The 71,443-nt window shown below is 44.0% G+C and overlaps 4 protein-coding genes across 5 annotated transcripts; 3 read left to right on the top strand and 1 right to left on the bottom strand.

The window, feature by feature from the left end:
- The first annotated feature begins 1,503 nt into the window (after window positions 1-1,503).
- Window positions 1,504-14,029, top strand: LOC308106786 (voltage-gated potassium channel regulatory subunit KCNG4-like). Its single transcript, XM_080458738.1, has 3 exons — window positions 1,504-1,767; window positions 5,897-6,722; window positions 11,809-14,029. Exons 2-3 carry the CDS (start codon window positions 5,964-5,966, stop codon window positions 12,622-12,624), a joined length of 1,575 nt encoding a protein of 524 aa, XP_080314864.1. The 5' UTR covers window positions 1,504-1,767; window positions 5,897-5,963; the 3' UTR covers window positions 12,625-14,029.
- Window positions 14,030-15,494: 1,465 nt separating this feature from the next.
- On the bottom strand, window positions 15,495-22,641 carry slc39a1 (solute carrier family 39 member 1). The gene is made up of 4 exons (XM_080458737.1): window positions 22,395-22,641; window positions 20,206-20,336; window positions 18,758-19,081; window positions 15,495-17,592 (listed from the first exon to the last, which is right to left on the bottom strand). The coding sequence occupies exons 1-4, from the start codon at window positions 22,507-22,509 to the stop codon at window positions 17,239-17,241; spliced, it is 924 nt and encodes a 307-aa protein (XP_080314863.1). The 5' UTR covers window positions 22,510-22,641; the 3' UTR covers window positions 15,495-17,238.
- A 1,192-nt stretch (window positions 22,642-23,833) lies between these two features.
- tmem208 (transmembrane protein 208) lies at window positions 23,834-28,094 on the top strand. 2 transcript variants are annotated; one of them, XM_080490823.1, is made up of 6 exons: window positions 23,834-23,951; window positions 24,866-24,992; window positions 25,240-25,289; window positions 25,403-25,539; window positions 26,684-26,768; window positions 26,863-28,094. In XM_080490823.1, the coding sequence occupies exons 1-6, from the start codon at window positions 23,946-23,948 to the stop codon at window positions 26,998-27,000; spliced, it is 543 nt and encodes a 180-aa protein (XP_080346949.1). In that variant the 5' UTR covers window positions 23,834-23,945; the 3' UTR covers window positions 27,001-28,094. The 2 variants fall into 2 exon arrangements, with proteins under 2 accessions (XP_080346949.1, XP_080346948.1); XM_080490822.1 differs by lacking the exons at window positions 23,834-23,951; window positions 24,866-24,992 and having other exon boundaries at window positions 25,248-25,289.
- Window positions 28,095-38,992: 10,898 nt separating this feature from the next.
- Window positions 38,993-65,225, top strand: smad6a (SMAD family member 6a). Its single transcript, XM_080488967.1, has 4 exons — window positions 38,993-40,223; window positions 43,467-43,514; window positions 44,305-44,364; window positions 64,344-65,225. The coding sequence occupies exons 1-4, from the start codon at window positions 39,512-39,514 to the stop codon at window positions 64,997-64,999; spliced, it is 1,476 nt and encodes a 491-aa protein (XP_080345093.1). The 5' UTR covers window positions 38,993-39,511; the 3' UTR covers window positions 65,000-65,225.
- The last annotated feature ends 6,218 nt before the right edge of the window (window positions 65,226-71,443 follow it).

Here is a 71,443-nt window from a genome sequence, read left to right as displayed (position 1 = left end):
GATTAACTATTCAGTGGACTGAATTCTGTGTCTGATATCAATATGAAGTATAACTAAATTTGTGAGGTCATGACGGAGGAATTTGAGCCTGTGTGGCTTCGCTCAGCTTCATGTGAGCAGTGGAGTTTGTGCAGTTTGATTCAGAGACCTCGCAGGTTAAATATTCCACAGTAAGAAGAGAAAATAGAGACTTTAATCCTTCTGCCATCAAATAACAAGACAGCGTAGAGTCAAGTTCAGACCCCCGACCTCAGAGTGCCACCTGTTTCACTGTGTGTGTGTGTGTGTGTGTGTGTGTGTGTGTGTGTGTGTGTGTGTGTGTGTGTGTGTGTGTGTGTGTGTGTGTGTGTGTGTGTTAATCCTCTCTGCGATTGGACGTCAGCCTGTTCAAACTTTGTCAATCAGGCTTCGCTGCGTCCAAACAAAAGGTTTTTTTCTCGCAGATCAGGTTTACGGTCCGGATCAGCGATACACTGCAAAACTACATCAGCTCTGTTTCTCTGTGGATTAAAGGTTTGAAACATTTTAACATGACCTAATCCAGGGTTTCTTTATTTACATTTTTTTTTGTTGCTGTTGATAAATTTGTTTCTAAGATCCGATTTCACCACTTCTTTCTTCTGATCATTAAAATTTGTTTACTTTAATGTCATAAATTGAATTTGATTTATTTGTCTTATATAGATGCTTTTGTTTTGGACAAGTCAGGTTTTGTCTTATTCTTAACACAAAAACTAAAGTTTACTTTTTGTTTTTGCCCTTTCAGAGCTCCTGCATTGCCACAGTCATGGCCAAAACGACCACTAGAGGGAGACAAAGATGTGACATTCAGATTTCTGTGGTGTCATGTTGAGGGTGACTTATACATTTGCTGCCTATATCAGATTTGTTTGTTTTTTACTGTGTGATTACATGTAATTTATCAAGTGACCCTTATCTGACTCTGGTGATTACACTTGTGAAGAACTTTAGAAACATCACTCATGTGTACTTGTGTTTAAAAGGCTTCTCCTGAACTGAGTGCAAACTGTGAAGCCATAGATGATGATATATGTTTGATGCTAAGTTGCGGCGCCTGAAGTGCTCAATAAGTCAAACTGATTTACTGTACGTTTGTGTGTCAAGTTTATTATTTTCTAAAACTTCATAAAAATCAACATTTTCAAACAGAATACTCTTTAAAGTAAATGTGATTGTGTTTGAACTGAGATGGTTTCCAGAGTTAGACAGGAGAGATGGAGATAGGAAGGAGATAACGTGAGGAAGAGGAGGAGGAGGGGGGAGAGGAGGAGTGAAGAAGAGGTGGAAGAAGAGTGATGATGGGGACGAGGAAAAGGAAGAAGAGTGAAGAGGAGAAAGAGGAGGAGGAATGAGGAAGAGGAGGAGGGCGAGGAGGAAGAGTGAGGAGGAGGATGAAGAGGAGGGTGGGGGTGGGATGAAGAGGGGGAAGGATATGAAGAGGAGGAGTGGGAGGAGGAGGAGGAAGAGGATGATCCTGCTGTCAGACACAGATGAACACACTGTGCAGCAGGTTGGTTGGAGTTGGACTCCGCCGTCAGATCGTCGGTAGAAGCCGCGGAGCGTCGCCGGAGCGGCTCCCGGTGACGGTGCACCGATCCCCGCAAACTTCACAGCGGATCCTGCGTGCGGCTCCCCGCACACTGAAAGCATGCGGTTTAATTAGACACCATGCGCTTTAATTAAGGGGAGCAGCTCGGCGGGAGCGGCGGAGATGAGCGGGACTGTTTAACGAGCTGAGGCTGAGAGGTGAGTCCACATCCTCCCCGGGACGCTCGTGCAACTTTATTCACCTCCTGGGTCCAGATCCGCTTCAAGGCTTTAACGCCCGGGTTCCAGATCCGCTTCAAGGCTTTAACGCCCGGGTTCTAGATCCGCTTTAACTCATCACCTGGTTCCAGGTGGGACAGGTGCACGGTCTGGGCGCGCGTTATTTGTTGCAAAATATATGTTAAACAACACACATAACGAACGAATTTCACTCGGAATCAGGCTGGATTCAGCCCCCCGGTGCAGTAACGACACCCCCCCCCAGGTTCTGTAACGAGCAGCTTAATTGGCTGTTTGACGCCCAGATGTGCGTCATGTTGGATGAGCTGCAGCTGAAGAGGAATGAAAACAGATAAAAACGGATGAACCAGGTCACCTGTGACAGAGTCACCTGCACAGAGCAGCTCAGGTGCAGAGAGAACTCACTGGGACCCCCAAACTGCGCCACCTTCTGGAAGAAACGTGCAACAACAGGAGTAATGGTGTAATTTGTGAAAGGGCATGTAATTATGGGTGTGTGTCACTGTAGGTATTGCTCGCGCTCAGTTTGGACCCTCGGGCTCTAACCTTCGCAGTCGATCAAAAGAAATCCGAGCTCTGGATTGTTTTCAGATTTTAGAGCTTTCTGATCAGACATGTGACAAATATACCACCATTTCTTTCTTTTTTTTTAATGGCTAAAACTTCAAAACCATCAATTCAAATAAATAAATCGGTTCACCATGAAAATATGATACATAATAAGTCACATGATTACTCAAAGTGGCCCTCTAGTGGTGACAGTAATTATGACAGCAACAAGAGAGCTTTAGAATGGTGCTATTGAATTGAAGTCAGTGATTAAAAACAAAAGAGGTTCATTGTTAAAGTGCACAATTTCAGAACATTTTTGTTTTTGTCAGAAACAACAACAAAAACAACGATGTGACCGAAGTAAATCTATATCGTGTACAAGTAATAGATGGTTTGAATATTGTAGTCAGACTGTTGATGTCGCCCTCTCCTGGTCATACTAATTATGATGGCAGCAATAAATGAATAGAAGAGACAATGTATGAAGAGGGACAAAAGATTAGGGTAATAAATAGTTGTTTTGCACATGCTCACTAGATGGACAATAACAACAACGTTTTCCTCCAGAGTGTCATGACGCCCAGTTCATATTCCCCTGGGACTTCTTGGTTTTATAGTTGACAGTCACTGTAATAACAATTTAACTTGACCGTCTGTCCACTAGAATGTCGCTGTACTGCCATTGTTAATATTTATAGCATATTGTTCTCTGCAGCAGCGTCAACTCGTGGCCTGGCATGTTAACTACGTCGTTTTCAGCTTTTCTGTATAAACAAACATCATTTTCACAACGTTGCAATTCAAACTTTTCTGAAACAAACAGGCAAAAATTATGCATTTTCATTTGAAACGTTGTGTAAACGGGACCTGAGATCGACTGACAACACCCCTTCCTCCATCTTCTTTACTTTACTTTAAAATAACCCTCATGTTTCCTGTATTTAGCGCATTTTTTTTAATCATTTTTTTCAAAGCCGACCATCTTTCTGTTTTCCTGAGAGCGACTTGAAGTTTGATTTGTTCCGATCTGAAGCGAGCCGTCTGTCGCTCACACTTCTCTGAAGGCCAGGACTGACGTGAGAGATACCGACTGCAAAAGTGGGCAAAGACGGGGCTTCGTTTCTGTGACCAGCCGAGGTATTTCTGTGAAAATACGTGTGAAAACATTAACTCCTTCAGCTCTGAGATGTCTTATGAAATATGGTTGAAAAAAACCTCATCAGCTGTTTGGGAATCAGACAGTTTGATGTCTCTTCATCTATCATGAAGAAACAATGCTGCGTCCCCCAATGTCTTGTCTCCGTTTGATATCCTGGGAAAAAAAAAAATCCCAAGTACTACTGAGTTTGAATGTACCAGTCATTTTCAATTACAGAAATTTATTATCTGTTTATCTCAGAATTAGAAAAAAACCAACAACATGTAATGCATCAACGGAGTCCCTAAACTTGAATTTAACAAATTAAAGTCACTTAGCACCTGAATGATAATATAATATGAACGTGAGAAAGAAACTCTAATGCTAATGTTTCCGAATGAGTTAGGAGCTCAGTTAAAATATGTTAAAGCGAGATAGCAACATGAGTTAGCAACTTGTACAAGTATCAAAGTTAGCTCTTAAATGCTAATATATCAAAATGCAATATTAGTTGTATTGCCAATGTATCACAATGAGCCAGCTACTAAATTATAACAGATTAACGTGTCAATATAAACAAATCAAAGTAGATTGGTAGCTCAATGCTAACATGTGAGGGAGGAAGCAGCTTTAACGCTAACATAGCAACGTTTTCAAGTGAAATCAGAAAACTTTCGGAGGATTATGGGATCGGTTTACAATGATGCTCGGAGCCACAGGAAACAGAACTTTTTAAAAACGGTTCCCAAGGAGGAACTTTCCTGCCGTTTCTGTGTAAATGAACATCGCCTTGAACACAAAAACACGTTTTCACGTGAAATGTCATGCAAACGGAACCCGAGTCAGCAGCTGCAGTGTTAACCTATCACGTTAGGTTAGCAGGTAAATGGAAATATAGACGCGTAAGTTAGCAGCTATCACGCTAACACGAGATGAAGGTAATGGCAGGGAGTTAGCTGTAATGCTAACATGTGCACTGATTTGTGAAGAGTTGCCAGAGTTGAAGTTGCCTTCGCAGTAACAGCAGATAATGTCTCTCATAAAAGTTACACTACTTTCTGTAATGTCGTCCCTGCCAATGCTAATGCTAACAGCTCTTCATGAAAGTTGCTCAGAACCAACTGAGTCCACTTCTTCACCTCGTCATTTGAAGGACATTTGAAGGTGGTGCCTCAGATCTGACTGTTCTGATGTCGAATTGTTGCGTTAAACTCTCAACGTATGTTTTCACACATTAGTGGGTTCCATTCAAAGTTCATTGAGGTTGAGTGGAAATATCTTTCACAGTTTGAGAAGGTTTTTTTTTTTCTTTTTTCTTTCCTGGCTTGTCACCTTGGCAGTTCTCAGGTTTTCAGCCACTCTGGGCTCAGCAGGGTCAGCCGAGATTCACACGAGTCGAGGCGAGAAGTGGCTGAGCGAAGTGTTGAAGCTAAAAAAAGGAGCATCTTTTTTTTTTTTGTCTTTCACTGAGTATTTCTGCTTTGCTCAACCACAGCAGACACGCGGGATTTACTGTGGTTACAATGTTCACATGGTCCCCTACCCGGGGGGTCCTGGACCCTCTTTGGAGGGGGTGTTAGAGGTCCCAGGGGCCATGTTCAGAAGCTTGGCGTGACTAGAGGTTGCTAAAATTAGGCCCTATTTACATTTTACACAAGAACGATTTCAAGCGAAAATACAACACTGTCCTAGCATTTTGGATGTCTGTTTACACGACAACGGCGCTGGGAGCGAATTATGACAGTAGCAGTAAAAGAAGATGGGAGATAACGTACGAAGAGAAGCAAAGGGTAAGGTTTGTAAATGGTTCTTCTGCACATGCTCAGTAGATGGACAATAACAACGTTTTCTTTGGTAGTTTTATTTTGACAGTCACCGTAATAACAATCCAACTTGGTCGTCTGTCCACTAGAATGCCCTGGTATTCCCATTGTTAGTGTTTATTGCGCATTGTTTTCTGAATGTGTGTGTGGTTTCATTAAAATAAACAAAAAAACTAGCAACAGCACTATCTTGTGGCCAAACATGGTAACTACATCATTTTCAGTGTTTCTGCTGCTTCCCTGTGAACGGACATCAGCTTCACGTTGCTGTGTAAACGCGAAACTTTTCTGAAATGAAAACACAATAACGATGTGTTTTCACTTAAAATGTTGTGTCAAGAAGGGCTAATAAAATGTTGGATTGACCAGAACATCCCAGTGAAGACAAACACTGGTGGACACGCCCAGTTCCCACCAACATACAGAAGCAGGAGCCTCAGTGAGGAGACCAACTCGCTGCAGATGGATAATCATTAGAAATCTTCCCGGTTCAGAAATCGCAGCCATCAGACTCGATGATGAAAAGTTGTGGTGTCAGTTTTCACGACTTATTTCTTTTTTTGGGTTGTTGCAGCTCCAAACCTTCATCCTCATAACGAGGAGCCAGCTGGACGCCCAGAGACCTCCATCCTGCTGCCAGCATGCCCATCATCAGCAATGCCAACCACGACTTCAGCACCTACTCCATCAGCAGCGACGACAGCAGCCTCGACCGCTTCTTCACCGAGATCCCCGAGACCGAGACCCTCAAGGGCGTCTACTTCCAGCGCGCCCAGCTGCTCCGAGACCCCAAGGCCTCGTACGTGGTGGACCACACCCTGCAGGTCCTCATCAACGTCGGGGGAAACCGCTACACCTTCCCGTGGAGCACGCTGGAGCAGTTCCCCCAGAGCCGGTTGGGCCGCCTGCGCTCCTGCACCACGCCCGAGGAGATCGCCCGGCTCTGCGATGACTACGACGAGACGCGGCGGGAGTACTTCTTCGACCGGAACCCCACTGCGTTCAGGGTCATCCTCAACTTCCTGGCGGCGGGGAAGCTGCGGCTGCTCCGGGAGCTCTGTGCCGTGTCGCTGCACGACGAGCTGGACTACTGGGGCGTGGACCCGGGACACATGGAGCGATGCTGCCGCCGCCGCATGGTCACCCGCGTGGAGGAGGTGGCGGAGCGGGAGCGTAAGGAGGAGGAGTGGCGGCAGAAGAGGATGACGGTGAAGAAGAGCAGCGCGCAGGTGGACGGAGGTTACCGCAGACTCATCTGGAAGCTACGGGAGGTGATGGAGAACCCACACTCGGGGCTGGCCGGGAAGATATTCGCCTGCCTCTCCATCATCATGGTGCTGGTCACCGTCATCAGCCTGTGCATCAGCACCATGCCGGATCTGCGCGACGAGGAGAAGAGGGTGCGTATGACATCACTTCCTGTTTTCTTTTTGCACTTCAGCAAAGTGAAGATGTGGCTGACTTTGTTCCTTCAAACTGATGTTTCATGAAAAGCAAGATTCAGTCTGAGTTTATAGTAAAAATCCGTCAAAACTGGTAGAGTGGGTCGTCTGTCACTCGCCAGGTTGCATGTTCGATTCCCCGTCTACCCCTGTGTGAAAGTGTCCTTGAGCAAAAGATTGGAACTTGCAAAAGCCAAAATCAGCTCAGCGGAACATTGTAGCTTCCTGATATTAACCAGGAAGTGAGGCAAACTTTTCTTATTGTCGTCAATGTGTTTCAGAGTTTTAAAATAGCATTAATGACACCTTGTGTCCACTCAGAGGGAGCAGACCTGTGTGCTGTGAAATGTTATTGCTGAAATGACTTCACTGCTGAGTGTTTGGTTTGAGTGGAGCTGATGAGTTTTTGCACAGTTTCTCAGCCTACACAGAGCGTCCTTCAGCTGTGCTCACATTTCCATCCTCGCCCTGCTGTTTCAGAGAGCCGGGCAGGTATCTCACTCTCAGCTTATCTGGGAATTTGACCAGAAAAAGGAAAACAAAAAAAAACACACACAGCCCGTAAGAACATTGTAATATATAAAGATCAAACCTCTATAAGGTCTTGGAGACGGCGACACTTCAACATCATGTATGATAAAAGAAGATGAAAAATGATCATAAACATCTTCCTCCCACCAATTGATAAAACTTCATCTACCACCCAGAATATAGAGCATATCCCTCCCACTGACCTCCAGATTATAGAACATCGTCCTCCATCAACATCCAGATTATAGAGCATCTTCCTCCACCAACATTCAGATTATAGAGCAACTTCCTTCTCTAACATCCAGATTATAGAGCATATCCCTCCCACTGGCCTCCAGATTATAGAGCATCGCCCTCCACCAACATCCAGATTACAGAGCATCTTCCCCACCAACATTCAGATTATAGAGCAACTTCCCTCTCTAACATCCAGATTATAGAGCATCTCCCTCCACCAACATCCGGATTACAGAGCATCTTCTTCCTCTAACATCTAGATTATAGAGCAGATTCCTTCACTAATATCCAGATGACCGAGCATCTTCTTCCTCTAACATCTAGATTATAGAGCAGCTTCATTCACTAACATCCAGATTACAGAGCATCTTCTTCCTCTAACATCCAGATTATAGGGTATCTTCCTCCCACTCACTGATGTAACTTCAGATTAATTTAATGACTGATTTACAGAGTGCTGACAGACCAGCTAAGGCTCATGCTACAATAATACTTCTATCGAACCATTATTAATACGGGAACTTTACTAAGTATCTGGTAGTTTTTTAATGGTTTGAATAGATTATTTCCTCATGTTATAGTTTGTATTTTTAATTCACCATGTGTCTCAGCACTTTCATTCTCCGGCCACTAGAGGTCAGCATTATTCTCAGATCATAATTCACACTAATGTAAAGTATTTCAAAGTTTATTTTTGTTCAACATGCAGTTCAGAACAATTGACTGGAACAGCCAAGAATCTGAATTGAAATGATTAAATGTGGATGTCTGACAGGCTGATAAGAAGCCTCTCTGCTGGACTCTGAAGTCTGCTGATGTGATTACCTTCACACACATCGATTCCGCTCCAATGTCGATGTTGGCGGTCAATCAACTCACCAAGGAAATAAAAGCCTGAAATGATTCAGAGGTTCTAAAGGCAAATCAGAGCCAGACGAAGACAATCAGTGCTCAGTCTGAACGAGAAGATGAAGACGGGTGCTGTGACGGACCAAAACAGGAGATTAAAGCTCCAGTGGAGCAGGTGATTGGTCACGTTGCCTGGGAAGAAAGAACAGTATTGTATTGCTCTGTGTACTGTACTGTGTATTGAATACACAGTAAACATTAACAATGGAAGTACACATTGTTGAGGTTGTTATTGTCCATCTACTGAGCATGTGCAGAAGGACTGTTTAATACGAGCGCGGTGAGCAAGACCATTAGCAGTGTTTCAGAAAAGTTGTGTTTTCCCCCCATTTCCATGGGGATGGAGTCTGAGCATTTTCAAAAAGTTGCGTTTTCAGTGGCTTCGAGCTCCGGTGTTGTATAAACAGACGCCCAAAACACAACTAAAAAAACTGAAAAAGCAAGAAGTATGTGTCTAATAAGAAAACTCTCACTTGCAGTGTTTTGAGATTTGGATTATTTCCATCTTTATAATAAATTTTTTGACAGGTGCAAGTTATCGTCCAAAAATGTATTTAAATTAAAGTGAAGCAAGGTAAATTAAAATAATTAGGCCAGACACTTACTTTAACTGGAGAGTGAGTGTGACGCCATCAAATAGTTTTCCTTCATCTGTAGGCAGCCGTTTTCTTTCTTTCTTTTTTGAGCAGTGGGAATAGTATAGACTTGCGAGAAACAGCAGAGGGCGGGAGAGCAACTTCACCGATGTCAACTGCCTTTAAACCGAAATGAAGAACAAGGGAAACAATCATCAGGGACGAAAAAGCTCCTGATGTGTGTGTGAGAGAGAGAGAGAGAGAGAGAGAGAGAGAGAGAGAGAGAGAGAGAGAGAGAGAGAGAGAGAGAGAGAGAGAGAGGGGTAAACAGTCATCAGGGACGACGAGAGCGGTGGGAAACCTGCTGGTAGATAGAACCAGCAGATGGTGGTAATGCAATTTTATGAATGTAAACTGTCGTTAAACCCAGAAGAAGAAGAAGAAGAAGAAGAATTTAGTTTCACTCAGATTTAAAGCTGTCAGTGTAATATGACCCACAGCTGATTTCTTTCTTTGTGGCCTAGCAAAGTGGAATCACAAGAATCAGATATGGGTTGATAAAATAAATGTAACGACACGGTAACAACAAATCAGGTTTTGTCAGCCAACCCGATCAGAGCATCCATACCTGCAGTAACTGCGTCTTATTGACTTATTACAGGATCAGGCTGATCGCAGCTCTGGGCCTCTTCAGGTTCTGGTTTCAGCTTCTCTTCTTGATCATAACCTTTCAGAACCCACCGATTCAGAATCGAGTGATGTTTGAAGTTGTAATTTGGTTGCTCTGATTACCCAGCATGCAGCTCTCCACCCAACGTATTGATCCTGATGAAAACTGCCTCAGTAAAGACTCCTTCTGTACAGTCAGAGAGGACCGGCGGTTATTAGGTGGTTATTTCAGTTTCCCCTCATTAGAAACTGCTTCTCTTCACTCGGCTGTCAAAACCATGCTGGAATGGAAAAATAGATTTTTTTTTTTCTTTTTCCCTCCTTCCCTTTAATGAGACTTCACATTACAGCAGATTCAGTTTTTTTTTAAACTTCCATCTCCTCGGGAATCGATTGAAACGCTCAGCGCCGTTTACTGTGTTTTTCAGCTGTTTTTCCCTGAGCGAACACAGAACAAAACGTTCCGACCGACAGATGAATTCCAGATGAATCAGCAGCATGAGGACGAACAGGAGGGTTCGACTTCATGTTCTCTGTGTGGGAGAAGCTTCGTCTCCACGGATCACAGCCAATCTGATCGGTTCTGAAAAACCAGCCCGGTAAAGCAGCCTCCAGAAAAGCTTCTAGAAAAGCTGGGGCAGCAGCAGCAGCAGCAGCGTCTTCACCACTGTGCACATGCTGCCACAGCTCCTCCTTCCACTCCCCACAAGTGCTCACAGACAATGGTTTATAGTAGTGCTCACAACAAAGGGTTTGGAAATGCTAGTTGGTGATGGTGGTCAGAAGTGTTCTCAGACAATGGTTTTCACTGGTTTATAGATCTTAGCCTCAAGATTGTTCACTGACAATGTTTTTTTAAGTGTTCACAGGCAATGGTTTTCAGAAGTGTTCAGAGGCAATGGTCTTCAAAGAGATTCTCAGACAATGGTTTTCACTAGTGTTCGTCAATCTCAGATTTCGAAGTGTCCATAGATGATGGTTTCACTAGTTCACATAGTCTTTGGATTCAGAAGTGTTCATAGACGGTGGTTCTTTAAAAATGTTCAGAGACAATGGTCGTTGTCTGGATTTCTCAGACATTTGTTTTCTCGTATTGGTAGACAGTGTTCATAGACAATGATTTGAAAAGTGTTCACAGATTAGATTTTTCAGGAATGTTCACAGACAATGGTTAAAAAAAACTAAGTACTTATATATGCTTTTCAAAGGCTTTACTGGACAATGACTTTCCAGAGGGTTTACAGGTGAACAGTTTTAACATTTTCCACAAGCAATGGTTTCCAGTAACCATTTGGTTTTGCAAAGTGTCACTGACAATGGTTTTTGGAATGGTTCACAGCTGACAGTGTTAAGAAGTGTGAACAGTCAATGGTTTTCAAAAGTTTCCCCCGAGTCCATACAGTGGTTTCCACTGTCTGTTTGAGTACAATGCTTTATTTGTCATCATATAATAAGAGGCAGTGCTTTTGGCGTTCAGCCTATAGATGTTTCTTTGGGACCTCTGAATGTTTGAGTCGGATTATTTACAATCTATGGTAAAATCAGCAGGTTATTTCGTTGCCGTTGGGAAACATTCTTGTTGAGCTTTTCACTGAGCAACGTTTCCTCGACTTTCTTCAAAAAGACTCTTTGTACTGCTGTTTTTAAACCATCTGACTGAACTGTTGACCTTTGACCTCATTAGTGGTCACACAATGAATCTGCTGTTTTATTGAAATCACACAACCTCGGCAGCCTTTCGCTGGTTTTTCAAACGGGTTAATACAGAACCAGCCAGTCCATTAGTCAATAAAGACAAATGATAACCGTGGCGTGGCCTCCAAAGGGGGGGCCACAGAATTGGGAGGAAAAATTCACCTTCAATATAATTACAGTATATTGAAAATAGTTATTATTACTATTAACTCTTAAAATGGAAAAGCTCACATTGAAATTAAAGACAATGGTAAGAACAATGCAGTTTGATTGTTTATGTGAGCGTGTGTAAAGGCCAGTTGGGGGGTTCTGGAATTGTATCTGATTACGGTTGTTGTGTTTTGCTGAAGTTACTTGCAGGCTAAACGGTGTATTTGTCACTGGTTTTCTGTAAAACTTGCTGTTGTATTTCCTGCCTGTGCCTGTAGGGGGAGTGTTCTCAGAAGTGTCACAGCATGTTCGTGGTGGAGTCCATCTGCGTCGCCTGGTTCACCTTCGAGTTCATGCTGCGCTTCATCAACGCTCAGAGCAAGCTCGCCTTCGCACGCGGCCCGCTCAACATCATCGACGCCATCGCCATCCTGCCGTACTACGTGTCCCTGGTGGTGGATGTCCGAGACGAGTCGGACGAGGACGTCATCGTGGGCGCTGGTCGAGGCTACCTGGACAAACTGAGCCTGATCCTACGGCTGCTGCGGGCGCTGCGGATCCTGTACGTGATGCGGCTGGCCCGCCACTCGCTGGGCCTGCAGACGCTCGGGCTCACAATGCAGCGCAGCATGCGGGAGTTCGGCCTCCTGCTGCTGTTCGTCTGTGTCGCCGTCACCCTCTTCTCGCCGTTGGTCCACCTGGCTGAGAGCGAGCTGGCACCGTTCGCCGCCACGCACCCACACCACAGCTTCAGCAGCATCCCGGCCTCCTACTGGTGGGCCATCATCTCCATGACGACGGTGGGGTACGGCGACATGGTGCCGCGCAGCATCCCCGGGCAGATTGTGGCGCTGACCAGCATCCTGAGCGGCATCCTCATCATGGCGTTCCCCGCCACCTCCATCTTCCACACCTTCTCGCGCTCGTACCAGGAGCTGAAGCAGGAGTACCAGCGGCTGTGGAAGGAGGAGGAGGGCGAAGAGGACGAGCAGGAGGAGAAACCTCAAAAGATGGCGTACACGTTCACGAGCCGAGGAGATCAGGACGGGCTGAGTCGCGCTCGCCGATCCTCGCTGCCGGCGACGGCGTTCTGACGGAGGAGACGTGCAGGACGTTTCACTGGTGACACTTTGGATCCGGCGTTAGCATGCGTTTCTGGCGAGCCCTAAAGACGTGTGTGAACAGTCACCAAACCGCTTCCTGAGGTCGTCGGGGTCGTAGGAAAATACCTCTTTCGTATTCGTCATCAGTGCGTGCCGTGTTTTTGTTGTAGAGAATGTCTGAGTTATACATATATATCGTCTTTAAAGCTTTTTAAAGAAGCACGAAGAGAACGTGGACGTCCGTGCCTGGAGGTCTGCAGAGACACGGTGCCTTATAGCGGCCAGGACAGAAGACACCGTCCGACGCCAGCTGGATGATTCACATCGCAACCATTTAGTGAAAAGTGACGTCAAGGTTGTAACACAATCTGATCTCAAGTGGTTACACCGAAACACACGGTACGGACAAGCGTAAACAGTCTGTGTCACCCGGAGCGCAAGCTAACGCCAGGTCTGAACGTGCCCTTTAACACACTCCGTACTGTAAACTAGAGTCCGCAGCACTGTTACATGGTGGACACTGTTAGCACACCTTAGCTTCGTCTCGATTTCAGAACTCGCCAGTAAATCTGCTTCTTATCAGGTTATATTCAGCTTTACCTATTAACCCTTTACTGAACTCACCTTTAAGCTCTCCTCATGTTTTGTGTACAAGAATATAAACTATCGTCTCGACTGTTGTGCACATTTTACCGTTTTCCAAAGAGAATAAAGCTGAAGAGGCCAGCAGGGGGCGCTGTGTCCGTCTGCTTTGCTTATCACACACCAAACATGAATCTGATTATTTCATGATGATTTTTGTCCACAAAAGTTGCTTTTTATAATCCAGTAGGTTAAAACTGTATTTTTCAGTGTGCCTGTCTCTTTAAGAGGCGAGGCACAAAGATTAGTATCCCAGACACCCGTTTAGTTTTACTCTTCCTCATCTTTTTCTTTCACAAAAAGCACATCAAAACACGAGGAAAATTCAGATTATAGTGTGCGAATGACTTTTGTTACTAACTGGGCAAACTGTTTCTGCAAAATCACAAAAACCTGTGAAAGCTTGACCAATCAATGTCGGTGGGATTTTGGTGAAAAACACAAAATGGAGGAAGTACTATTCAGCAGTGAGGGGCAGGCATCTGAAATTTCTCATTTTTAATACCGTCTCACTGTTTAAAAATCACCAATTTATTGTCCACAAACAGATTTTTTTCCCAACAATATTACATTTTAGGCCCTCATGCCACTTACATTGTTCTGTCACTGAAAAACTGGAGGCACCACAGTTCGAGGATCTGCACGGGAGGAAAGCCATTTAACCGCCTCCTTCACGTCCTTCTGTCTCTTGTCATCTTTTGTCTCCTCTTGTTCATTAAACCTCTCGTCTGCATCCTGGGGTTTATTGCCACCGGAAAGTTTGTGTTTGCTGTTGGTTTGTTGACAGGATTATGAGACAAACAACACAAAAGTCAGGGTTGTTTGAAGTTACGAGTATTTTTGCTTCAGACAATGTCAGCATTTATCTATATCTGGGTCATGGTCCTGGTCCTGGTCCTTGAGGACCACCATCCTGGGTGAACTTCTTTTTCACAGTCTTATTTATTAATTTTTTTTAATTATTCATTCATGTCAGGCATGTGACATTTAATACATTTTGTGCAATCACATACATATCCAATATTCCTACACACACACACATCCAAAAATATATACACCATGTGATGTAAATAAATAAATAATATCTTCTGAAAATAGTGATACAAAAAAAATATATAATCTTTTTAATTAGACCCACACACACACACACACACACACACACACACACACACACACACACACACAACCCGCATAAACTTGTGTTAATCAGTGACATAAACGTCAGCAGTTTCCGTTCAGGCTGAAACCAGAGAACACTTGTTTATATTTAGACCTGTCAGTTTATTAGTTGTTTGTGTTTGTGGGCCGACACACACTATGAGTTGTTCCAAAAGAAGAAAAAAAAAGCCTTCCTCACTTCTAGAGTTTGTTTTGGTGAAGTTTTATTTCAGCTTTATTTTGAGTAAAAAATGTCAACAGGTTATATGAAGTGTAGGTGTGTGTGTGTGTGTGTGTGTGTGTGTGTGTGTGTGTGTGTGTGTGTGTGTGTGTGTGTGTGTGTGTGTGTGTGTGCAAGAGAGAGCGAGAATTAAGAGAAGTAATCAAAATGAACAATCACATAGTTTATTACCAAAGAAAATTAATTCATATATTTTATAATGAGTCCTCTATTTAAAAACGAAATATTTTTTCAAAAGACCAACTCCTGTGTAGTTTTTCTGTACGACGACCTCCAGTTTTGTTCTTCACTAGATTTCAAAGACTAAGTTTGGGTTTGACAAACAAAAACATAACTTCTCACTCGTTTCTTTGTTTTATTACGTTTATTCTGATCAGGCAGGTTGTTGTTTCTCGTCATGAGATGAACAGTCATAAGGCACAAAATCATTGTTAACAGTGTGTTTTACACTGGATCACATTGCAGGCGGTGCTGTGATAAACTTTCATTTCTTGGGATAAAACATTACAAATTCTACTTAACCTTATATAAACACATTTTTCTTTTCTGTCAGTTTCTCTTGAGCAGCTTTCACTTCCTTACGATCTGAACACACGAGACACTGATACGGGAGTCCGGATGTTTGCTGCTGTCGCTGCATGTTTGGGCTTGTTAGTGAAGAGGAAACACTCATGAAACACTGAAGCGTCTCATCCATGAAGACTAAAACACAACTATATAAGGAAGAATCGAGAACAGAGCCCCACAAGGCAAATAAAGTTTGCAGGTTTCATTTGAAAACGTTGAGTAAACCTCGGTTTAGTCTCAGAAATACATAAACTAGATACAGACATTTTTTTTTTTTTTTTACCTTTATTAGTTTTGGGTGTTCTAAAAAATAATTTTGGGTGTAGTTGAGTGTTTTTGGTCACTTTTCCAATAACCCCTGACTGCAGAGCGAAGCAAATGTTTAGAAATGTGGGCGGAGTCAAACGTTTGTGGCATTTCCGTGTCTCAAAACGCTGCCCAAGCAAACCCAACCCACGTCAACCTTGACTCCGCCCACATTGGGACACGGAGCTCATCATCGGTGCAGCCAGGAGCTTCTCCACTCGTCCATCTACTGAGCATGTGCAGAGCAACTATTTCCTCCGGCCTTGGTGAACATGACCAGAAGCAGAATCTCAGGAAAAGTTGCATTTTATCTGTTTTTCGACTGAGACGGATCATTTTCAAAAAGTTGCGTTTTCACTCACTTTGGGCACCGTTGTTGCGTTAACGCACTCGAGGGCTGCAAGTAACCATCATTTTGCTAATCGATAAATCTGTAGATTGTTTTAACGATTAGTCTTCTAATTTCTTAACAAACATTTTTGTCTTTATTTGCCCAGGTAAGTTATTAAAAACATATTCTCATGAAGAAAAAAAGCATTTTGAATAATTTCTGTAGAACAGCTCAAAATTAACACAACAATTGGACACACATATAAAGTTGTCGCAGTTTGCAGGTCGTGAGTCTTTACTCTTTACTGTGAAGTACTCCCACACTTTCTTTCGTGAAGTTTTCTCTCCTGGTGCGTCTCTTTCCGTCCCGTTTCTCAATGGGACCTTTTGCCAGCCGCCCCCGCCATCTTGCCGAAAGCACCGACTGTGTCGTTTCAGCCCGAAAACGGATCTCGGAAACACAAAGTTTTCGGTTTTCACTTGAAAACGTTGTTGTGTAAACGGTCTAAATTGGTGAATAGTTTCCAACGCTCCTGTCAGTAGACAGTGGAAAGTGAAGGCACCGTCTGTTTGTTTTTTTTATTGGGGTGGGAGGGGGGGGGGGGGGGGGGGGGGTTGTCATAACTCTCTTTTTGATCTTCATCTGTAAACATTAAAGATTTAGAAATACTGATTCATGATTACAAGTTGTTGTAAATATGGCTTCCAGGATTGAAGCCCTCCAAGTCCAGGACCTTCAGTGACTATTGTGGAAATTTGGGGGAGAGTATGGTTAAAATGTTGGGGGAGTACCATGCGAATGCAGAGCGAGTACTGTGTAAATATCGAGTATTGTGCAAATGATGATCAGGTATGGTTTCCATCTCAAGCGATTATCGTGCAAGTTTCGGATATGTAGTATGTTTAACGTGTTGCGGGACCGTCGTTTGTGCCACATTGTTTTTATTGTTCGGGATTCGTACGTCATCGCAGTTTGCGTCTCCGACGAGATGCGACTTGTTAAGTTGTAATCCGACGCTAAAACATCACAGTGAGGACAAACTGGTGGACACGCCCTAGTTTAAAAAACATACTAAAGCAGCTTCTAGATTCTGTGAAGTGTCTTAAACTGGTTCTCTTTGAAATGTGCAAATCAACACCTGCGATGTCAGCACCAAAAAAATGCCCCGTTGATCTTTGGCGCCCTCTCCAGGAGGCTGGGAGGCATAACAGGAAGCTCCTCTTTACATAAAATGCTCTTAAAAACAAATGTACAAAATTTTATAAAACGATAAAAGCTGGAAAAGTGAAAAGCACTGAAGGAACCCAGAGCGTTTCTGACGTCCGATAACAGTTTGTGACCAGCTGAGGGTTTCCAGGCCTCAGCCCCAGAAGCTCAGCGCCGCCATGACGCTGAAGCCCAGCATGATGAAGAGCACCTTGAGCAGCTGCTTGCCCGGCGTGTTCAGCTCGTGAGGGAGGATCTCCAGGAAGGTGATGTAGATGAAGGTGCCGGCGGCGAGGCCCTCCAGGACGGCTTGGATCAGGGCGCCGGCCGGCAGCTGGGCCTCCATCACGCCGATGCCGATGGCGATGCCCAACGGCGACATGACGGCGAACACGCCGACGTACGCCGCCACCCAGAAGGGCGGCACGGCGCTCTGCACCAGCTTCAGGGACAGGCTGAACACGATGATGCTCTTATGGACCATGATGGCGACGCAGATCTCCAACACCTGCAGACATTCACACGTTCATCTGTGAGACGTCCACCGACTCGATAGTACTAACCTTTAGCTACTTGCCAATAAGCGTGACATCACGCAATACTCGCCGGGTTTTATCGGGAAGCTTTTACGAGTACCAGTACTCAGACCCGATACTGGGTTGTTGAACAGACATGAGAGGTTTAAGCTCACAGTTCAGTGTGTGTGAGACACTCTCACAAGAAACTCTGACGGGGCTCAAACTGCTCAGGCGGTCATGTGATCGGAGGCCACAGATCTGACTCATGTGACCATGTGTCAGTCGGTGTTTCCTGTCGGCGCTCACTGAAGCTACCAATTCCACATTCTCCCTTAACCTCTGCATGAACTGAGATTACAAAGGAAACTTCACCTCAACCAGAAGAGGAGAGAGTAAATATGACGGTCCCATGGCTGGATTATTGTAGCGTTAGCCTTAGCTGAGCTGTCGGTATAAAGACTGATTCACTCATTAAAGTCATCTGAAGTTACATCAGTTAGTAGAAAGAAGGTGCTCTATAATCTGAATGTTAGAGGGAGGAAGATGCTCTATAATCTGGATGTTAGAGGAGGAAGATGCTCTATAATCTGGATGTTAGTGGGAGGAAGACGCTCTATATTCTGAATGTTAGTGGAAGGAAGATGCTCTATAATCTGAATGTTTGTGGAGGAAGATGCTCTATAATATGGATGTTAGTGGGGGGAAGATGCTCTATAATATGGATGTTAGTGGGAGGAAAATGCTCTATGGTCTGGATGTTAGAGGGGAAGATGCTCTATAATCTAGATGTTAGTGGAGGAAGATGCTCTATAATCTGGATGTTAGAGGAGGAAGATGCTCTATAATCTGAATGTTAGTGGAAGAAGACACTCTATCATATGGATGTTAGTGGGATGACATGCCCTATAATCTGGATGTTAGAGGAAGAATATGCTCTATAATTGCAATGTTAGTGGGATGAAGATGCTCTATGATCTGGATGTTAGAGGGGGGATGTTAGAGGGGAAGATGCTCTATAATCTAGATGTTAGTGGAGGAAGATGCTCTATAATCTGGATGTTAGTGGAGGAAGATGCTCTATAATCTTTACAAACAAACAAAGCACAAAACCAGAGAGATTTTGATATATTCTGGAGTGATTCTTTGTCTTCTGACCTTTGACTCCACGTTCTGCAGCCCGATGGCGAGACCCTCGAACACCGAGTGCAGCGAGAGAGAGAGGAAGAGCATGAAGGAGCGGAAGGAGGAGTGAGCCTGAAAGTCCACGTGCACGTGGTGCCCACTGCTCTCCACGTCTGGGCCCGTGTCCGTCCCGTGTCCATGTCCGTGTCCATATCCGTTACGGTTGTCAGATATGAGCGGCGCTCGCTCGCCCTCCCGGGCGCCTCGCAGTTCCTTGCAGTTGAGAACCATCCGCTCCAGGATGAGAACGGTGAAGAAACCAGCCGCCATGATGAACTCGGGCAGAGGGAAGCTGGTCTGCCGCCGAACAAATAAGGACACTTCAGTTTGAACACGTCCAGAAAGACAAGACATCTTACCTGGACATCAATTACTGTAATGTTTCGACTACATGACAAAGTTTTCAAGTGAGTTTTGGAATCCGTTTGCACAAAAGCAGTCCTGGGAGCCACACACAATGCAACTTTTTGAAAACAGCTCCTAAGGTGGAACTTTCTGAAAATGGTCCGACTCAGTCTTGAAGGGAAATACAACTTTTCTGAAATGCTGCTAGCCGTCATGCGCACCTTGGCCGTAGTAAATACTTCTTCTGCTCATGATCAGTAGCTGGACAATAACAATAATGTTATTAATGCTATATAACATTGTCGTGTAAACGTGAAACTTTTCTCAAACAAAAATGCAAAAACTAGAAATGGCGCCTAAGTCACACCCGAGCATAAATCACGTCTTTCAAAAATACGTGTCAGGAAGAGGAAAGATAAAGTATGTATTACAACATTTATCATTTAGGACTGTGGTACTGTAGCAGCTGTCTACTGTCATATGGTGACATCTAGTGGTCACAGATGGTATGTTCCATGCATTTTGAAAAGTCTTATAAAGTCACATTTTAATCACAGCCCAGTAATTGGAATTCGTTAATGAATCAATAAATACTCACTTATGTTTATAATACAAATTCACCCTCATCCATGTTTTTTATCACATCTAGTTTATGTAACATTAGTAATAACCTTCATGTTAGCTGGTGGCTACATGTTTAGCATTGGTTAGTGGTGACATATTTAGGATTAGCTGGTGGCTACATGTTTAGCGTTAGCTGGTAGCTACATGTTTAGTGTTAACTGGTAGCTACATGTTTAGCGTTAGCTGAAGGCTACATGTTTAGCTGGTGACTATATGTTTAGCATTAGCTAGTGGCGACATATTTAGGAAAAGCTGGTGTCTACATCTTTAGCGTTAGCAGGAGGCTACATCTTTAGTGTTAGCTAATGGATCGAAATTAAGCATTAAATTCCCACAATTTTCAAACTGAAACTTTCCTTTCATCTGTTTTGCCATCACATTTGTTAGCTGCTACTATTAGCGTGCTACTATTAGCATATTAGCATGCTACTGTAACAGCAAAGGGTTCGTACCTCCAGCCCGCGAGCCTCCAGCTCTGCGCTGATGTCCGATAGATAATCTGGGATGATATCGAGGAAACATGCCGACAGGAAAACGCCGCCGGCGAAACAGCTGATCAGACTGAGAATGGTACGATGTCGTTCTAAAGGAGGAAACAAAATAAGTCTCAGTATTCAGTAATTTACCTCATAAAAGTTGAAACTACTCCAAAACATTACTTAACTTACAGTAATATGAGTATTTGTAATGTAACTGTATAATCTCATTATTCCACATATCTGGAAAAAATTAGTTAATTATGTTACAAATAGAGTATTTGTAATTGTCTGCATGGTTTTAAAAGTCGTTGAGTAGACAACATGGTGTATAATCTATTCGTGTACGAGTTAGGAAAAAAAAGTATAATTACCCCAAATTACTATGTAAAAGCAGTAATAACAGTATTTTTAATTAGTTACTATCGATTCCAAAGTGGATTATATGGAGTAACTTGTACTTAAATATGAGTAAAATCACCAACTTGAAAAAACTGTCCCCAAAAGTACTTCTTACTTGCAGTAATTTGTATTAATAAAATTAAAGGTAGGTAATATTTACAGTATTTTACTGGTAGTTACTCCACTAGATAATAGTATTTAAAAATATTGCCAAGAATACCACCTAATTACAATAATCCAAGTATTTATTTTCCTTCTGATTTAAGAGTAGTGGAAAGGATTAAATCGTGTAACGAGTACAACAATCTAGTAGTCAATACTTAAAAATATTACTTATTACTGTGATACGCGGGTATTACTGATATTCACACTACTGTAATTAACCAATATTACAACTCCACCACTTCAAATGATAAAAGTACTATTCTAAGTACTTTATAAGGTATTCCATAGGGAACAAAGGTGGATTTAAAGAGCGCAATGCCTCCAGGGTCATGGTGGTCTGACTGCAGTCAGCTGGTGGAAGCCTGGAGCTCAAAGTTCTGCTGGTTACTACGCAGAGTATCTGAGTATATGGAAAGACTACTTCTAATCAAATGCGAGTAAAAAGTAATTTACGAATTAATGACAGTCATGGGTACTTTTAACATATCAGTAGTAAGGTAGGTTTAAATTGTACTTAAGTATGAATTCCGTACCCCAAAATAGTACCCGATTACTGTAATGTGAGTAGCAAAAATGAGGAACTTGCCCTTAAACTGTGTGTTTCTGTCTATGTGTGTAAAGTATTCATGAAAATACAAGTAGCTAAAACGATTACTTGATTACAATAATGTATCTATGTGTGACCTCTACGCCTTAGTATTTTAAGAAAGGAGATCACATGACGTAAACTGTACTTAAGCATGAGTAAAATCCCATATGTATAAGTACAATTGTTTAGAAATACTGCTTATTTAGTTACTAATTGTAATCTATTACATCAACTACTTGTGATTTGAAAAGTAGCAAGCATTCAAAATGTACTGAAATAGGAGCAGCTTTACATTGCTTGAGAAAAATACTAATAAATGTACTCAAAATATGGCTAAAATAAAGTAACTGAGCATGTGTATTTAGTTACTTTCACTGCTGATAATTGTAACCAGAGAAACAGATTACATGCTGTCAATTTGATTGAATATGTAAAAAGTATTAGTAAAATGACAAACTAAATTACTACTTATAATACTAGTTAGTTACGATTTGGAATTCAGTACTTTAACTTGTTATGAATATACGAGTATTGAGGAGATGTACATGGTGTTAATTGTAATTGAGCGATGTCCGTAAACGCATCACCGTCTAAATCAGTGATAAGGTCAGTAAACAGGCGCTATAAAAGCATTTATCAATAAACAATGATCTTTGAGTTACAGAGATCACCTCATTATATTCCTCCCAGTCTATACTCTGTAATCTCACTGCTTTATGTGTTTTTTATGGTTCGTCGGAAACAGGATCAGCAGTTATTTCCTTGTTTTCTTTCACTATCACAGCTCAGACATGTGACACCCAAACACTTCAAAACCGCCCAAGTCACACCAGCCTCCCTTCACATTCCCAACAATTTCAGTTGTCTTTTACGATGTGGACAAAATAACACGCTCTGGGTGATATTTTAAAAGTAGGAATGGGTTGCAGACGTTTTCCCTTTTCATTCGGCACTAGTGTCACGAAGCAACAGTCCCTCTAATCGATGTAAAACTTTGAACGTTCCCGACCTGTGCCTTGAGTGTCCCTGAACCAGGGCAGTCGCGCGGGGATGAATCCGCAGAACAGCGTGAGGAGGAGCAGCCCGAACAGAGCGCCCAGCTTCACCTGCAGCAGGTAATCCATCACGGGTAATCTGTAACTGTAACTACCCGAGCAGCATGTCTCGGTCCGCTGGCTCTCACGGGCAGAGGAGATGACAGTCTGGAGTCAACGGGAACCAAGAGGTAGTGTTTTGAGACAGACCGGAGCGACGGTGGCCGAGGAGGAGCACACCACGGCAGAAAGCGAACGAGGGACTTCTTCTTGGCTTACGCAGGCAAAACGCTAAAATGGCGTATTGCTGCCCTCTACCGTTTGTTATTCGTATTCGTTTTTCCAGTTAAGCCAAGGAGGTAACAAACCGGACCAGTAATCAAATACTCAGATTACTTGATTTAACGATGACTTTTATGGAGTTGTACGATTATGAGTATTATTTTGAATGTGTAATTTTACTCACAGTCATAATTCATATCAGATAACACTTTGAAGTAGTAGTAGAGGAAGTCAATTAATTATGCCTTCTGTAACTGTGTACTTTGGGGTATCTGGACTTTTTTATTTCACGTTCATGATCTTAATACTCAAAAGTAGTTTAAAAACTCACTCCGTGGGGAAATGTGTTTCTTTAATTCAAGGTTTTCATATTTTTCAGTTTAAAGTTTCAGTCTTTAATTTCAAAAGAGTAATTTTTTTCTGCCCAAACTTTGATTTCAAAGCTGCGGAAGAGTATTAGGGCCACTGAAGAAAAAAGAAGAATCAGGTAAAAAAAAAAAAAAAGGACTCGTTCTCTTTGAGAACAATGTTGAAAATCAATGTCGAGATTTTTCTTTAGGGCCACTGAAGAAAAGAATAACGGAGGTTAAAAAATAAGAAGAATCCTAATGCACTAAAATACAAACGGGAGACGTCTGTCTTCTTGTCATTTGCCCATGGATGCTGGAATAATCACATTCAATCACATAATTCTTACTCTCCAGGGTCGCTTACTGCTTATGGACATCTGATTTTTACACAGGATTTCCTTGTTTAACATTAATACATTTTATAAGAGCCTCCGAAAATAAAAATCTGGACTTTGATTTTCGACTTTCTCTGAAGTGCATGAGTTTTGTTTTTTGTTTTTTTTGTTTTTAACCTCCGATTTCTTTTTTCTTTCTTCAGGGGCCCGCTTCCTTACCAAACTCACCAGTAGGTGGCGCGCTCTCACCACCACGTAAGCGCCAGGAACGACGTGATGACGACATAGGGACGCGGCGGAAGTACCCCGACTCTCGAGTGCTGATGTGTTCCAGGAGGCTGTAGTGCTGAACCGAGCCGGGTAGAACCGGGCAGAACCGAGCGGAGCGGCGTGCGTGTGGACTCGGTAGTCGAGCTCCGAGCAGCGGCGCCCGGGTGGACGTGTTTCAAGAAGTTGTAGTCCGGTTCAGAGGCGAGCCGAGCGGCGTGTGTTTGGACGCGGCAGGACGAGCAGCGGCTACCGGGTGGATGTGAGAGGAGAGCGGCGGAACGCGGAGCTCATGGCGGTGAGGGGCCGACACACACCGGCTGCTAGTGACACTTCGGCTCAACATGGACCGACTGAGGCTGGCAGAGTACTGACAAGTCTGTACTACACTACTGACAAGTCTGTACTGCACTAGTGGCCGTCTGTGCTGCACTACTGACAAGTCTGTACTGCACTACTGACAAGTCTGTGCTGCACTAGTGGCCGTCTGTGCTGCACTACTGACAAGCCTGTACTGCACTACTGACAAGTCTGTACTGCACTACTGACAGTCTGTGCTGCACTACTGACAAGTCTGTACTGCACTACTGACAAGCCTGTACTGCACTACTGACAGTCTGTACTACACTACTGACAGCCTGTACTACACTACTGACAAGTCTACTACTCAAGTAATACTGACAGTTTGCACTCGAACATTACTGACGGTCTGTACTCGAGTACTACTGACTACTCTTCTTCAAAAGTACTCAAATACAACGGATCAAGAAGTACTCGAGTAACAGCAGTGGGAAGAGTAGTGACAGTCTGGTACAAATACTCCAAACTGTACAAGTAATCCAAAATTGTACTTGCCTACAGAAATATCGGCATTGTAATCGAGTACATGACATCACATGTAAATGAAATGGAGTATCCTTGAAGAGTAATAGAGTCTGGTGGAAGTAGCTTAGTACAAATACTCGCATTGCTGTTATTAAGACATATTTATGGGATACTTGTACTAAAATGTACTTAAAAGAAGAATACTTAAAATAATCAAAAATACATGTGATTTACTCTTGAAATTATAAACTACTGTGAAAGTAACTAAGTACAAATACTCATTAATGTAATGGAATATTTTGGGGTCTTTTAGCAGTATTTTCCTGAAGTGTGTAGTTTTACTCATACCTGGGTACAATGTACACAAAGTAATGTATTGTGTTGCAGCCTAAAGGTAAGGTGGGCACGAAGGGGAAGAAGCAGATCCTGGAGGAAAACGAAGCAACGCTGAAGTTTTACACTCGAGTCATTCTGGGAGCAAACGTGAGGCAAACGTTTGTTTATTTGTTTGTTTGTTTGCTTGTTTGTTCATTTCCGTTACTTTTTTGTTTTGTTTGCTTTTTTATGTACTTCTTTCTTTCTTTCTTTTGTTGTCTGGTTTTGGTTTGTTTGTTCATTTAGTTGTTTTTGTTTGTAATTTTTCAGTTTATTTTGGTTTATTTGTTGTTTACATTTGTTTGTCCCTCTATTTCTGCCCTGATGATGATGATGATGATGATGGAATCCTGACCCCCCCCCCCCCCCCCCCCCCCCCCCCGCAGGCGCTGTGAACTTGCTGGTGTTCTACGGCTCCTCGTCCTTCTGGACCTGGGTGAGTCTCCTCTCGTGTCCTCTCAGTTCTTCAGGTTCCTGTGATTCTCTGATTCTAAAGAACCTGGTTCTGGTTCTGGTTCTGGTCCCGGTAACCCCCCCCTCCCCCGGCAGTTGATGCTGGTCTTCGCTCTAGCGGTCTACGTGGGGAGTTACCGCTCCATGTCGGCCATGGCCAAGCCGGCGTTCGCCGAGGACGGAAGTCTGCTGGACGGAGGAATCGACCTGAACATGGAGCAGGGGATGGCAGAGTGAGTCCGGTTCTGGTTCTAGACTCGGTTCAATCGACTGAGTCTGGTTCTAAGTTTCGATGTTCTATTTTTCCGTCTCTGTCTGTAATCTGGTGTTCCAGCAGGTAAAAAAATCCTGCAGGATTTAATTTAAAAACCGGTTGTATTTCCTCTTTGTACCACTAGAGGGAGCTCACACAGCACAGACACTTCATTCATAAATGTAGTTTTTATTTCCATCTTCTTCATATTGACAGATTATTTTACTTCTTAAAGCTAAAATCAAATTTATTCAGAAGTTTAACCTTCAGAATTTTTCTATGCTTGAAGGGATTTGATAAAATTCTCTCTTTGTACTTTTATCCACTTCATTCCTGTTTTTATTCCTCTTTCTGTTTCTACATCATTGCAGGTTCTCGTAAAGTAAATTTACTATTTAAGTCAAAGCTTCACTCTCTACACACACACACACACACACACACACACACACACACACACACACACACACACACACACACACACACACACACACACACTTTAAAGGCCAAACAACTTAGAGCAGGATTATATTAATTTACTGATGGAATAATAGATTGAAACAAGTGATTTATTTCAGTAAAATCATATGAATTGAATCGTTACTCATAAAGAAAAGTTTAATTGAACCACAGATGTTGATATTTTGCTCTTTCAGCTCATTTCATATAGATTCCCAGTTTTCTGCCGAGTCCGTGGAGCAAATTTAATCTATATATTTGAAGACTTTTACACTCTGGAGTTGTTTATCTTAGAGTTCAGTAACTGTTTCCACCGACAGTTTGACGGTTTTGTGTTTATTTTTGTCTTTTTTGTTTTTCTGTTGTTTGTCTAATTTTGTTTATTTTTCTTTTTGTCTTTTTCTTAAAAAAATTTTTTTTAGATTTTCAATCTTTCGTCTGTTTTCTTGTTTCTTACTATTTTTGACTTTTTGTATTAAAAACTTTGTCTGTTTTGGACTTTTTTCTTCTTTTTTTTTAAATGACTATTTGTGTTTAAAGCCCCTCAGTCTCGACTCGCAGGCATTTTTTATTTTATTTTTTTTAACCTGATGTGACTGAGATCCTCTTCATGCAGCTTCATCTCACCAACACCAGACTTTGATAATGTGACATCTTGTGACTTTCAGACACCTGAAGGACGTCATCCTGCTCACGGCCATCGTACAGGTGCTCAGCACCATCACCTCGTACTTCTGGTACCTCTGGCTGCTGGTGAGACTTTGAGCCGTCCTCAGTGATTCATGTCGTTTGATTTGTGCTCGCTCGGATCTGTGATGGGATTTGTGTGTGTGTGTGTGTGTGTCAGGCCCCGGCCCGGGCCCTGCACCTCCTCTGGGTGAACTTCCTGGGACCCTGGTTCACGGCGGAGAGCCCGTCGGCTCCGGAGGAGGTGAACGAGAAGAAGCAGAGGAGGCAGGAGCGCAGGCAGATGAAGAGGTTCTGATGCTGAGCAGAGACACAGCAGTATTTTTATAAACACATCAACAAGAACTCCTAATTTATTCAGGAAGAAACTCTGCTGGTGCCTGCGACACAAAACTGATCGATTCTGAAGCTTTCTGGATTAATATAGTGTGTGTGTGTGTGTGTGTGTGTGTGTGTGTGTGTGTGTGTGTGTGTGTGTGTGTGTGTGTGTGTGTGTGTGTGTGTGTGTGTGTGTGTGTGTGTGTGTGTGTGTGTGTGTGTGTGTGTGTGTGTGTGTGTGTGTGTGTGTGTGTGTGTGTGTGTGTGTGTGTGTGTGTGTGTGTGTGTGTGTGTGTGTGTGTGTGTGTGTGTGTGTGTGTGTGTGTGTGTGTGTGTGTGTGTCTGACTGACTGACTGACTGACTGACTGACTGACTGACTGACTGACTGACTGACTGACTGACTGACTGACTGACTTATTTTGTGTGTGAGAGACTTGTAAATCATCCTCCGCTACAACAGACTATTTCTTTTTTCTTTTTTACTTCTTTTTTCTTTTCATGACTTTTTCCTCACAGTTTCTCTAATTTCTGTCTTTTTTTTTTTTTTCGTCTTTTTGACCATTTGTCAGTTTTTTTAATCCATTTTTTTGACCATGTGGGTTTAAAACACCCTCAGTCTTGTCTCACAGGCTTTTGAAGTCACTCCAGGTTCTGCAATGTCAGGTGGAGATGATTATCTTGACAGGACTGAGCCTGTGAGTCCAGACTGAGGGAAAAACCTGACATTTACAGGTCCTTACAAGCACTTTGATATTTCAGTACACACACACACACACACACACACACACCAGCTCCCTGTTCAGATGAACTGTAGTCACACACCGCTCTGCTGCTATATTAGCTTCATACGTTCTGTTTTGTTCCTTCTGCCTTCTCATAAAATCGTTTTCCGCCTGAAATCTGTTGAGATGTTTTATCTCGTACAGAAGTGAGCGCGTCACTGTGACTCCATGTCGTCACACTTCCCTCCTGCAGGTTTCTCTCCCACAAACTGGCAACCCGTTCGTCAGATTCACTTCAGACTGGAGATGTTGGTTTGAATCAGAAATGGTTTTGTAATAAAAACTATTTGTTCAGTGTTTGGACTTTTTACCTTTTAAATCTTCATATGTTGGACTGGACAGTGTAGTGGTCAGCACGCCTCGCGGTGAGAAAGTCCCCGGTTTGAGTCCAGGTCTCTTGTGTCATGACAGATTTGACCGGATGATATTCTGACTAAACATGAACCACCAAAGTGCAGAGAGAAAGAGGGTGGACTCCAGCAGAGAGGAAAGGAAGTCAAACTACAGAAAGGACAGAGCACTGACAGAGAAACCACAAAGTACAGACATGTAATGTGACGCGTAAATCACATTTATACGTCATTTAAACACGTTTAAAAGAGCAAAACTGACCCACGTCAGCTTTTATCGATCTGTGACTAAAGTGTAAATATCTTTAGAGACGGAAGGAAATGATTAATGAAACAATGGAAAAGGATCAAATCAATCCCAAACTATAGAATAACGAGTGTAAACTACAGAAAACTACCTCAAACCTGGTATAAACAACACAAATCTCGTGTCAACCGGGTCCAAGTGATGGGATTCAATGTGAAATAACTCCTGACAATCTGGTCGAAAACTAAAGAAAATCACTTTAAACCCACAACTAATTACAAAAACAACCAGTCTTAGTCCGAACCACGGAAAAAGCAATAAGCCTGCATCGACTCCAGAAACGTGAAAGTAGATTTTTCAGTTTTCTGTATCTGAGTGTGTATTTTCACTTTTACATTGACAGTCGTGGAGTGGCAGGACTTCCTGTTTAAAAATGTCTTCTTTTATTTTTTAACTTATTAAAACATTCTTGAAGCAACAACAACAAAAAAACACTTGTTCAAAACATTACAAATGATTGGTAGAATTAATGAATGAGAAGATTCTCAGAAAATACTTTAAATAAAAAAAACAACAAAAACGCCGTCTCAACTGAAAAAACGCCAAAACAATAATTGATGAGAATTTCGATTTTCTGAGATTAAAACAGGAAGAGATGATCTCTTGAGTGCGTCCGGCTCCACCCCAACACGTCCTCCACCTTCAGACCGGCACCGTCAGACAAAACAGGAACTTCAGGGGGACGAGTGGAGCCTTTGACCTCTGAACTCCACCTGACTTTGAAGTGAAGACAGAGAATCACAGGCTGTGCTCAGTGGGTGAACCCTCAACATCCAGGACCCAGAGGGTGGAGTCCAAGACCCAGTTCAGGACCCAGAGGGTGGAGTCCAAGACCCAGTTCAGGACCCAGAGGGTGGAGTCCAAGACCCAGAGGGTGGAGCCCAGGACCCAGTCTAGGACCCAGAGGTTGGAGTCCAGGACCCAGTCCAAGACCCAGAGGGTGGAGCCCAGGACCCAGTCTAGGACCCAGAGGGTGGAGCCCAGGACCCAGTCTAGGACCCAGAGGGTGGAGTCCAGGACCCAGAGGATGGAGTCGCTCTCATGAAGGACAATCCTTCATCTGAACGTCTTCCACGGAGAAAAATCCAATAAATGAGCATCGATATGTCAGGCGACATCTTCTGTCTTCCAGAGGACTCCAGGTCTGTCCATAGTTTCCACAGCATCCACTGCATCTACAGTGCTTATACTGTCCACAGCATCCACATTGTTCACAGCATTCACCACGTCCACAGCATCCACTGTATTCACAGTGTCCACTGCATCAACAACCAGCTCAGCATCCACAGTATCCAATAGGTCCACAGCATTTAAATTGTCACCAGCACCCACTACATCCATTGCATCCACAACGACCACAGCATTCACAATGTCCATATTGTCTAACAGATCCACAGTGTCCAACACATCCACAGTGTCCACAGCAGATCAATAAAACCACATCTAATAATGTGACTCAGCTTCACAATTTAAAAAACAAACAAAAAAAAAACCGTAGGAAATCATCAGAACTCTTACAAGCTCGCATGTTAGCCACTGCCCAGCCAGTCTTCTATCACCACATTTACTCTTCGTTGCGTTTTCGTTGCTCGTTTACACAACAACCGTGTTCGGAGCAACTGAAATCCGCAACTTTTTCAAAACGCTCCGACTGTGTCTCCATGGAAACGGGATGAAAATGCAACATTTCTGTAATGTTGCACCACAGCCACAGTAAATATTCTTCTGCACATGCTCAGTAGACGCACAGTAAGAACAAAGTTTTCCTCCAGAGTGTCATGACTCCATATTCTACTGGGACTTGGTAGTTTTATCGTCGACAGTCACTGTAATAACAATCCAACTTGGTCGTCTGTCCACTAGAATGTCCGGGTACTACCACTGTTAATGTTTATAACTTATTGTCCTCTGCACCTATATGTATTTTTGGGTTTCATTACAAACACAAACAACAGCGCCAAAATATTTCAGCGTAAACGCAAAAGAAAAACCGCATTTTCACGTGAAATCTTATGTCATGGGTCCAAAGACCAGAAGGAAAAGTAGATTCAGTGACTCACTGCTGCCACCCAGTGTACGGAGCTGGTCTGTACATTCAAAGCAGATTTCAAGATACCGTAGAATTTCATAAGTTTCAGTGCTGCACCTGAGATCAACTCACATTTCATGATAAACTTGGTGTTGGTTTATTTCAGCCTCCTGGATTAAACATAATACGATATATTAAAAAAATAAATAAAACCAGAAACGTTTAGATATGGTTGAAAGAGAAAATATCTACGTTTTCAACGCGATACCCCCTGGTACAATGTGCTAAAAGCCATATCCTGCGTCTGTGTGCTCTATCGGCGTTACCTAGCTGGTCAGAGCGCTGCTGCAGCGCCGTAGAGCTCCCTGTGGACTATCATTTCTTAACACAGTCCATTGACGTTAGTGGAGACTGAATGACCTGTCCATTAACTGATGTAACATCATCCGAATTACAGAGCACCTTCCTTCCACTAACATCCAGAATATAGAGCATCTGCCCCAACTAACATCCAGATTATAGTCCACCTGCCCCATTAACATCCAGATTATAGAGCATCTGCCTCTGCTGACATCCATATCATAGAGCATATCCCTCTGCTGACATCCAGATTATAGTCCATCTGCCCCAGTAACATCCAGATTATAGAGCATCTGCCCCATTAACATCCAGATCATAGAGCATATTCCTCTGCTGACATCCAGATTATAGAGCAGCATCCTCCTCTAACATCCAGATTATAGAGCATCTTCCTCCACTAACATCCAGATAATAGGCATCGGCCTCCTTTAACATCCACATTATAGAGCATCTCCCTCCTCTGTAACATCCACATTATAGAGCATCTTCCTTCGTAAACATCCAGATTATAGAGCATCGTCCTCCTTTAACATCCAGACCATAGAGCATCTTCCTCCACTAACATCCAGATTATAGAACATTGTCCCCACTAACATCCAGATTATAGAGCATCTCCCCAACATCCAGATTATAGAGCATCTCCTCCATAACACCCAGATTATAGAGCACCCCTCCTTCAACATCCAGATTATAGAGCACCTTCCTCCCAACATCCAGATTATAGAGCATCTCCTCCATAACACCCAGATTATAGAGCACCCCTCCTTCAACATCCAGATTATAGAGCACCTTCCCCATAACACCCAGATTATAGAGCATCCCCCTCCTCCAACACCCAGATTATAGAGCATCTCCCCCTCCAACATCCAGAGCATAGAGCATCTCCCTCCTCCAACATCCAGATTATAGAGCATCTTCCCCCTAACACCCAGATTATAGAGCATCTCCCTCCTCCAACATCCAGATCATAGAGCATCTCCCTCCTCCAACATCCAGATTATAGAGCATCTTCCTCCTAACACCCAGATTATAGAGCATCTTCCTCCCACTAACTGAGACAATCAACATATTTAATTAGGTAAACTTGAGCTTTAAAGAAACGAGAAGAAAGGGAGGGATATGGTCGTCCCCCAGTTGTCTTCTACAACAAATCCTTTAATAAAGGATTAAACAAGACGAGGCCTGCAGCGCCCAGCAGAGCAGTGAGCCTCCGCTGAGACAACAACACATCCAGTCTCTCCTCTTTCATGGTCTCGTTTGCCTGTTTGTGCGCAGAAAGGCCTCGTGTGAGTGACCACAGGCGGTGGTGGCGGTGGCGTGGCGGTGGCGCCACAGTCTGAGCTCAGATGGGCAGCGCTCAGGGACAGACACCACCACGCTGGGTTCCCTTCCTCTTCCTTTGTTTTCATCCCGCTTCCTTCCACGCTTTCTTAGATACCCTTCTGATGGAAGTCCAAATAAACCACAATACTGTGAAAGTAAACAAACGCAGGCAGAGACCAACAGACCACATCTGGAGCCAAGAGATAGATAGATAGATAGATAGATAGATAGATAGATAGATAGATAGATAGATAGATAGATAGATAGATAGATAGATAGATAGATAGATAGATAGATAGATAGATGGATGGATGGATGGATGGATGGATGGATGGATGGATAGACAGATAGACAGATAGATAGATAGATAGATAGATAGATAGATAGATAGATAGATAGATAGATAGATAGATAGATAGATAGATAGATAGATAGATAGATAGATAGCTCTAGAATCCAGATGTTAGTGGGAGGAAGATGATCCATTTAGTGACTCACTACACCATCTGTTGGTGAAAACCTGTATTGCAAGACTAAACATTTTCCTATCATAACATCTTTTATTTCAAACATCTTATTATAACTATAATTTCTGTTTTTATCGGTTTGGATTAAATAAAAATACAATGATACCTCGGCTTACGCAGTTTGTTTTTCTTTCTTGGTCCTCGTGTCACAGATCGCCCGTTTCCACCAGTTGCCATCCCCCCGCCCCGCCCTCCTCCTCCTCCTGCTATCAGACCTTCAGTGGAACCCCAGATTAATGGCTAATTTCCAGGAAACCTTTTGTGTTCTGTCATAGAGTGCTTTCCATTAATTAGAGGCTGTGTTTCTCAGAGCGGAGGGGAAGAGCCGACGGGTGATTAATGAGTGAAACTGCTGCAGTCTGCAGCTCGTCTGATGGAGAGCGTGAGAGTCACAGGAGCTGAGGATCAACCTGAGGCCTCCGGGGAAAACACAACCTCATGGATCCAGGTAAGAAACGAGAGAGCAGTGGACTTTAGACTTTAAAATAGAATAGAATAGAATAGAATAGAATACAATACAATACAATACAATACAATACAATACAAAAAAAACAAAAAGTAGAATGGAATGATTTTAATAGAATAAAAAATGTGAAAAAATTGAATAAATATAAAAAAGGAGACAAAATAGTATTTAATAGAATAAAATAGAATGGAAACAAAAGGTGGAACAGGATTAAATAGACGAAAAATATAACAGACACTTAAAAGATGAGTGAGTAAAAGAATAGAATTGCAAAGAAGTACAATGGAATGGAACTGAACAGAATATTAGTTGATGAGACTCACGAAAGAACAGAATACAATGGAACCAAATAGAATAGAAAAGTAGAATCCGAATAAATGGAATATTGATCGAAACGACACATAGTGAAACCAGCATGGAGTTTGGTTTGGTATATGTTTATTTTGAACATTTACAAATAACAAACAATAATGCTAGTACATATAATAATGTTAGAAAATACTACTATTAAGGACAACAACAACAACAACGACAACAATAACATTAAATGTATAATTACTGCCTGAAAAGGAGTACGTATAAGCAACTTGCTTTCCCAGCCATGAACCTAATCCATCTAAATTTATAAGACATTCAATCCTTAAAAGTAGAACACAATAGATATTAAATAGATATATTAACAGAATACACTTGTAATATTGTAAGGTGGATTAAATAGAAACAGAAAGTAGAACAGAAGGAAATAAAATAGAATGATTACAATTGAACAGAAAAATGAGAAGAATAGAATCCAAACAATGAACTCGATGAAACAGAATAAAAGTGGAAGTAGAAAAGAGTCAGATATTCCTATGTAATAAAGTATTTTCCTGAAGCTTCAATATGTAAGATGTGTGTAGTACCACATTTGTCCACTGGGTTCAGTCTTGAGCTGCTCGTACTTTATTGTTTTCGATCAGTTCAAGCATCATTTTTTATTCTTACACGAGCTTCTTCGTCTTCTGACAGACTCTCAAATATTTTAGGGCCTTTGGGGATTTTGTGAAGAAACTTTATTGCATGTCATGTTTCCAGATTAGAACTTTCTTTATTCTGCAGTATGCCAGAATAGGTCTGTACCACTTTTGTGCACCGTGTGGCAGCAGTGAGTTGTTGGCATGTCATATCCACCCTCTGAGTCCCAATTTATATATCTTCAATAAATTAGAAGTTATAAAGAGCTTGAGCCATTATTGTGACTGTTGTTGAACCACCACACCACCTTGTGGTTCAAAGTGGTATTGCTTGACAAGACAGACTGGGATTAAATGTTAACCTGCAGGTTATCGTGTTTGTGTTTGTGTTCCAGAAAAGTTTTATGTTTACACAGCGACATTTTGAAAACAATGTCCGTTTACTTGAAAATGGCAGAAACGCTGAAAACAATCTCGTTAGTATGTTTGGCCACTAGTGGGTGCTGTTGTTTGTTTTTTTAATGAAACCACACACACATGAACCTAGAGAGCAAAACAGTCTAAACGTTAACACTGGGGAAAGGAGGGACATTCTAGTGGATAGACGACCGAGTTGGATTGTTTTTACTGTGACTATCAAAATAAAAGTCCCAAGTGCGAGGAGAATATGGACCGAGAGTCATGACACTCTGGAGGAAAAATACGTTTCTTATTGTCTACCTACTGAGCATGTGCAGAAGAATGATTTACTACGAATGTGGTGCAGCATTTCAGAAAAGTTGCTTTTCCCCGTGTTTCCACAGAGACGTCGTCGGAGCGTTTTGAAAAGGTTGCGATTTCAGTGTCTTCGAGCACTATTGTCGTGTAGACGGACACCGACAACGCAACGGAAGTTTTCCATTTTACTGCGTCTGTAGCGTGCATGCGTTTTAGCGGCGTTTCACAAATGTTTTGTGTCCCTGTTGTTTGTGTTTGTAATGAAACCCAAAAATACGTAAAGGTGCAGAGGACAATAAGTTATAAACATTAACAGTGGTAGTACCCGGACATTCTAGTGGACAGACGACCAAGTTGGATTGTTATTACAGTGACTGTCGACGATAAAACTACCAAGTCCCAGTAGAATATGGAGTCAAGACACTCTGGAGGAAAACTTTGTTCTTATTGTGCGTCTACTGAGCATGTGCAGAAGAATATTTACTGTGGCTGTGGTGCAACATTACAGAAATGTTGCATTTTCATCCCGTTTCCACGGAGACAGAGTCGGAGCGTTTTCGAAAAAATTGCGTTTTCAACGACTCCGAGCGCCGTCGTCGTGAAAACAGACAAAAGGTTTTCCGTCGTCACTTTCAACTTAACGAGGCCTTAATGTGTCATAAAAACGTTGAATGTTTTTGGTAAAACAAAAACAACAACGACATTCTGTACCTTTAAGTTCCGATCTGCTTCCATCAGATGAGCGGCGTACTGTAGCTCGCTCGTGTTGCTCGCCCTGCGCTGTGTTTGTGTGGCTCCCCGGAGCATCAGATTAAGAGCAGCCTGACGGGAGTCCGCTGGTCTGGCTCGACGTTATCTCCAGCACCCCTGGATGTTTTCATAAGGGGGGCCTCCTCGTCTCTAAGTGGCTGGGAGTGGGCAGCAGGAGCTGCATGAATGTTTATGTCTGCGTGTGTGTGTGTGTGTGTGTGTGTGTGTGTGTGTGTGTGTGTCGGGTAAACTGCCGCCTTGGTGGGGCAGCACGCTGTCTGCCATGTCTCTGGTCTTGAGTGGAGCCATTAGAGAGCCATGAAGCTGATGACATGTTGTTCCTGTGACGGGCTGCCTGGCTCCAGACTCCTCTCTGCTGCTGGTGGGGGAGGTGCAGGTGGGGGTGGAGGAGGTGGAGGAGGTGGAGGAGGTGCTCGTGCGGTGGCTCTGCTGCTGGATGCTAACAGAGATGAGAGGATGGAGTTTATTTTAGGGGCTGGTTTGGTGCCGGACAACCTGTCTACCGTCCCACCCATCTCACACCGTCGCCAGCCTCTTCCCACGCTGTCAGCACACACACACACACACACACACACACACACACACACACACACACACACACACACACACACACACACACACACACACACACACACACACACACACACACACACACACACATGATTCTGCAGTTATTCATTAAAACAAACCTGTTGACATGGAAGCGATTCGAAGTAAAAACTAAGTTTTTAATATATTTTGGGGTCCGTTTGCAACCCACTGACAACACAACTTTTTGAAAACGCAACTATTCGAAAACGCAACTTTTCGAAAACGCCCAGGCTCAGTGTCTGCGTAGACGAGGGCTACTGGTCATGCGCACCACAGTCACAGTAACTACTTGTTGTGAAAATTTTCTGAAACGAACATGCAAAAACGATGTGTTTTTACTTTAAATGTTGTCATGTGAATGCGGCCTCAGAGAATCCGTTGGTGACACGTCGGTGTCAGACGTCACAGAAACTCCCTCAGACGTCTACAGGTCACAATATCAAGCAGGTGGTTGTAATGTTGTGGCTGATGGGTTCAAATCCTCCAGAACTGAGCACGTGTTCGTGCAATGCTTGTTCAAAAAAGATTCCAAATCTGAAGAAATCTAATTAAATGTTGTTATTCTACAAAATATGCGATTCAATGGAAAATAGAAATGTATTTACATATTTTAGAACATTTTATTGTCACTCATCGGGTATTTATCTTCCTTTAACACCTTCAGCTCTGCCAGAATTTACAGCAGTTTAGTGTTTGTCCAGGTGATATGACTGCTTTTCCTCTAATACAGCTGCTTGTTTCTGAGTTAAAGGTGGAAACGAGGAGCATTTGTTATACTTATACTTATGTGTCCATTCTTTCCAACACAGCTGGACTTCATTCAAGTAGAGATATCATTGATGTAGGCTGGCCATGCAACTTCCTTAAATATACAATATATATATTGCTTAGAATTCAATTCTGAGCAAAATTAAAAGGGAGATATGTAAGGTGATTGGTCAGGCTGTATATTCTATTGTCAAGAATTATTATTATTATTATTATTATTATTATTGGGTGAATAATTTTAAATTTGTCTTTTAAATATTGAATCTAATTTGTAGCCGATATAGTTTTTTCATCTTAATAAACAATTTGTATTTTATGTAAAAAAATAAGTCTAATAATAACAGTTGTGAAAATTGTTATTTTCAACTGGAGTTTACGGTTTACAAAAAAAAAAGTGTGAACTAGATGTGAACTAACATCATTGTTACATGATTCCATGAGTGTGAGTGAGGAAGTGTCAAACTTCAACAAGTGTCCAGCTCAGTGCGGCGCGGCGGGGCGGCAAAGCGGCGCGGCAGAGCGGCGGGGCGGCGGAGCGGCATGTTGAGTCTTTTAAAGAGTTAAGAAACTTGAAACCGTGTTTGCGCAACAATCAGTGCGGCTCCGAGCCGCCAAAGTGTCTAGACTGGCACATGATGACGGGAATCGACCAACCAATGGAGAGAGAGAGAGAGAGAGAGAGAGAGAGAGAGAGAGAGAGAGAGAGAGAGAGAGAGAGAGAGAGAGAGAGAGAGAGAGAGAGTCAAGTCACAGAGGATTACAAGGTTTCACAGTTTCAAAATGAAAGCTTTATGCGCTCGTGCTCTGTAAAACCATGTCTAAAACAACTTTATCAAGAAGTGGAGAATGTTATAGAAAACTAAAAAAAACAACTCTGAAATTCAGGATTTCATTTTGTTGATGGTTTCTAGTGTCTCTTATGAATGTGAATCTTAGGTGAATGATTCATTCGATGATTAGTTTCTTCTGGGGTCCGTTGATTGGTTGATTGGTTGATTGGTTGACTGATTGATTGATTTAATGGTTTAATGGTGGGTTTCTTGCGTGGTCTGTTGATTGGTTGGTCGGTTTGGTTTATTGATTTCTTTCATAGGTGGTGTCACAGTGCACATTTTGTGTAATTGTGTGTGTGTTTATTGTATGTTGTGTCTGTTTCCTGTTTTAGTTATATTTGGATTTAATTAGCTGGAGTCCCTGTTAATTGACCAAGTAAGTGTTTGTCTCAACACTGGCCGTGTCCTGCATCTTGAGTTCATCATACATCTGTTTGGATTAGTTGGTTGGTTGTTAATTGGTTCTATTGATTGGTTGGTCGGTTAGTTGGTTGGTTGAATGATTGGGTAGTTCGTTGTTTGGTTGGTTAACTGGCTGATTTATTGGTTTGATGGTTGGTTTTTAGACTATAACATTGGTTGGTGGCTTGATTGATTGATTGATTGATTGATTGATTGATTGATTGATTGATTGATTGATTGATTGATTGATTGGCGCATGAGTGAAATGTGCATTTGGGATGAATAAAGTACCGGTTGTTAAAAAACAAACAAGTAAAAGTACTGTTTAGAAAAAATCTTATTCAATGTCATTGTTTAAAGCATTTAATTGATCGAATGCGACCCAGACAATAACAGTGTATAAATATCTAAAGTCAATAAGTTGTTTGTACAGACAATATTCTGTTATATATTGATATGTGCTAAAGCCTTTTATTGTTTGTACGAGAAACTTAATACTGATTTCTCTACGGCTACATTAATGAAATATCATTGAAAGTAACTAATAATTGGAGTAATAGTGAGGAAACTCCTTTTTTTTTTTCTCACCATGGCTTTTAGTTTGAAAACCTGGGCGAGCTCATGCTTATTCCGTCAGACTTGACTTCTGTGTGTGCGTGTGTGTTTCTCTCTGTATGAATGTCTCTCGCTCGATGCGCGCGCGCGCACGCGTGTGTGTGTGTGTGTGACTTGCAGGGGAGTGGAGACAGAGCGGAGTAATTGCAGCTCTCTTTAAAACAACTTCTCAGCACGGAATCCGTCCTTGAGGATTTTCTTTTTTTTCCGGTCCCGGATCATTTCTGATTTCCATCCCGGGACTGTCGCGCCCTGCGCGGCCACAGGAGTGTGTGAGCGCCTCCCGGTGCGAGAGGATTTATCTGGAGCTGGAGGAGAAGCGGCGTAAAGTTTGTGTGACCTGAGGAGCGTTTTTGCGGGGCTCGGGGCGGTGTGAGTATGGTCGGTGTGCTGCGTGCGGGACCTCCGGTGCGTCGCGGAGCTCCGGGCTCGGCTGCACAAGTTATTGCTTGATTGAGTTGGAGACAGCAGGTCACCGAGACGCCGAGTGATGTTTCACGCGATGCATGAATAAAAATGACTCTCTAATGCTGGCGCGGCGCTCGGACACGGTGACCACCGGCTGCGCACGCTGTGCGCACCGTGCGCAAACTCCCGGTGTCCTGCCACGAGCGTAAATCCATGTTGCATCTCCCGAGGAGCGGACGGGACCGACGGGACCGACAGGACTCATCCGAAGCTGTGTAGGTTTGTCGTATGTTCAAGTCGAAACGCTCAGGTCTCGTACGGCGACTCTGGAGAAGCCGTCTGGTCACCGAGAGCGACGGGCGGGATGGAGGCAGGCGAGGTGAGGGCGCGCGGAGCAGACACCCGGGGAAGCTCCACAGACTGGAGCAGCGGGCGGTGACGCACACCGAGCCGGCTCCGGGACTCACAGGGGAGGCTGGAGACCCGGCGGAGAGCGCGGAGAGGGACGACGAGGAGCAGCCCGACGACGACCGGGGAGCCGCGCGCGTCCCGGAGCCCCGGGGCTCCCGGGGCGCGCAGGACGGCGACGGTCGCACGGTGACGTGTTGTTTATTTGGGGAATGGGATCTGAGACGTCGGAGGAAAGACGGAGAGGAGCCGTGCGTGTGCGCACCGCGGCGTGCGGGGCAGGAGGAGGAACTCGCGGGAGCCGCTCACGCGTTTTTGAAAAGACTTAAGGAGAAGGATCTGGACGGGCTGATGAAGGCCGTGGAGACCGGAGGAGGGATCCCCGGGGAGTGCGTCATGGTGCCCAGCACGGAGCTGCGGCTGGGCGCGCATCACGTCTCTCCTCAGTTTCTGCTGTGCAGGCTGTTCCGCTGGAGCGACCTGCCTCCTTCCGCCGCGCTCAAAGCGCTCTGCCAGTGCCAGAGCTTCGGCGAGGCGGGCGGCGCAAAGGTGTGCTGCAATCCGCATCACTACAGCCGCCTGTGTGGGCCAGGTAAGGACGGCAGCAGCGGAGGGGCGGGGGCGGGGTGGGGGGGTCAAGTCACAGGGCAATGGCGGGATCCACAAGAAGTAAAGAGCTTGTAAGTGACTTCTTGAGTGTCCTAATCATCATGGCCTCGTGACCTGCGTGTTGCATGAAGTATTTTCAGGATTTTTTGCAAAGTGTTGGAACTTCTGTGAGTCCCTCCAGACAATCTGCAGGGATTAAATCGGCGATGGCCTTCTGCTCCACTACAAACTATAAACCCTTTGTTTACGTTTACATTATTGCACATCTTCTAGAGTAGAGGTGTCAAACTGGTTTAATCCAGAGGTATAAATCACTTTAATCTAGGGACCAAAAAATTGCTTAGTTGTCAAAATAATCTTAATCCAAGGTGCCAAACTCAGATTAATCCAAGCGCCAAAATCAGTTTGATTCTGAATGGGCCGAGCCAGAAAAATGGAAGTTTATTAAAACTTTCAATCCAAGATCTTTGGACAACTCTGAAGTTCTCCTTTTGTTTATGTGGATTATAATTACAACTTGAAAAAGTCGACTGGTTTAGAAAAACCAGACAAGTTGAGCAATCTCATGAAAAACTCTACAAAACTCAAATTTCATCAATGAGACCAGATGCAAAATACATGAAATGCAATCCTCTGATTTACTGCGTTCCACATGCGCTCTTCAGTTTGGCTCTGATGCTAATGCTAATTATTTAGCATTAGGTGCTGCCACTGCTGCATGATTTCTGGGTTTGGTGCCGTTTTTACGCGACGTTTCAAGAAAGTCCCACTTTCGCCGTCTCCATGGCGACGGGGTATTTTCAAAAAGTTCTACCTTGGTAGTGTTATCCAAAAATTGCATTTTTAGGGACTCCCGAGTTTTTTTTTTTTAGCATTTTCACTTTAAAACATGGCCGTTGCGCTCAGACTGTTAGTCCACCACCAGAGTGCCGTTGTTAGGAAATGAGTCAGAAGCAGCTGTGGCTGGAAAGGATCCGCTGGCGGCTCATTTTGGTCCGCAGACCTCAGGTTTGACGGCCTTGTTGAAAACACTTATTCTCCTTGGAGAGAGATTGATGAGGCATAACTGCAGTGTAATAGAAGGCATGAAATCACAGTGTTGTGACAGTGAAGCTGTTTGAGTCACTTTGAGCAGATTTGAACAGATTAGACTGGGAGCAGCTCCGGTTTGTGCTTTAGTGCCGTTTTTCCTCATTGTTTCTTGACTTTGGTTGCTTCTCTGCACATTCCTGACACATTACACACGTCTTTAAAAGTGCGCGCAGCTCCGCAGCTTCCCACATCTTCTAGACGAAGGTCGCTCTCAAGTTGCACTCAGGCTCTTTTTCCTCTGACAAGGAGGTCCTCCTCTTGTTATTTAGGTGAAGGAGTGCCGATAATATACAGTTTGCATAGTGCTGGCGCCAGACTGACTCGCTGGATATCTGACTGACTGAGGACTCCGGCAATTACTGGCTGCGCTCTTAAAGGGGCCGCAGCCACAAACCCACGTCCACTGTGGCCTGGAGGGACTCTCCCAGCAGCCTGCAGCACAGTCCACAGGGCAGCCACTGCATGTCCAAAGTCCACAGGACATCCACTGCATGTCCACAGTCCACAGGGCATCGACTGCACATCCACAGTCCACAGGACATCCACTGCACATGCACAGTCCACAGGGCATCCACAGTCCACAGGGCATCCAAAGTCCACAGGACATCCACTGCATGTCCACAGTCCACAGGGTATCGACTGCACATCCACAGTCGACAGGACATCCACTGCACGTCCACAGGACATCCACTGCATGTTCAAAGTCCACAGGACATCCACTGCATGTCCACAGTCCACAGGGCATCCACTGCACATCCACAGTCCACAGGACATCCACAGTCCACAGGACATCCACTGCACGTCCACTGCACATGCACTGCACATGCACAGTCCACAGGGCATCCACTGCATGTCCTAGTCCACAGGGCATCCACAGTCCACAGGGCATCCACTGCACATCCACAGTCCACAAGGCATCCACTTTACATCCACTGCACATCCACAGTCCACAGGACATCCACTGCAGGTCCACTACACATCCACAGTCCACAGGGCATCCACTGCATGTCCACTGCACATACACAGTCCACAGGACATCTACTGCACATCCACAGTTCACAGGACATCCACTGCACATCAGACTGCACATGAACAGTCCACAGGGCATCCACTGCATGTCCACAGTCCACAGTAGTCCACAGGGCATCCACTGCACGTCCACAGTCCACAAGGCATCCACTTTACATCCACTGCACATCCCCTGCACATCCACAGTCCACAGGGCATCCACTGCATGTCCACTACACATCCACAGTCAATTTTTCTGACACAAAGACAGAAAAGGAGCAGACAAGCTGCCGTCCTGCTGTTACTAAAATACAGCACCACCTAGTGGCGTGGCATGCAAACTGCAGCATTTTCAACATCTGTGGTGTTTCTGTTTGAACAGTCATCGTTGTCAAAATTAAAGACTTTGATCATACTAAAACACAATAACAATTAATGTGCCTTAGCATATTTAAAAAAAACTTTTTTAAACTACAAATGAAGAAAGGTTCATGTTATTTTGGTCGGTTTAGGACTGACTTTAAAAGGTCACAAACATAAAATGTCGAAGTCACTGTGGGAGTTAACTGCAGCACCACTGTAATGCCCACTGTCATAAAATTCAATCAAATCAATCATTAGGACCTGAAAGTGTTGAATAAATGGTCCGTTTACACGGGAGAGATTTCAAGTGAAAATGCAAAACCTTAATTGTGTTTCGCCAGTTCACACGACAGCGGTGCTCAGAACCACTGAAAACACAACTTGTTGAAACTCTTAATCCAACATGGAAACGACATTGTTTTCCGTGTTTCTGCCATTGCCATGGAAACGGACATCGTTTTCAGAACATTGGGGCTTTAAAAGTGAAACTTTTCTGAGGTGAAAGCGCAAAAACAATGCGTTTTCATTTCAACGTTGTCGTGGAAACGGGGCAAAAGTCATCCAATATAAGCAGGGGAAAGTGGGAACCGCGTATCGAGAGGAAATATTTAACTGTATTTCTACAACAATCTCATCGTCAATAGAAGGCCGCATGCGGCTCCGCGGTGCCATTCGAGGCCCAGGTCGGATGTTTTGGATGTGACATGTTTGTCCTCGGTATAAACTAGTGTATTAAACAACACTTGTCTTTTTTTGTTTCCAGAATCACCTCCTCCTCCTTACTCTCATTCAGACCAACACAAGCCACTGGGTGAGTCTGACCAGCGTACTGTCCCCACTGTCCCAGATTATCTCTGATATATTACCGCTGAAACGTGTGTGTGTTAATGTTCTCTTTAAAGATTCATAGTCTTTAACATATTCAATAACTTTCACATCTCTTCCTGATTCCTTACAACTAATTATTATATCATACATTATTTATGAGTGAAGTGTAACACTGAGATAAATACTGTTACTGGTTTGTTTAAATCATTTTTCTATTTCTACTGTACAAACAATACATTATATGGTGGCACAGCGGCATTTCACTGCCTGGGGATGATCTTTTACTGGAAACTAATTTGAATTGATCTAGTTTATAGACTCTTAAAATCAAGAAAATTGAAAAATGTGTGATTTTGATCAGTCTAATACTTTTCATTGTATTTTATCATGTGGAAATTACATACAAGGAGGTTTTACGCAATTTATATTTGCGAGAAAACACAAAAAGATGCAGAAGTTAAATAGAATGATCATTCTCTTGATAGCTGAATGGTTGAAAACGGTTTAATGAACACGTGCTCTGCAGGTCTGTTTACGGTCCATAGAACGATGACTGTAAAATATTAGCAGCTATTTAAGATCAACGGATTGATTTTTCATTATAAACGTGTCAAAGTGTTTTTCTTCAGCGTAAACTTTGCAGACATGTTCAAAAGTAGTCATGTAATTAAACCATGAAGAGTCAAAGGCTGTAATCCGAACTGTGTTTGACTTTAGGGGTGGATTAATGATTGAATCCTCTGAATGTCGGCCCTCTGTCCTTTCTTCTCCAGACTCAACTCGGTCTTACACTGAACCTGCTCCTCCTCTCAACATGCCAAGAGACTACACAGGTGAGGAATCCCTGGATTAACACCTGTGGAGGAAACACAGCAAATTACTACTTCATAACAGTTACTTGTAGTTCCTTCAAGAGGAAGTACTGGTGTTACATGACTAGTTACGGAAAAAAAGTCTAGTTACTTGTTAACCAGTTCACATAATATAATGTTGACTTTGCTGGGCTGTCAGTTTAATGACTGCTCTATAATCTGGATGTTAGAGGGAGGAAGATGCTCTATAATCTGATCGTTGGAGGGCGGAAGATGCTCTATAATCTGGATGTTAGTGGGAGGAAGATGCTCTAGAATCTGGATGTTAAAGGGAGGAAGATGCTCTATAATCTGGATGTTAGATGGAGGGAGATGATCTATAATCTGGATGTTAGAGGGAGGAAGATGCTCTATAATCTGGATGTTAGAGGGGGTAGATGCTCTATAATCTGGATGTTAGTGGAGGAAGATGCTCTATAATCTGAATGTTAGAGGGAGGGAGATGCTCTATAATCTGGATGTTAGTGATGGAAGATGCTCTATAATCTGGATGTTAAAGGGAGGAAGATGCTCTATAATCTGGATGTTAATGTGAGGAAGATGCTCTATAATCTGGATGTTAGTGGAGGAAGATGCTCTATAATCTGGATGTTAGTTCTTAAAGAATCAGATTCATGAACTAATGACGAGAAGCAGCACCGACTAAACAACTTTTAATCCACCAAATCGCAGACAGCAAAAGAGATTGTGTGCTAATGCTGATCACGGCCACAGTGGCTACAGGCTAATGCTAAAGTTACTGACAATCACTTGTCCTTTTTGCCAGGAGGTTACTGACAGGATTAATGATGTGCTCTTCTTCCAGTAAACAGGAGTTTAGAGAAACAGTAATCATCAAGACAAAACGCTAAAGCTGACAGGGTGTGCAGAGGGACGGCAGCTCTGCAGCGAGTGACTGAATCTGAGTTAAGACTTCATCACAGTGAGCAGTCCCTCGCACGAGCAGCCAACAGTAGTCCAGTTACAGTACCAAGTTACTTCGTGACGGGCGTGTAGTCGAGCTTTATACGATAATCAAACATGAATGGAAAAAGTTTGAAGCACGCACGCACGCACGCACGCACGCACACACGCACGCACACACACGTGCACACGCGGAAAAGTAAATGAGGTTTTCTGGTGTTTTTAAATTGTGCTTTGGTGCTACTTTCAAAGGTTTCTAAAACAACCATAACCTGAGCTGCATATAAAGCTTCTTTTGTCAGAGGGGCACGTGGGGGGTGGGGGGTGGTAGTGGGGGGGATCAGTTGGGGTCTGGGGGTCTCACTATCTAGATGCCGCAGCAGTGTAGCCTTTCTTTCTCTCTTTTCCTCTGTCTACGCTTTCTCCACAGCAAAATATTTGACTGGGACGAAGCTGCAATAAGATCCCCGTGCATACTCCCAGTGCCCCCCCCCCCCCCCCCCCCCCACACACACACACACCCCACCCCGCACCCGCCTGTTGGAGCACCCATCCCCCTCTTTCCCTCTTTCTTCCCTCAAATCCCTTCATTCCTGCAGCAGTGGAAAGAGGCTGGCACTTTGGGGGCGGGGGAGCCGAGTGACTCTGATGAGGCAGAGGTGTAGAGTTTTGAGTGTGTCTGTGTGTGTGTGTGTGTGTGGGGGGGGGGGTCTGAGGGCAGGAAACAGCCCCCTCTAGATGATGAAACTGGAGCTTTATTTGTTTACGTGCTGGGGTCGGGGGTGGGCGGGGTGGGGGTGTCCTCGTCGCGTTCCGGGGAACCCACAGGCCCACCACATCCAGATTTTGGATCCAGAGTGTCGATCGGAGCGTTTCCAAAAATTTGCATTTTCGGTGTCTCGGGGCACGGCCGTCACACAAACGGACCCCCGAAAAACACTGCAACGTTTTTGCGTTTAAAACTTCGCTTGGGAGAAGTCGCTGCAGCGTAAACGGGGGTCCTCAGTATAAAACTATAAGCGTCACCGACACGCGACAGTGAGATCTGTAAGACTCAGCCGATACTTCAAAAAGCGTCTCAACAAGCAAAGAAGCATTTTTCATGGTCTTGTAACTTTGATATACAACGTGGAAAACATGGAGGAGTGGATAAGTAAAAATTATTACTTGGTGTGAGACAAAGCATGTGTGGTATGAGTGTGGTGGAGGGGTGAGGGGTGGGTGGGGGTGGGGGTGGGGGGGGCTCATCCTCCCACATTTTTGAAAACCGATAATTTAGAGAGAAACTCAAACTGACCAGTTTGTGAGTTGTTTAGGTCCTTAGGTTTAGGTTCTATAAATGAGCAGAAATGGATTTCTCAAATGTTATGGCGTGTGTGTGTGTGTGTGTGTGTGTGTGTGTGTGTGTGTGTGTGTGTGTGTGTGTGTGTGTGTGTGTGTGTGTGTGTGTGTGTGTGTGTGTGTGTGTGTGTGTGTGTGTGTGTGTGTGTGTGTGTGTGTGTGTGTGTGTGTGTGTGTGTGTGTGTGTGTGTGTGTGGTCTCTGATCCCCTGCCCCGCACACCAGAAAGCTGGAGCCGAGAGCCGGAGCTCAGGCCAAGAGTGAGGCCCGTGTACACACGGCGAGCCAAGAAATCTGCATGCGGCTTTTGTTGTTAACTTTGACAGGTTATAAGACTCCTGTTCAGAGCTGCAGCCGCTCCGATAACAGGAAACCAGCCCAACACGACGCCCCCGACTCCGACACGTATCGCAGGATTCAAAAGAAAGCCTTGATGTGTGCTCCATCTTTCAGGAGCGTAAAAAGATGTGGATTTGTGCAGGTACGCCTCTGAAGCCTGCCGGGGTGTTTCTCCACAACAAATCACATGTTGCTCTGCCACTTGAACATCCCTGTTGTTCTGCCTTTAAAAGCAAGTGTGCGCCCCGGCTCGGAGGGGAAACGAGCACCCGCAGGGTGTGGTCCGTGCATACCTTTGCTCCGGCCTCTTTTATCGTTCCATCAGTGGACGTTCCCTTTAAACCGCAGCGAACGGCTGGAGAGGGAAACGTCTGCTGCAGCTTTACAGGACCTCTATCTGCTGGGATCGTCCTGCTGTGATTCCAACAAGACGTGTCATTCAGCTGTCAGTGTGTGTGTGTGTGTGTGTGTGTGTGTGTGTGTGTGTGTGTGTGTGTGTGTGTGTGTGTGTGTGTGTGTGTGTGTGTGTGTGTGTGTGTGTGTGTGTGTGTGTGTGTGTGTGTGTGTGTGTGAGAGAGAGAGAGAGAGAGAGACAGGGAGGAATTTCTGTCTGACTCTGTGATAAGATCGTCTCACTTAGGGGTTCTATCAGGACACACACACACACACACACACACACACACACACACACACACACACACACACACACACACACACACACACACACACACACACACACAGCTGTTTTCTCCACGCTTTAGGAGACTTTACATTGTCTTGCGTTCTTCACATTGATTTTCTGGACAATCACTTCAATGTTCGGGGGTGAAAACGTGTTAATTTGACCGCAGTGCTCATGCGCAGGAGTTTCTCTTGTTTCCATGGAGACGCAGAGCGGAGGTTTTCAAACGTGTTGCACTCTGGACGCTGTTGTCGTGGAAGCCGACGGTCAATGTGCAACAAAACGTGACGGTTCTCATTTGAAAGTGGAAAAACCTTCGTAACATTTTGTGTTTCCATTTACGCAACGACGGCGCTCAAAGATGCAGCGTTTTAAGATGCAACTTTTTGAAAATGCTCCGACTCGGTCTCTTGGGAAACGGGCAAAAACACAACTTTCATGGCCATAGTAACTAGTTGTTCTGCACATGCTCAGTAGATGGACAATAACAACGTTTTCCTCCAGAGTGTCGTGACTCTCAGTCCAGATTCTCCTGTGACTTGGTACTTTTATTTTGACAGTCACCGTAATAACAATACAACTTGGTCGTCTGTCCATACGAATTTCTGTGTTCTCCCATTGTTAATGTTTATAGTGTGTCGTTTCATTACAACAGCACCAGCTTGTGGCCTGTCGTGCTAACTGCATCGTTTTCAAAATGTTGCCACGTCGACGGCAAACTTTTCTGAAACAAAAAGGCTAAATTGATGTGTCTTCACATTGTCGTATAAATGAGGCCTGAGTGAGCTTGTGTACATTTGTCGCACATAGAAACAGTAGTTGTCTTCACCATGACTATATAATTAAACTCCTGTTTACTAGAGGAGAAGCCCCGTTAATCCTGAACTCCGTCCTAAAGAACAGCAACATAAAACTTGTCCCACTGGAGGTAGCGTTAGCTTTAGCATGTAGCCACAGTAACTGAGCGAGAATATTAAGTATTTAGTAACTGTAGGCTTTAAGTAAAATGACTTTATGGAACATTGCTGTTATTTTTGCTCTTGTGGTGTTGCCAATAAAAACATCATAGTTGTCGAGAGATGATGCTCGTCCTCAGGCCACATTGCATTTTTTAGACCAAATTTGTTGTTTTTCACTATAATGGGAAGTAATTGTGTAACAGTTATGACAGTAGTGGACTAGATATAGAGACTTACCACTTAAATGAGAAATATACATATACATATATGAAGGTAAAGTGCTTCGTGATATATTTGCAGATGTTTTCTGTATGATGTGGAGGCGGTACGATGAACGATATGTGGAGACAAAGCTGCTGTAAGCGTCTCCTTAAAGTCCCAGGAAGGATCCTTGTAATAGAACTTCTCCAATGCTCATGTATGCAGCATGTAATGGTGAAGTCAATGCAAACACCCATGCTGTCATAAAATGTGAATGCTTAAATGCACCCCGAGGCATGAATTGGACATTTTTTGGCACGGACGTGAGCTGTTTTTCCCACTTTTGTTTCCTGGTGTGTGTAACTACAGACTCTGGGTGCTGCTGGCGCCGCCGTAAACTCTCAGCTCTGTTTTTACCAGCGTTTCACTGGACCGCGATGTTTTTCACCGTCCCGTCAAGTTTACGTGGCATCATTTGTGTTTTATACGATGTCCCTGTCAGCTCTCGCTGCACGAACATTCCCCGGGCTGCCAAGCGTTCGCTCACCTTGTTGTCATTAGGCTTTTCCCCGACATGTGGAAACAAGTAAAGCGGCGATACTTAGTGGACATTAATGGCCTGGATGCACCGCCGTAAGACAAGAGGACTGCCCCCGCTCAACCCACCGCCATAATCATATTTTGGGGTCTTGTTTGCTTAAGCAGAGCGAGGTATCAGCCAAACATCCTGTCTCAAAGCCCCGTCTGCCCCGGCCGCGGCATTAACCCCATGAATCGGCCCTTTGACTGATGTGGCACGGCCCAGGAATGTTGGGAAATTGGGGAAGGTGAGGTGGGGGTGGAGGAGTGAAAGAAGTGGGAGTGGGCTGAGGGGGTCTGGCTCTGGAGAGTGACATCTGATACATGTTTGAACATATCGCTGTTAATGCTTAAGAAACACGGAGTGGAGCCCACATTCTTGTTTTTTTTTTTTTTCTTTTTTGGGGGGTGAGGGTTGGGGTTGGGGGGCGGGGGGGTGTTTCCTTGCGTCGTGCTGCGTGAGTGAGTTCAGCTCCGGAGTGCGAAGCTTTCCAGGTCACCGCTGGCTGAAGCGGGTTTGGTAAATCATCTACTGGACGCTCAGACTGGACTCACGGCAGCACCAGTCCAATGAAGTAACTCTGCACAAGGCAGCTTTTTAGCAGCATGTCATTGGCGCGAGATGTGAATAGGCAGAAGGTGAACAGTGGGGATGTGAGAGTCTTGAGCGTGGACGGGTCCTCCCGGTGACCCGGACCTCCAGTCCGCCCGCTGGCACACCGAAAACACTCACTTCTTATGCGTGACTGAGACACATCAGACTGTGGAATTCAACATCAAGTGCTGGATCATTAACTATTCGCTATTTCTGCAAATATTTTCCCTCACGCCTCTTTTACGCTGCGATTAGCGGTTAGTAGCTGTGCCTCACAAATCCGTCATGGATCTTTAAAGGTGCAGAAAGTAACGCTTGAGTAACGCAGCTGTAGTACACTGGGGGGCAGTGGTGAGTGCCAGCTCCTCCTTTAGGCCTTGTTTATGTGACAACGTTTTCAAATAAAAATGCCAAACTTTGGTTGCAGTTTAGCCGTACGGGTTACACCACAACCTGCCCGGAGCCACTGAAAATACAACTTTCTGAAAACGGCTCCCAAGGTGAAACTTTTAGAAAATCCCTGATAAATGGATTTCACTAATATAGTGTTTTTCCACAAAGTGAGCAGTCCCCAAAGCGCTTTACACTGCTGATCTAATTCCCCCGTTCACACACACATTCACACACCGATGGAGGCGGCCACCATGCGAGGCGCTATGCCCATCCATTGAGAGGGGTTCAGTGTCTTGCTCAAGGACACGTGGAATATGGACCGTTGGTCACGACACTCTGGAGGAAAACATTGTTCTTGTTGTCCGTCTACTGAGCGTGTGCAGATCAACCTTTGACTACAGCTGTGGTGAGCATGCACAGTAGCATCATTTGTTGTTGAGAAGTTGCACTTCTCTCGTTTCCACGGAGACAGAGATGGAGCGTTTTCAAAAAGTGAGAATTTTCAGCAGCTCGTAGCATGGTTGTTGTTGTAAATGGACCAACAAAACGCAACGAAAGTTTTCTGTTTCCTCTTGAAAACATTGTGCAAACGCGACTAAATGACATTTGGCCTCTTCGACAAATAAAACCATTTGATTCATTTTCTCGATGTTTCATCCTCTTCGTGTGACTTCAAACTTCACTACACTTCTTCTCTCTCTTTGTTCTGCATTTAATGAAAAAGCTGTGAAACCTGAACCGGCGGCGCTTCGGCTTTAATGCTGAAACATCAGTTCCTCCTGGCAGAGATGGTTTGTGGGTGAAGACGCCTCCAAACAGTCAGCGAGCATTAAATATTTGAGGGTATTTGAGGTTCCCGGGATTTTAACAGAATGATTGAGGAGGATATTGTTGCTTTTTACTCCTTGTACTTCTTTAAAATAGTAGCGGAGTAACTTAATAGTTATCATAAATAAAGCTGCTCAGCAAGCGCACTGTTGGCTTTAGCATTAGCACGATGCTACAATGCTTGACAAAAATGAAGGGTTATTTAATTTAGTAACTGGTTACGTCTTGAAAAAAGTAGTGAAGTTACTTTTCTAGTTACTGAAATTAAAAGTAAGTGGCTCGTTGTTGAAATACTTCACTCATTAAGTGAACAGACTCTAATGTTAACGCTAAAGGTTTGCACGGGGAGCAAAACAGTGAAAAACAGCAGCTCTGCATGTCTTTTTTTTCCCCTCAATGACAAAGTAACAGAAACGTCAGTAACTTCAACTGCGTAACTAATTTTAGAATAGTAATAGTAACTTGATAACATGTTATTTACCAAACTGCTCCTATGAAGTAGAATTAGCGTTGCTGTCCTCTGTTCGCCCGTTTATTGACTTTTTATCTCAGCTTTCTTCTTGTTTTCTCATTTTTCATAGTTTTTATTGAATTCTGCTCATTAATGATGAAGTGATGAAGAAATCCATCTGTGCTGACTCTCTCTCTCTCTCTCTCTCTCTCTCTCTCTCTCTCTCTCTCTCTTCCCTGCTCTTTTTCTCTCCCTCCAGCTCTCCTCTCTCTCTCTCTCCGTCCATGTTGTCAGACCATCACCATTTAAAATAAGGTTTAAATTACAGGACTGGCTGTGGCTTTCCGTTGTTCCCTCAGAGTTTTTGCCAACTCGCAATTTGGCTTTTAATGGCCTCCTGCCAGGCTGCTGAACCTAAAGATTCTTAGCAGATGTCGACAGACTCTGCCGCGGCCCGACGCTGCAAACTGTCGCTTGCACGGAGAGACTTTCAAAGCAGGGCCCACTTAAGACTAAAAAGCTTCATTCAATTAAAACCTTTTAATGTATTTTCAGCAGTTTTTTTTTTTCTCCAGCAGCATGTGTACAAAGCTTTTTCCCCGCTGAAGCCACTGAAGGTTTCAATCTTCACGACCTGAAGAACGCCGTCGCCTCGTTCAGGATGTGTGGCAGTTTGTGTTGCTCTGCTCATGAGGTAGAGCCGATTCGACACGCGAGAAGCGACGCAAACAGTGAACGCCTCCTTCAGCGTGTTGTGATTAACGTGTTTTAAAAAAAGATGGGCTTATGAGCTCCACAGGTGGAGACAGGAAAAATCTCCTGGGAGGGTAAAACTATTCAGTTGCACATTTTTAGAACTGAACGTAATCGAGACAAATTCAGGTCCTGTGAAAACCAGGTTTTCTAGTGAAAGCGGAAAAATTTTGTCGCGTTTTATGGGTCCGTTTACGTGACAACGGCGCTCGGAACCACTGAAAACACAACTTTTTGAAAAGGCTTTGACTCCACCATTGTGGAAACCGCAGAAAAAACACAACTTTTTTTTTCATTCTTAAAAGAAGCGCAGACTCTGTCTCCGTGGAAACAGGGTAAAATGCAACTTTTTGGAAAAACTTTGGAGAAACGGGGAAAATGCTCCGGGGAAACGTGAATTTTTGAAAACGTTGCAACTCCATCTCCATGCAAACGTGGGAAAACGCAACTTTTCTGAAACACCATTACTAGTCATGCTGTCGTAAAGAGTTGTTCTGCACATGCTCAGTAGATGAACAATAAGAACAAAGTTTACCTCCAGAGTGTCATGACTCCATATTCTTCTGGGACTTGGTAGTTTTATAGTTGACAGTCGCTGTAATAACAATCCAACTTCTGTTCATATGATTTCCGTGTACTTCCATTGCTTTGGTTTATAACGTCTCGTTCTCTGCAGGTATGTGTGTGGTTTTATTTCAAAAACGACCAACAGCACCCAAATATGCCCAGATGTGCTTCAAATCTTGGTTGGATGTTTGTAATTACATCCAGTAGGGGGCAGTGTTTATGTGGGGCAACGTCTCTAATTCAAACAGCCATGAAACAGATTCAAACTAGGGATAATTAGTTGCCGTCTGTTTTACTATGTTTCTAAACGGTGGACATATTTGAAAACTCTTTGTCCTGATGTCCACCCGAGGACATGTGGGACATTTGTTTATGTTTACACACACATTCAACACAGTTGTTCCTCCAAGGAGCTTTTTCCAGTTTCTTCTTTGTTTCCTTCTCTGGTCTCATATGAATTATAATATTCAACCCTGCCCCCGTAGGTCATCAGGGGTATTACTCTGTAGGCTACACGTCTGCAAGGTCCTGGAAACTACCCAAATTACACAGGTAAACAAAGCAGAAGATGACAAAAGCCCCATCTGTGTCTGTCTGAGGATTCAGAGTGGAGAACATTTCGGTCTTTATATCACACCTCGGTCCTTCCAGTGCACTTCACCTCCTGTTTTCACTTTCACAGTTCTTCTTTACAGTTTCACATTAAGATGAATCAACCAAACTGACTTTCAGAGGGAATTTCATTAGTCTCTCTCTCTCTCTCTCTCTCTGTCTCTCTCTCTCTCTCTCTTTCTCTCTCTCTCTCTCTCTCTCTCTCTCTCTCTCTCTCTCACTGGGAGGAACAAATGGATCCATTCCACCAATAAATGTGTGTAATGATGTTGTGAGGAGTGAAGGCCGTATAGTCGGCCCACGTGAGTCTCAATGAGAGACTTGTCAACTTGACCCCTGTGACTGGCTAAGCGGGGGCGTTGGTGGGGGGTGGTGGGTGGGTGGGTGGGGGGGGGGAGTTGGGGGGAGGAAGTGTTGAGGAAGAGGGCCTGTCCAGGAATGTGTTGGGAGGGGAGACTTATCAACTACCGAGAGCCTTGCTGCTCTCCAAGTCTCCTGAAGACTTGAATCATCGCTCTCCTGCACGATTTAACAACAGTTACCCACGTCGCTTTGATGTATTCATGCAACACGCACGCACGCACGCACGCACGCACGCACGCACGTACGTACGCACGCACACACGGATTCTGTTTACTCCTGCATGTTAGTCCACAGATCAGTCACTGAGATTGAGCCGCTGCGTCTGTCAATCAGGAAGAAAAAGTTTAAATCCACACTAATTTGACTTGTTTTAAAAGTTACTGACTTATTTTTAGTTATTGATTTTACAGTATAATCCTAAATCTTGATTTATAAATCTTATTTCAAGACTTCTTATCAAGTGAAATTTACTTGCTGCATGAACAGATAATTTCACTAGATTTAAGTAATGTTCTTCTCAAATGTAGTCTTTATATCTTATATTTGGACTATCCCTTTTTTGCAGTGCAATCTGTAAAATTACTGGGCACTTCAGTGTGATTTAATCCAAACAAATATCAGAATGGATGTGAATGAACACAAAGTCACTGCAGCATCACTGACATAAACCAGGACATCCACCTGAAAGTTTTTTAATCAGTTTATCATACAACTTTTTGTGAATCAATGCATTTTTATGTTTCAAAATCTCTTTTTTCATTTTACAAACATGTTTCAGGCTGTTTTACCAAAATAAAGAAACGATTCCAAGTGTATGTTTCAGCAGAGGTGAAAGTAAAGTAACAGTAAAGCTCCAAAGTAGTTTTATTAGTAAAGAAATGTGAAGATAAGATGGAAAAATACAGCGGAAACATGTCAAAAGTATAATTTAAAAGCCTGTTTGCCTGAAAAGTAGAAAGCAAAACACTTCTGCCCCAAACATCTCTTTCCAAGTTTTCTCGCTTGGTTCAAAGTCGTGTTCTAAATCCCGTCTTTGTTTGATTAAAAAAAGAACTAAAGTCAAACAGGAAGCGTAAGACCAGAATCATCATGTTTTGGATTTCAGTTTGATGGCTGTTTGTCTTTCACTGCAAAAACTGTTACCGTGTGACAACCGACAATGTGCTGTTGTTTTGTTTTTTATGATTCTGTTGAATATTTTACAAACTGGACTGAAGAAGCAGATGTTGAAGAAAACAATACAACTTATCGGCCGCGTGCAGCCTCATATCAAAGCCTCACATCAAGCTTTTATCAAGCAAGTGGACATGTTGGAGAACTCCCACACTGACGAGTTAAAGATAGTCACAGATCAGAGGAAGGAGTTTTGTTAAACACTGAGAGGGAAGCTTCCGCAAATCTGGAATTTGGGTAAATCGTCGAATCTGTGAGAGTTCTAAAATGTATTAAAGTTTTCAAATGTGTCAGAGTTCCTGAACTTTATTTTTAAGAGGTGAAGGTCGTGCATGTTACAGAATGTCTGAGATTTGTGAGCCTTGTTGGAGTTCTGGTGTAAGAGCTGTAGATTTGTGTTTTGAAGTCGAGGGATGCGCGAGTTCCAGAAAGTTTGAGGTTTTCTAGAACGTGTCAAAAGTCGAGAACGTATCGGAGACCCTGGAATGTTTGAGAGTTGTAAAACGTGCCGAGGTTCTGGAATGCATCAGCGTCCTGGAATGTGGGAGACTTCTAAGAACTTGTCAGAGGTCTAGAATGTTTGAAAATTCTGGAACTTGTCAAGAGTTTTAGAATGTAGGAGACAGAATAGAGGACCAATCACAGCCCTTGTGTTCTGTGCCGCTTCCACGCGTATTTAAAGATTTCTGGACCTGCGAGTCGGGCAACTCGGAGGTTCTGCTGAGGGGGTTCAGGGCTACCCGTGGGCTTTGCGTAACTTTTGCGTCTGCAAAAGCTGAATAGTCTATGGATGCGCCAATGTAAGAAGTAGAAATCCGTCTCTCGGATTCACAACGTCTCTGGTTGCAGACGGCTTCATCACAACATCCACTTTACAATGGAAAAAGAGAGAGAAGGGAGGTGTGTGTGTGTGTGTGTGTGTGTGTGTGTGTGTGTGTGTGTGTGTGTGTGTGTGTGTGTGTGTGTGTGTGTGTGTGTGTGTGTGTGTGTGTGTGTGTGTGTGTGTGTGTGTGTGTGTGTGTGTGTGGGAATGTGTGTGTGTGTGTGTTTGTGCCCCGTTGTGTTGGGCTGTAAAAGCCGTGTCTGGCGATAAGGCGGCCCACTGATGGCAGAGATAGTCGAGACGCCAGCTTAAATGTGGCCTGCTGGATTGAAGTTGCCCTGTAATGATAGTTGTCTCAAACAACATAGACCGTACCATTAGCAGGCTGGGAGGGGTGTTTCTCCCTTTTTTTCTTCTCCTCTCGTTTGATTTTATTTCCACTTTTTTTTTTTTTCTTTCTGGGTTTTTTTTTGGCAGGAAATGTGGGGAACCAAAACAAAGCATCTCAGAGGCGACCGACAATGGTCAGGAGCCGAACTCGATCCTCCCCTCTCGTCCCTCTGTCCCACCTCCCCTCCCCTCCTCCTCCACCCAACCCTCCCACTTCTTTCAGCACAGTGGAAGAGTCTAATAACTGGAGGGGAATCTAATCCTTGGCACTGGATGAAAGACGAGGGTCTCCCTCCCTCCCTCTCTTTCTCACAGTCTCTTTCTCTCTCTTCATTTTTTCCGTGGATGCTGGTTATGCTTGGCAGGTCCTCTCCCCTCGTTCTCATTCGCTCCCTCTTTCACCCCCTCGCTCTCTGTTTTTCTCGACCAACTGTGTTGGTCTGCAGGCAGGTTCAGGTTAGCAGGAGGAAGCTGCTCAGACTGCAGCCAGAGAAGAATACAACAACCAACCGAGACATTTGATTTTTATTTTTTTTTAACATTCGACAGATTGGCCGACTGAACCTGAAACACGTGTTTTTGGATCTTTGGGGGTAAATCCACACAAGCACAGGAAAAACATGCAGCAAGGCCAGGAATCTAACAGCTATGAGGGAGGAGTGCCAACCAGTACTCCGCCATGCACCTCCTCATGTTCATTCACTTTCTGGCTTAGAATAATAGCGTCTTCATTTTTGCTCACTTAAAACCATAATTTCGCTCCCGTTAGCGAACTGTGGCCCGTGTCAAGTGAAAAGGGTTAGTTTTGGGGTTTTTTTGATTCAGAAAAGAATTATCTGTAGATAAGAAATGAAATGTTCTCCATGTATGCAGATGATGGTAAAGCCAATGTGCACTTTGCAGAATGAAGAGCACACAAGGCATTCTTTGTTATGAATGGATCATTCCCTCAACTGTTTACTATGCCCCCCCCCCCCCCCCCCCCCCCGGCCCCCCCGCGCCCATCTTTTAAAGTGAAAATGCTTCATATCTTTATATTTGGCTCCATCCAAAGATAATCATCGACTCAGTGGCACCGCTGAAGCTCACAAATTAACACGTGGCACCGCGCTGGTTTAATGTGTACAAAAGTTCAAGTGTTTGGAGGATCTTGTTGACACAGTGACGCTGTCAAGACTCCATGAAGTCATCGCTCCAGGATAATAAATATTCCGCCGCAAAATCTCCCGTAAAACCACAAAACACTTGTATCATCATTTTGGTTTTCATTCAGACCAAACAAACAAACAAACAAACAAACAAACAAAAGTAATTATGATGATTCATGGTGTTTGGAAGTTGTGGCCTATTAGTTATTTACTCAAAAGTTACAGCAACCAATCTTTTACTTTAAAAACTTGAGCTCTTGACCTAATTTTCATGGTTTTGTTCTTGCGATGCTCTGGTCTTGGTCTGGACTCGGTCTCAGGTTAGGTGGTCTTGACTACAACTCTTTTAAAACCTTTATAAATGTGCTAATAAGAGAAAGCAGCTACCACGACGATATTCCATTGATGTGTATGTGTTGCACCGTCGGTACTGAAGTTAGCACGCTAACTTTCCTGTCCAGTTTGGTCGAAGCGTCTCGTCTGTCCTGGAACTCGAGACAGCAGCTCTCAGGATTAACTCATGGAATTCGGAAATGACAAAACTCTGACAGACTTTCAAACCAACAAACTGTACGACCCTGACTCACTACTGCCACCTAGTGCACTGAAGGAGAATGATAAAATGACGCACTGCCACTCCAGGTAGCGGTAGCAAGCGTTTGAGTGAATAAGCTTCTTTTCTTGAGTAAAAGTGAAAAAAATTCAACGCACTAAAAATTGACTCCTTGAGTTGAATCTTTGCTTGTGGTTCTTTAATAAACAGCTGAAAGTTTTTCGGTCTGTGTTAGTCTATGTGGCTCTACGTTGATCTATGCTGGTCTTTGTTGACCCATGCTGATCTGCATTGGTCTATGTTGCTCTATGCTGGTCAATGTTGGTCTATGCTGATCTACGTTGCTCTATGTTGGTCTATGCTCGTCTATGTTGGTCTATGTGGGTCTATGCTCATCTATGGTGGTCTATGCTGGATTATCATTGTCTATGCTGGTCTATGTTGATTCATGCTGGAACATGCGGGTCAATGTCAGTCTGCGTTGCTCTACGTTGTCCTACGTTGCTCTAAGGTGCTCTAAGTTGCTCTAAGTTGGTCTATGCTTGTCTATTTGTTGGTCTATTCTGGTCAATGGTGGTCCATGCTGGTTTTTCTTGGTCTATGTTGGTTTATCTTTTTCTATGCGGGTCTATGTTGGTCTACGTTGGCCTAGGTTGGGCATGCACCAGATAAACCAGCAGATAAACATAAGATGAGTATCAAGACCACCAGTCCACCACAAACCACAACAAACCAGGATGGACTAGCAAAGAAGCATCATAAACCAGAGTCAAACCTAACATTGACCTTCAACAGGTAAAAAACAGACCATCATAGACCATCACAGACCATCACAGACCATCATAGACCATCACAGACCATCACAGACCATCACAGATCATCATAGACCATCACAGACCATCATAGACCATCATAGACCATCACAGACCATCATAGACCAACATGGACCAGAATCAAACCAGCATCAACTAACAAAAACCACCACCATATGTTCAGTTGTCTGCTTTGGTGTTTTAAATATTTCTGACTATTAGTATTTGCATCAATGAAACTATGTGATGGACGATGTGATCGTCTCCCGTCTGTGTCTTCAGTCTCATTCATGTCAGAGAAATCCATTTTCATGTTTCTGTGAGCGTCTGGTTTGAGCTGAAGTGAGAACATCTCGTGTGTTGAGGCGTTCCGGGACGCTCAGCCGACTGTCTGCTGCTGATAAAACCTCTTATTACACTCCCAACATGTCTAACTGTGCCTTAATATCTGCAGCGTCGTGAAAGGAGCAGGAAAAGAGAGAGAGAGGAGGAAATGAAAGAGGAAAGACGAGTGTTTGAAGTCCGGGTTCGACAGTCTGCGGGGAGCCGGCAGGAAAGCGACTGTCTGACCTTTGACCTCAGATTGCCTCTGTGGTTTTTTTAATGATTTGGCTCATCGTTACCGGTGTTATTAACATGTTATAAAGTGGTTGTAAAACCTTAATGTTTAAATAGTAGTGTTACAGTTACTGTGTCTTTCTGTCATGCCTTCTGGGACAGCGGCTAGCATTAGCATATCCTTAATCTTCATTCCTGAACTAAATCAGCCCTCCTGACAGCAACATTAGCGTTAGCCGCAGCCTGTGTCCACAGGAGCTGTGATTAGCATTATTTGGTAGTTTGTCTCAGCTGTTCTGCTGCTGCTTCTTATTGTTATCTTAAGTTCATGAATCAGTTACTTTCAAGAAGAGATTATGTGCAGATTATAGAGCATCTTCCTCCATAAACATCCAGATAATAAAGAATCTTCCTCCCTCTAACATCCCGATTATAGAGCATCTTCCTCCAATAACATCCAGATTATAGAGCACATTCCTCCAACAACACCCATATTATAGAGCATTTTCCTCCTTTAACATCCAAATTATAGAGCATCTTCCTCCCACTAACATCCAGATTATAGCGCATCTTCCTCCACTACCATCCAGATTATAGAGCATCTTCCTCCTCTAACATCCGGATTATAGAGCATCTTCCTCCAATAACATCCAGATTATAGAGCATCCTGCTCCTCTAACATCCAGATTATAGAGCATCTTCCTCCTTTAACATCCAAATTATAGATCATCTTCCTCCCACTGACAGATGTAACTTTAGATTAAGTTAATGAGTGAATCAGTCATTATTCTGACCCACACGGTGCTGATAACTCAACCAGTGCTGACGGTACCGCAGCAATAATAAGGCTGTGTTCACGTTATCAAGATGTGACACCCTGAAGAAGAACGTCCTCAGTGAGGAATTATTGTTTCCTTCTTCTTTTTAAAGTTGCACTGAATGTCCGTAATTTGTGTACCACTGACAGTACCTAGTTCCAGGCACACATGAATTTTAAGTGCCACTCACGTTTCCACATTTGTGCAGTGTTCAGGTACCATCTGCGAGGTGCAGTGTGGCGTTTGCATGAGATTGGCACTAAGAGACAGTGATTCTGAAATGAAATAACAAAGGCTACTTATCTAATTGGTAAACAGAGCTGTTAAATGGTGGTTGGCTTAAATGCTTGCAGAACGTTGTAATTGCTGCCAGCCCTCAGCTACAGGCACACACACACACACACACACACACACACACACACACACACACACACACACACACACACACACACACACACACACACACACACACACACACACACACACACACACACACACACACACACACACACACACACACACACACACACACACACAGAGTTTTTCAACTTCCTCCGCTTCAACATAAACACACTGATAACCTCCAGTCTGAACCTCTCTTTAAAAATTCCATTGAAGATGCTGGTTGCCTTCCTCCTCCTCCTCCTCCTCCTGCTCCTTCTCCTCCTCTCCCTCCTCCTCCTCTTCCTCTTCCTTCTCCTCCTCTCCTTGTCCTCCACATCCTCCTCTCGTCGTTCTCTCAGGAGTTGTGCCATCGTTTGTAGCATCAACAGACTCGGCCTCGTGACGCTTAAAACTGTGGCAGAAACATTAAACATGTCGTGCTGTCAGCCATGAGGGGGAATCGTGATTGAGAGGTTTGAACTTCGCACCGTATCCGTCAGCCTCCAGGGAGGGAAAACCAGCCAGGAAACAGCGCCGCTGCTGCTGCTTGTGAAATGTAGTCGTCATTCAGTCTGTCTATGGTGAAATGATCTCTCAGATAGTCACAGAAATGACACGACACTTTCCTCATTGACTTTTTTTTTTGAGAACGTACCCACGACTGGAGAGGGTTTTTTGGTTTGTTGTTGTTTCCAGAGAAGGATTGCAAAGATAGTGACAACACTTACTGTACAGACAAAAAAAAGTATCTAGAAAAGCAAAAAAAAAAGTTGAAGGAATCATCAGTTGTTTACGCGGCAGTGATTTCAAGTGAAAATGTAAATCTTTCATGGCCCGTTGACACAACAACGGTGCTCAGAGCCACTGAAAATTAAACTTTTTGAAAACATCTCCCAAGGTGGAACTTTCTGAAAACGGTCTGACTCCATCGCCATGGAAACGGGCGAAAAACTTTCTGGAAACGCTCCGGGCCTGTCTCCTTGTTAACGGAGAAATGCTGCTTCTGCACACGAGCACCGTGGCGGTAGTAACTAGTTGTTCTGCACATGCTCAGTAGATGGACCATTACAACAAAGTTTGCCTCCAGAGGGTCACGACCCCCCAGTTCATATTACACCCAACATACTAACTACATCTTTCTCAGAACTTCGCTGTGTAAACACAAAACTTTTCTGAAACGATGCATTTCCACTTGATACGTCGTCGTGGAAACGGGGCCTCAGAGAGAATACTGAGCTTTGACATTAATTAGCCGTTTGTTATACAGTTTCTATATCTTTATATACCAGAGTGATACGAGTCTCACAGGGGAAAATTGGGGAATACTCGATACTCAAATCCAGATTGGCATCTGGAAATTGAGATGAAGTCAGGTCGAGTAATCATAACGTTGGATGTTGTGCTGATAAAAGATGATATGATGGAGATAAACTGAAGGAAATGTCTCCAAGAAAACCTGTGCCATTACATAAAGAGGAAAAACATATATATATATATATATGTATATATATTCTAGTGAAATCGTTCCTTCTTGATGGAAGCAGCAGGTTTCAGGAGTTTTGCACCTTCAGATTCCGTCTCCTCCGTCTACATTCTAAATGTATCAAACACCTGAAATCTGGGATTTAATACCGTATAATTTCATCATTCATTGTATGATTGAGATTAAAGTCTCCGTCTGAAAAAACCCCTAAAAAGTCCCAGTTTGTTTAATGTCTTCTTTGGGAATTAATTTGATAGTGAGCTCATAAAGTCCCCCCGTGTTTCCCCCAGACGTGTTTGTGTTGCCTTATTACAGGGAAGAGCGTGACTAGTAAAAAAGTGTGTGCGTGTGTGTATGCGTGTGTGTGTGCGTGTGTGTGTGCGCGTGTACATACGTGTGTCAGAAGGAGATAGAGTGGGAGAAAGAGAGAGATCCTGCTCTCTTATTGGAGAGCTGTAAAAACTCCAGACCGCAGGAGTTGCCAGCCTGGAATTCACTAATGACACACGTGGGCCTCAGATGAGAAGTGCAATTTGTGTGTGTGTGTGTGTGTGTGTGTGTGTGTGTGTGTGTGTGTGTGTGTGTGTGTGTGTGTGTGTGTGTGTGTGTGTGTGTGTGTGTGTGTGTGTGTGTGTGTGTGTGTGTGTGTGTGTGTGTGTGTGTGTCAATGCAAAAAACCTAAAACATGCACACACACACACACACACACACACACACATACACCCTCCGTCCCCCTGAGCCAAACATGGCCGCTGTGCAAACACAGCACACCTAGCCTCGCGTCGCTCCCGGTTGCACCCAGACGCAGCTTGTTAACGGGCGAGGAGGAGCGTCCGCCATGCTGCCCCTGCTCTCGGTGGGGGTTGGGGGAGGGCGGGTGTTAGCTGGAAAATGAAAGGAATGGGGCCACAGGCACATGGGTCTTTAAATCCTCTGAGTCAATAGAGTCTCTGGAGCAAAATAATGGCATCACTCTGTGTGGGAGTTAATGTGAGCTGATAGCATGAGGGCTGGGGGGTCAGGGGTTCAGCGGCTTGCGCTAGCTTGACAGAGAGCTGAATGCTCTCCGCCGCTCCCGCCCTCCTCTTTAAGGCGGAGAGGGTGACGGTGAGGGATGTCAGAGGAGGAAGTGGGGAGATCGGTGCCGACAGCTTGAGCCCCCTTTCCAAAATATGACAAATTAAAGGGGAAGAACACGAGTGGGCGACTCGTAAATCCCCCAAAACACAACATGACTGGAGGCTTTAATGAGTCTGGAGGTTCTGTGTAAAGCAGCGACTCTCCTTCCTGGTCCTGGCAGTCCAACTGACCTGCAGCTTCACAATAATCCATCTTCATCCAGATTAGAGTGACCGTGAGTGAAACCAGATTCACCTGGTCAGGTGAGCGGTCCATCACAGCACACACACACACACACACACACACACACACACACACACACACACACACACACACACACACACACACACACACACACACAAGCCTCGTTTAGACGGCGTTTGAAATGAAAACACATCTTTACGTTTGTTACGTTTTCCTTTTTTGAAAAGTTGTGCGTTTGCACGGCAAAGTTTTGAAAAGGAACAGAAATGCAGAGAGCAATGTTTTTTGCATTGAAACCACACACACACACACACACACACACACACACACACACACACACACACACACACACACACACACACACACACACACACACACCGACAACAGTGCATTATATAAACGTGATAACGTTGCTCGGAGCCACTGAGAACGCAACTTTTTCAAAACGGCTACAAAAGTGATGGACTCATTCATCCACTCTTTATCATCGGTTTATCAGATTCTCTTCTGCAGCTGAAGTCTGATGGGAAATTATGTCTCAGGAAATCTCGTTCTGAGCCTCTAAATCTCTTTTACGTGTCGGTCAGTCACAGCCCGATTCAGGCCCCGTTTACATGACTACGTTTTCGGTGTTTCTGCCGTTTCCATGGAAACGCACCCTTTTCAGACGTTTTCAGGCAAACACAAACTTTTCTGATACGAAAACAAAAAAAAAACCAATGCGTTTTTGACTTGAAACGTTGTGGTGTAGGCGGGGCTTCAGACTGCAGGGGGTGTAGCTGGTAACTCCGCTGGTGTGAGAAAATGTTGAACTCCTGCTTCCTCTTACTCTACATTCCAGAGGAATCAGTGATGCTAAATAAAACCTGTGCAAACATTAATTCTGCTCCCCCCTGTCCCCCCCCTACAGACACTGGTACCTCCCTGGGCTCCTCCACCTCCGGGGGTCCTCGCTCCCACTGGTGCAGCGTAGCATACTGGGAGCAGCGCACACGTGTCGGCCGCCTCTATCCAGCCTACGAGCCTTCGCTCAGCATCTTCTACGACCTACCTCAGGGCACCGGCCTCTGCCTCAGCCAGCTGCAGGCCAACGCCTACCACAGCCGCCGCCAGGACCCGGGGGGCCACGGCGGGACGGGAGGCGGGGGAGGGGGGAGCGGCGGCCTGCAACAGACACGCAGTAAGATCGGCTTCGGCATCGTGCTGAGCCGCGAGCCGGACGGAGTCTGGATCTACAACCGCAGCCAGCACCCCGTCTTCGTCCACTCGCCCACCCTGGACCCCCCCAGCGCCCGGGGCCTGAGCGTGACCCGCGTGATGCCGGGCTTCTCCCTCAAGGTGTTCGACTACGAGTGCTCCAGCTGGATGGAGGAGCACGGGGTGAAGCCCGAGAGCCAGGAGGGGCCCTGGGACCCCCACAGTGTTCGTATCAGCTTCGCTAAAGGATGGGGCCCCTGCTACTCCAGACAGTTCATCACCTCCTGCCCCTGCTGGCTGGAGGTGCTGCTCAACACACACACACACACACTCACACACACGCCGCAGGCCTCCGGACCCCAATTGTAATCTACCTAGATTTAATATAAAGTTTATATATTATATAAAATATATTATACATGTAAATACCTGAGTCATTTTTACAATGCAATTATTTATGTATAGTGTAATGTGTGTATATGGACGACATTAAAAAAAACAAAAAAATGGAACAGGAACATGCACTTTGGATTGAACATATGCGTCACAGATTACCAGGGAAAAAAAGCTGGTTTAGCATTTCCAACAATATGACACACACACACACACACACACACACACACACACACACACACACACACACACACACACACACACACTGTCAATAAACTATTTGTATTAAGTGAAGCTTTCTGTGATGATTTATGTGGTTTTGATGAGCATTTCTGACGAGTTAATCAATAATGCAGACAAATATTAAATTCCATTACATTGGCGATGCACAAATCGTGCAGGGGGCTTCCACCAGGGGGCGTTATTATGACGGCATTACTTTTTACAACATTAATATCTGTTAACATTTAGCCTTAACCAAAGCCGATGTCCCAAAGCCTCAATAATTTTCTTTTCTAATTCATTTTAATTTAATTACATTTTTTTAAATAATTTACTTTTTTTTTCTACATGATCATTATTAACACAGGACAATACAAGCTAATGTTACCAAGTGACTGGATATGTTTCATTGTTAATATGGCTACTAGTTAATAATTCTCTTACTTTTTAACTCAGTTTAGTCGTCGTTCACACGAAAATGCTTCCGGTGAAAACGCATCTTTTTTGTGTTTTCGCTTCAGAAAAGTTTTGAGTTTACAAATGAACCTTTATGGGAAAGTTCCACCTCACGCTCTCAAAAAAGTTGCCTTTTCAGTAGGGTTAGTGGCTCCAAACGCAACAAAAGATTTGCGTTTTGACTTGAAAACGGGGCCTGAACATCGTGTCGGTGTGTGAACGTGTCGATTGAGACGTTGGAATGATCCTGAACTTCACGAGCTGGTTCTGCTTCCCCACAAAGGGTTAAAGAGCTGTGCTCCGTCTGTACAATCATAATCAGGGTTTAACTATCTTGTTGGCATTTGGAGCTCCAGCAGCGGTGGAAAAGAGCGAAGGAAGGCGTCGCAGCGCCCGTGGTGAGAAAATAAAGTGCATAACTGAGAGATTACACAACAAACCACAGCAGGGCACTCCGGCCCGCTCGGAGAAAGTTCTGTGTTTACAGCGTAACGGCATCCTGTTTGACTCTGTCAGCAACACAATTATTTATGGAAACTCATATTGGAGGAAGAGGTTGAAAAGCAGGAACAGGGGGATGAAGAAGTGTAGTCTGTAGATAAAAAACAAAAAAAAAAACCTCTCTGGGTGTTTTTCGACGCGGCTCAGGCTCTCTGGCATTTTTGTTTTGACCCTGAACCTCTTCAGGCTGAAACCTGTAATTAACTGCAGCCTGAAAGGCAAAGAGGGGCTGATTACAAAGTCGCAGCTCTCCTGAGGAAAAGATTAGGAGAGCGAGAGGAACCTCACGCTCACAGCCGGAGCCCAAAATAATCAAAAACAGCAACATTACTCAACTGGACCAGCAAAAAGTCGTTTTATGTGCGAGGATTTGCTGAGAATTGTGGGTACCCCCCCCCCTCCCCAAAAAAGATTCCAATGTATATTTCAGTCTGGGCTGCTGTGCTTTTCCAGGCGGAGTGTGGGATCTGTGGTCAGGGTACAATGGAAGGATTGAGAGGAGGAGCTGAGCTCCGGGAGCTGCTGCCGCCGCTGGCACGGTGCTCCTTCATAAAACTTCTCTTCTCTTTGGTTTTCTCATCTGAAAACACCCGCGCTCCGTCTCCTGTCCTAATTGTTTTCCTTTGTGGAGGATTCAGAGTTACGGAGACGCTGAAATGGATCCCAGGAGGAATAGGAGGAGGAGGAGGAGGAAGAGGAGGAGGGTGTTTTTGGTCTTGGTCTTCAGGGCTGTGGTGGCCATTGACCTCACTGTGAACCGAAGGAAAACGGGCTAATTCTGCCAGCAGCTCCTCCGCCCCACCCCTCCACCGTATAATTATCTCTGTACACAAGATGATGTTATAATTAGGTTAATGAATGCGTCAGGGACGGGTACATAATGGAGGACGCTTTTCTGTTTTCCATAGCGAGGCAAGATGAGAGATGGTACAGTGGACCGTATCAGTTCCTCAAAAGCCCCGTTTCCACAGTGCCCCTTGGTGCCGGTACGGGTCAGGTCGGAACCGGTTGTTGTGCATTTCCACTGACTCAGAACCGTTACCAACCGGTACCATTGGTAACCATTTCTCGCTACCCCTCCACTTGGGGTACCAGACACAATGTGCCGGATATGAGGGGGAGGAGCTTCAACACTGCCGTCTGCTCATTGGTCCGTGACAACCGCTGTTCTCCCAGCAAGCAGCCATTTCCAATCAGTTCTTCTGCAGCAATCAGGAAACTTTTTTGAAAATGTCCTCCCGTTATGGCGTCACATCCTGCATGATTACGCAACCGTTCACAACCCCGCCTACCTAATGGAAACGCGGCACTGATACGGGTCTGGTTACGGATAGTCAACCCCCAACTGACCGGCACTGGTACCAAGGGGCACTATGGAAACGGGGCTAAAGAGCCACCATGTGGAAACGACGCCATGGTGGACAGCGGGGGGCAGCAGTGAGTCACGTTAACGGGAGCTACAGCAGTCCAGTTGGATACTACAGCGCTGAGCTGTCGGTGTTGTGCTAACTGTTCTCTCTGCTGCTTCTTGAAATGACTCAATGCACCACCTTGTGGTGCAGACCGGTACTTCAGAGCTAAACAGGCCGGGACAAGTTAGAGAACCTCTTGACTTTGGTAGATGCAACCAGTTTTTTCAGAGGAGCAGAAACAACACAACACTGAGACCCGAGCGGAGATATCAGTGATGCTAGCCCACTAGCATTAGCTTCAGAGCCACGCTGTCAGGGAGCTTTGGTAAGAATTACCCACAATGCAACAGCGTTAGGAGAAGTTTCCTGGACATTTCACTGTATTTAACACCCAGAAGTTTCATTAAAATTGGCTCAATGTTGAGATTAGAGTCGTTTTCAGTAATAATTGTTTTTGTGAACCTTTCATCGTCTTCGTAAAGAAAAACTCTAAAGCTTGAGTTTAAAGGTTATTGTGGCTCTATTTTACCGGTCCGGTCTGCATGTGGCCCCGGAAATGAATCGGGTTTGACACTCGTGGTGTAAAACCACATTTCAGGACAGCGTGCGCGCAGATACGTGTGAAGAAGGTGAAAATCTTCCTCGGTCTGAATGTGCTGAGAAAAGAAGGTGAAAAGGTGAGAGCACTTAGAGACACACCTAATCACCTCCAGATTCTTAAATGTATGACGCACACACACACACACACACACACACACACACACACACACACACACACACACACACACACACACACACACACACACACACACACACACACACACACACGCTCTGGTTCAGTTGGTCATAACAATGTGAATAATTAAAGTGAACGTGAAGCAGTTTAATGGATTAACAGGGAGTGTAAGAACTTAGATTTCTGATGAAAAAGTTTAAATTACATATTTTTTTGACACAGTAATCACAACTTGTGAATGCAGAGAATACAAACAAGAAGATTAACATTTCACAGGTCGCACTTTAAATTAGTGGGGTGGATTTACAGGATTTAAAAAAATGAAGATTTGACCAAATTGTTGTGTGTTTTTAGTTATTGTTACTATTAATGAAAATGTTCTATATTCCCAGTAAAAGTAAAATCTACATCTAAAGTCTGAGCTACTTTTCAGATGCAGTTAATCCATCAACATCAGATTAAAAGTTTTGGTATATAAGATCTTTGTGTTTAAGTTATTTGGGCAAACAGCAGAATGTGTAATAAAGCAAAAACAAAAAAGTATTTGATGGTAAACAAAAGTAAATATAAAGCAGAAATGTCACACTGGAAAAAGAATTACTAACTTGCTCAAAAACAAAGTGCACAAAACACACTTTTAGACGTGTGCGTGAACACAAGCACATTCATTTTAGTTTGATTTCCTATCAGTCTGAAATGTTTCCGCTGTGGAGGAGCGTCTCGTGAACTCATTAATGAGTGTGAATGAGTGAAGACCAGAGTGAGCTTCTCGTCTGTTTTCACTCTGAAGCTTTTCCCGGCTGAATGAACCAAACGAACCAAACGAACCAAACGAACCAATCGAACCAAACGAACCAATCGAACCAAACGAACCAATCGAACCAAACGAACAGGTCTCAGACCAGCTTCTCTTAGAGAAACTCTGAGCTGCTGTTTATTTTCCACTCCGTCTTTGTTTTCTTCCTTTAAGCGCCGTGTCTGTCAGCCATAGTGTAATTATGTGGAGACAGGGGGTGGAGGTTGTGTGTGTGTGTGTGTGTGTGTGTGTGTGTGTGTGTGTGTGTGTGTGTGTGTGTGTGTGTGTGTGTGTGTGTGTGTGTGTGTGTGTGTGTGTGTGTGTGTGTGAAGCCTTCTGCTTCAACTGCTGTGAGCGCCTCCTGAAGCTCTTCTCTTCCTGAAGCTCTCAAGTAGTATTACAAAAACCAGGACACTACAAAGCAACTTAATGTGAGTAAAAAGTATTTAAAAAAAAGTAACAAATACTTCTATAACTTTGACATCTGAGCTGTCTATGCTTAATGTTTGCAGGTTATTTAGTTTTAGATATTTGTTGTTGCATTGTTTATTATTTGGCCACTAGGTGGCAGTAATTATACACGTTGTATCTGTTAGAGGACAAAGGTCACAGGAAGTGATTTGTACTTAAACAGTACAAAACACTTAATTGGAGAAACGTCCAACAGGCCTTTGCAGTCGAGGTGAAGAATCCGAAACAGTGGAGCATGTGCTGATGAGCTGCAGGAAGTATGGGAGTGAAAGAAGGAATATGATGGAGGGATTGAGGAGGGAAGGAATAGAAGGCGGAGGAGTGAAGCAGATACTGGGATGGGAAGTAAGAGGAAGGGGCAATGGGTCTATGAGGGAAAAATATAGAGCTAGAACCAGCAGAACACAGTAATACAACTTTACTGATGCAAACTGCCGTTGAGGACACAAAGTTCTCACCAGACCAGCAAAGATCCCAGACAAAGATTTAGAACTCGCTAATGGAAAACTCCATGTTCAGCCGTGGCTTTCAGCACGGAAACCATCAACTAGACTGTTAGTAGACAGAGTGGAAGTTCTGTTTTCCGGAGCAGCATCTCGCTGACAGAGATGGAATGCTTTCAAACACATTGGAAGTCGTTTTCAAATGTTCAGTGACTCCGAGCACTGTTGTCGTGTAAACCGGCGCCCAAAACGCAACCAAACTTTCGCATTATGAAACGAAAACGTGAATATAAACAAAATAAGGAACATTTATAAAGCCACTTTCAATCCTCCTGTTGTTTGTTAGAGTGAGAGTGAACCCTGGGGCCTGATTTAAAATGTTTTTTTGAGGCATCCCATCATGGAAACATTGGATTTCCATCTTCTCGTTGCTGTTACAAACTGTTAAACAAGTTTTCTTTGTGGGGAATAATTCAGACGTGACCGAAGAAGACCGAAGCCTGACATGTCCTCTCTTTATGTTCCCTTGATATTTCTGGAATGGATGCCGCTTTAAAACAATGAGAATGTATACAATACATGGCGGTTAAATAGTGGTGCGATGGCGGTCGGAGTGGCTATCATGGCTGGTTGTGCTGGCCCGGAGCCACACCACACAGACAATAGCTGCAGCTCGTTTCCAGAGACACGGAGGAGCTTTGAGTGCTTTCACAGAAAAGTCAATGTTCACTTTACAAAGAACCACTCTGCCCTGAAACCACACAATCAGGAGTTGGAGCCCAAGCCGTCCTGTTTCCAATAGATCCCACGTCTCCCTGCACCCTGAAACCGAGTTCCTGCTGAGGAGGAAACGCTGCTTCACAAGCTTCCACCAGGTCGATTCGGCTCTGGTACATTCCAGTGGGGTGGATTCATTAAGACCCCCACACTCCCGTGGCAGTGCTCTGCAGGTTACTAATACTTGATTTTCTAAGATGCTGCCTGAAGTAAAAAGCAATAGATTCAAACCCCATTCACACAACAACGATCTTGAGAGAAAACGGAAACCTTTGGGAGAACGGACACAAAAAGCACACGAAGATGTGGAAGATTCAGGAATAATGTGCAACGTGTGACACATAGAAATGTGTGATCACATTGTTCTGATTTATTTTGTATATATTGTGCAGGGAACTCTAGAAATCTGTGAATGGCAGCACTTTTAATATCATCGTATGCATCGTTGACACTTTATTCGCTGCTTAAAATGTGTTTATACACTTTTTACTGTGTATATTTATAATTTTACTGTTCCTGTTTTTTAGACACTTTTGAAAGGCCTAGTTTTGAGCCTTATGCGGAAACATTTCGTTCTTGTATGCGATAACGGGCGTATGTATTGAA

This window comes from Lipophrys pholis (genome assembly GCF_963383615.2).
Source record: "Lipophrys pholis genome assembly, chromosome: 2".
Taxonomy (NCBI): domain Eukaryota; kingdom Metazoa; phylum Chordata; class Actinopteri; order Blenniiformes; family Blenniidae; genus Lipophrys; species Lipophrys pholis.
This window is presented reverse-complemented; position numbering and strand designations above follow the sequence as displayed.

Coding starts and splice junctions, on each gene's coding strand:
- tmem208 (XM_080490823.1), top strand. Junction 24,993..25,239: donor GTTTGTTTATTTGTTTGTTT/GTTTGCTTGTTT, acceptor CCCCCCCCGCAG/GCGCTGTGAACTTGCTGGTG. Junction 25,290..25,402: donor CCTCGTCCTTCTGGACCTGG/GTGAGTCTCCTC, acceptor CTCCCCCGGCAG/TTGATGCTGGTCTTCGCTCT.
- slc39a1 (XM_080458737.1), bottom strand. CDS start 22,509: ATGGATTACCTGCTGCAGGTGAAGCTGGGCGCTCTGTTCGGGCTGCTC. Junction 19,082..20,205: donor TGGAGGCTCGCGGGCTGGAG/GTACGAACCCTT, acceptor GTTCGGCGGCAG/ACCAGCTTCCCTCTGCCCGA. Junction 17,593..18,757: donor TGCAGAACGTGGAGTCAAAG/GTCAGAAGACAA, acceptor GAATGTCTGCAG/GTGTTGGAGATCTGCGTCGC.
- LOC308106786 (XM_080458738.1), top strand. CDS start 5,964: ATGCCCATCATCAGCAATGCCAACCACGACTTCAGCACCTACTCCATC. Junction 6,723..11,808: donor TGCGCGACGAGGAGAAGAGG/GTGCGTATGACA, acceptor CTGTGCCTGTAG/GGGGAGTGTTCTCAGAAGTG.
- smad6a (XM_080488967.1), top strand. CDS start 39,512: ATGTTCAAGTCGAAACGCTCAGGTCTCGTACGGCGACTCTGGAGAAGC. Junction 40,224..43,466: donor CAGCCGCCTGTGTGGGCCAG/GTAAGGACGGCA, acceptor TTTTGTTTCCAG/AATCACCTCCTCCTCCTTAC. Junction 43,515..44,304: donor AGACCAACACAAGCCACTGG/GTGAGTCTGACC, acceptor TTTCTTCTCCAG/ACTCAACTCGGTCTTACACT.